Raw genomic sequence first — 72089 nt, 5'->3', positions numbered from 1 at the left:
GCATAATGATTTGACTTGCATTCATCATGAAGTGGTGACCACAATAAATTTAGTGAATATCTATCATCTCATAAAAAGGAAAAGTAAATGAAAAAATATTTTTCCTTGTGATGAGAACTCTTAGGGTTTACTCTCTTAACAATTTTCATATATATAACATATCACAGTGTTAATTGTATTAATCATGTTTTACATTACATTCCTAGTACTAATTTATCTTATAACTGGAAATTTGTGCCTTTTGACTACTTTCATCCAATTTTCCCCTGCCCCTACCTCCACCTCTAGTAACCACGAATCTGACCTCTTTTTCTGTTAGTTCCTTTGTTTCATTGGTAATTTTTTGGTACGCTTGTTTTTGTGGATTTTTTTAAAGTATAATTGACCTATAATGCTATGTTAGTTTCTGAAGCACAACATAGTGATTTGATATTTTTATACATTACAAATTGATCACCACAATAACTGTAGTTACCATCTGAAGGACAAAGTATTTTTGTGCTCTGTTTTATAGCTTGGAGTTTTAGGCTACATGTTTAGGCTTACAATCCATTCAAGTTCATTTTTCTTGCACGGTGTGAGGTAGGGGTTAAAGTTGCTTTCTTCTTTTTTTCCATAAGGATACCTATTTGTTCTATCACCATTTGTTGAAAGACTACCCTTTCCCCCAATGAATTATCTTGATGTTTTTGTCAAAAGTCAACTGAACATATATGTATAGATCTATTTCTTGATTCTATTCTGTTCTTATCTGTATATCCCTATGTGAATAGCACATTGTCTCGATTACTATAGCTTTATAATAAGTCTTGAAATCAGGTAGTAAGTCCTCCAACTTTAGAATGCTAGGCTATATATCATTTGTGATTGTTGGAAATAAATGTACTTGAATTAAATGTATAATGAATTGTATACATTATACTTTCCTAGTGTGGGTTGTTCAATCATTCTCAGTCAATAATGTGGTCTTCTGAGAATGCGGAGTTAAAGTACTCATTTGGATTTTGCAATAAATAAAAATCTGGACTGTTGACATTGCCTACTACAGCAGTCACGATTCTGGTTGCAAACTAGATAGCTAGCCTCCTTTACAGAATGTTGCTTTGTAGCAAGGTGGATTTCTGGCTGGGTTTGCTCCCCTCACAAGGACACAACCAAGGGCATCAGCACATCTGATGTCTGGTTTCTTCAGCTGTGGTGTGGTGGAAAAAAGGCTGGAGTAGCTGGCTGCAGAGCTGTCCTCTCTGGCAATCACCACAGAGCTGCTTAGGATTTTCACAAATGGCTTGAAAAGACATATATTGATGAGTTGTCTTCAGGGCACACAAAAGTCCTGGCTCCTGGGTGGGTCCCCCAGTGAATCTGCTGATTCCTAGCCAGGAGCTGCCCTCAGATGGTGTCTGCCAGCTACTTGGACACTGAATACACAATAAATCATCAGAGCCTGAAGTTGAGTCAGGCATTACCTGGGGACACAAGCAGTATCACTCCATTCCAAAGGGACTGTTTTCCTAAGCTGCAGTTTGACTCTAATCCTCCTACAGTGCTTGTTTCCCTGCAGCTAGAGTGTTTAGCACAGCCTTCAACTCAGACTGCAGAGTAGACTTGAAATCAAAAGATTTGGGTTCAATTTCTGGCTCTGACACCTACTTATAAAATGACCTTGGGCAGAACCCTTCACATTTTGGAGTCTAGTCCTTCCCCTATGGAATAGAGGCTCTAACACTTCCTCACAGGGCTCCCGTATGCATGGAAGTCTTCTATCAATATATGTGTGCTGAGTGGAGGGCAGGAATCCGTGGAAAGCATTATCATTACTATTACTTCTCCTTTTAGCCAAAATATAGCTACAGAGGTATGAAGAACGTCAGTGGTTCCTGCAGGAGAAAAGATGTGTGTGTTAATTCCTAGTCTGTTTCCTAGGGCTGCTGTTAACACATGGCTTCAGCCTGGTGACTTAAAGGCACAAAAATTTATTCTCTCACCTTTCCAGAGGACAAAAGTCTGCAATCAGTCTCACTGGGCTGAATTCAAGGTGTCAGCAGGGTGCCTGCTCTGGAGGTTCTAGGGGAGAATCTAGTCCTTGTCTCTTCAAGCTCCTGGTGGCTGCTGGCAATCCTTGCACTGTGGTTGCATCGCTCCAGTCTCTGCCTCCATCTTCACATGGCTTTCTCCTCTTCTGTCTACTTTGTCTCTCTCTTCTAAGGAGCATTGTGATGGCATTTAGAGCCCATTTGGTTAATCCAGCATAATCCCCTCATCTCAAGATCCTTCACCACAGTTGTAAAAACATTATCACACAGGTAACATTCGCTAGTTCCAGAAATTAGGATCTGCTCTCTCATGGAGCCATCACGTAGCCCACTGCAGTGCGTGTGCTTGTGCGTGTGCGTGTTGCTGGGGTGATACAGGCAGAACAGCACATCCTCAGTCCCCTTTGTACAAATCCCCTTCCAAGAAAACATCCTATAATTCGGTCTAAATGACTCTCGTGAAAGCTCACTCAAAGGTTTTCCTGAACTTCCTGGTAGAAGAACAGCCCTTTTACAGATTCATAGGCAACAGCATCCACCTGGGCTTTTACTATCCACTTAGACCAGGGGTCAGCTAACTACAGCCCAGGGGCCAAATCCATTCCTGGCCAGTTTCTCAGAGTTGTGTAGTTATAACAATGACCACATGGCCCACAAAACCTAAGAGACTTACTAGCTGGCTCTTTACAGGAAAAATAAAAAGCTAGCTCTGGGCCTAGATCAATGCCTCCACTGTGCAGATGGGGGAACTGAGGCCCAGTAGGGGGGGTGACTTGTCCAAGCTCCTCCAGGAACTCAGGGGGCAGATTCCAGACTTGTGAGTCTAGTGCTTTTACCCAAGAGAACTTCCTAGGGCATGTGGGTGGGTGGAACCCGGTGTCCCAGAAGTCAAGTTCAGGTTAAGGCAGACCTCAGCCTCTCATCAGGAAAACCTTTTGTCAGGGGCTGCCCCCAGCTCCTGGAGAAGTTTAAGCAGATACTGGGTACTTTCTCAGTGAGTATCCCGAACATGGTGACTGATGAATAAATGAATGGACAATGGGGCGAATCAATGCTGTGGTATCAAGGTGTCTGAGGATCCTAAGCTGGTATGGTGCTTCCCTGGCCTAGAAAACACTGGGAGCCTCCAGCTACGGCAAAAAGAAGGACCCCAGAGACCGACTCAGCATTCAAACCTCTCTCCTGTGGCCAAAATAGGGTTTATCACCCAACTGGGCACCTCCTAAAAGGCCACAAGAAAACGGGAGAGTTTGCAGAAGCAGCTGAGTGGGCGAAGCCCACCGGTGACTCTCAGAGAGGTGGAGAGGGACCGTGGGGCCTTTAATGATGACTAATTTGCAGCTTATTAATGCAGTGGTAATTAAGAATACTCATTTTATTAAAAGCCGTTTATTGTAATAGTGCATGCAAATCTGGAGACCGGTATTGTGCTCGTGTACCAACCGGCATAGGTCTATTGTGGCTCCGTGGATGGCAGGTCGCCGCGTCACTAATTGTTAAGAGTTTAGGGTCTAATTTTAAACCCTTTTAATTCCATTTGAAATAATTGCCCTAATGAAATTCAAAGTACTCAGAGGCAGCCCTGGAAAAGGTGGATGGTGCCCCTCCTCCTGCCCCCAGGGAGTGGGGCTTTGAGAGCTGTGGCAGGTTCTGTACTTGGGGCTATGTGGGCTGCTCTCTCTTCCCCTAAGAAGCAGCGCCCCAGCCCCTGAGAGCCTGGCCCCTGTCCAGAGTGCTGACCACCGCTGAGGCTCGGGAGGGGCCGGCCCTGTGTGCAGGGAGCGCAGGAGGAGGATGCTGTCTGGGAAAAGTCATTTCTGTAAGCCACTCAAAGGTAGGATCTGCAGAGAGGAGGAGGAGCTCTCATCCAGAGACAGTGTCCCCATCTAAGCTCCCATGACATCACTGGGACATGACTCAGAGCAGCCGAACCCAGTAACGGTCTTCAGTAGGACTGTTTTCATTTTACAGATCCTTGGAGAATGGCTGCAGTGAAATCATTCCCATAGGCTCTTTCTGGTCAAATGCCACTTACCATATCATCTGCCACCATCTAAATGATTTAGTTTTTTCTCCTCTTCTGCAGAGAACTTACTTGGACTTTAGTAAGACCTTGCAGCATGAATGGTGAGTACAGAGACAGACATCTTGACCCTTCACCATCTATTCATCCTTTGAACATTATTGACACTAGGCATAGGGAGTACCAGAGTTAAATGAGAAATAGCCGTACCCTTAAGGCATTCACAGTCTATTGAGAAAGACAGACATGTAAAGCAAAAATGGCAGCAAAAGATTCCTACACCAGAGGCATGCACTGAATAATCTGGGATTCTGAAAGAAAGGACTGATCTATCACTCAAGTCGAGGAATTTTCCAAGCAGAGGGTTCAGCCAATGCAAACGTATAAGGGCATAAAAGGACACAACATCACTGGAAATGAATGGAGCACATGATTCACGGAAGGTAGGGAAGGAGAGTTAGGGGACCCGAGGTTGGAGAAATCACAGGGTTCAGATCATATAGGGCCTCATGTGTCTAAAAGGCTTGGACTGTATTTTGTAGGCAGAAGGGCCCACTAAATGAGTGTAAGCAGAAAAGGGACATGGTCAGAGCATCCTAAAATGTTAACTCGTGCATTGTAATCTTATCTTACAAAATGGATTCTCTTTTGGATTTTGCATCTCAAAGAATGAAGCCAAAAGTCTGAGAGTAATCCAAGACACACCTTCTAATTACCAAGGCCCATCTGTACTACCTCCTCAATATCTTAGAACATTGTTCACGTCTCTTCAACCCCTCTGCTACTGCTGTATTCCAAGGGCCATCATCTCCCACCCGGTCTACAAAATAGCCTCCTGGCTGATCCCCCAGAATTCACACTAAACTTCCTCAAATCCATTCTCCATAATCAGGTCATCTTTTTTTTTCAAGCTAAAATTTACTTACAGTGAACTGCACAGATTCTAACTATACAATTTGATGAGTTTTGACAAATGTATAGTGCCTGTGATGATGTCTCTTTTATGCCTGAAATTAGGTCCCCCCCCTCTTCTTTCCCTCTAGGCCTCCCTCTCTTGATTTCTTGCTTTCTCTTTTTGATCAGTCTTACTAGAGATTTTTCAATCTTATTAATCTTTCTAAAGAGAGAAATTTGACTTCATGAATTTTCTCTCTTCTTTGCTTTTTTTCTATTTCATTGATTTCCACTCTTATCTTTATTATTTCCTTCCTTTCCTTTCTTTTATTTAATATTTTTCCTTTTTCTAGTTTCTTAAGGCAGAAACTTAGATTACTCATTTAAAAATCTTTATTCTTTTCCAAAATGAGCATTTAAATACACACAAACACACTCATAAATTTCCTTCTGAGCACTGCTTTGACTACATCCTACAGATCTTAGTATATTGTATTTTTATTATCATTCAGTTCAAAATATATTATAATTTCCTTTGTGATTTCTTCTTTGATGCATTGGTTATTGAGAAATGTATTGTTTAATTGGCAATTATTTGGAGCTTTTCCAGATATCTTAATGTTATTGATTTTTAATTTAAGTCCACTGTTGTCAGAGAACACACTCTGTAAGTTTTCAATCTTTTATAATTTATTGGGAACGTATTTTATGGTCCAGTATATGGCTTATCTGGGTGAACATTCCATGTGTACTTGAAAAGAATGTATATTCTGTGGGTGTTGGGTAGAGTGTTTTATAAATGTGCATTGGGTGAAGTTGGTTGATAGCATTCAAATTTTCTATATCCTTACAGAATTTTTTGTCTAGTTGTTCTATTAATTACTGACAGAGTAACTATGCTCGTCAATGTTTGCTTAATTTCTTTTGAAAATCCATTAATAGACACACACACATTTAGGATACTTTTGTCTTTCTAATGAATCAACCCTTTTATTATTATGAAACATCACTCTTTAGCCCTGATAATATTCCTTATCTTTAAGTCTAATTTGCCCGATATTAATATAGCCACAATAAGTTTAATGTATTCACTGTATGCCTAAGAGACAGCATGGTCTTTCCCTTTCCTTTTCTATTTATTTGTTTGTTTGTTTGTTTGTTTGTTTATTTAATGGAGATACTGGGAATTGAACCCAGGACCTCGTGCATGCTAAGCATGGGCTCTGCTACTGAGCTATATCCACCCCTGGGTCTTTACACTTAAAATACATTTTTTTGTGTGTGGACAGAAAATAGTTAGATCTTGCATTTTTACCCAGTCTGATAATCACCGGATTTCAGGTATTTTAAAACTACATGAAATGAGGGGCTTCAACCAGCTGATTGGAGAATTGCCTTTCAGCTCCTGCTTCTATGATTCTGATCAATTGAGTCAGAGACCCCAAGTTTCTTCCTTAGATAAGGAACCTGCTTGGCACCTCACTTGCCGTGATTCGGAGCCAGGACTTAGTTGGAACCATCCAGGGAAGTAAGGTGGTGGCTGGGGGTTGTGGTGTTGATTAGTGCAAGTGCGTAAGAAACCAGATCAGCCTTTGACTATCTTCTCCACATGTCCCCTGTCCCACTTTCATAATGTTTCTTTTCATCATGATCCTGTTGCCTTAATTCTGTCTTTGGCAACAGATTCCCTTAACTATAGTTTTCTTGTCGTTGAAAAGGGGGTACTTTGGAGAATATATTCAAGGAAACTATTTCTCCTCTTTCTCTCTCCTCCTTTGCTTTTAGTTCTTCCAAAAGCCAGAGAGTTGCTCTGAATAACCTGCTGGAGGATTTCTTTCAAGGAAATCAAGGAAAGGATTTCAAGGAAATAGAAAAGGAAGCAGGAGGAAGAAGCTAGAATGTTGAAAGGGCCTGCCATGCCTTATAGATTTGTAGTATGAAAGCCTCACAACAACCTTAGGAGGTGGTGCTTTTATTGTTCCCATTTTACAGACAAGGAAACTGAGCTTAGAGGGGGTAAGTGACTTGCCAAGGTCACTGTAGTTACCACTGCAGTGTAGTAGATCTATACCGGCTAGTGTATACACACGATTTAGAGAAGCAGACTCTATGGACATAGATCCTCATCAGCCTAACCATCCTTGAGTGACTTTCTCCCAGAGTCAATTATTGCTCCAGGGGTGGGCAGGTAAACTAATGGGCTCAGTCACACTGAAGGCGAGAATTTGTATCCCCTGTTAGGGAGAGAGGCTCACTCCCTCTTCTGCTAGATGTGAGCTAGGGAACTTCTATTCTTTGCCAGGGGAGGGGAAGACCAACATTAGGGTAAAGCAGAGTGAAGACAGAAAGTAGACCTGGATCTTTGATGATATTGGCCCATCAATCAAATACATGTTCATATTGTTTAAGCCAGTTTAAATGGCATTTTATGTTTCTTAAAGTTAAAGGCATCCTAACTGGAAAAGTCTTAGAACAAGTAAGTGGTGGACCCAGGCTCCAAAGCTGAGTGTGTCCATCTCCGGAGCCAAAGCTTATACCAAATTGGCTTTACACCCCCTCCCTACCAGCTGGAGTTGGTGACCCCTGTCTTACACATGAGAAAGCTGAAGTGTAAATCGCGGAAGTGATTTGTCCAGGGTCACAGAGCCAGCAAATGGCTCACCCTGGCTCAGAACTCATGTTTATCTGACTTCAGAGCCCACGCTCCCTGCACACCTCCAGTGGCTTCCCACATTTCTGCCTGCCACCCTTTCTGTACCTTTGACTCCAAACAGAGGCCTCTCCGTCACCAAATAATGTGATCAAATCAAACCTTCTTTCCATACAATTAGAAAACATAACAGGTTACAGCAAAAAATGCAAAAACCTCCAAAGCTGCTCAAAGCTAATTAATTTCTATTACTAGTGAGAGAAGAACCACTTAACGTGTCTTTTCTTATTCAAATTACCATTGACGGCACCTGCTTTTTTATTCTTGGGAAATCCTGCTACAATGCGGGTAAATTATGTAAGACTGTAGAATTTATGAAGATAAGGCAATTAGCATTACAAAACCAAGTCCGGGTTACAATTTCTGGGGAACAGAAAGAGTTATGATGCTCCTTTAAATGGCCCAGTGAAGTCTCACAGATTGAGTTAATCCTTGTGGTCGGCAGGAAAATTGAAGGCTACACGGCGCCATGATGGTGGGTAATTAGTTGTCTGGGCCCTTTGGTGATGGGGCTGTCTGTGCTGAGAAGGAAGCTGGGGCTCTGTCTGCTCCTTCTGGAAGGAAAAAGGACAGAACAGGGTTTCTAGGGTCAGGAGGTAGGAAGGGGAAGAAAAACTTTCTTCTGTGTTTCCTGGTCATTTGGATCAAGCAGGATCCGGCACCGTGGGCTACCCTCCCTTATGTTTTTCCAAACCTCTGTCCTGCCCTACATCTCCCAACCCCCCAGCACAGCTGCCATGGCTGTGGAGGCAGCTGCCACGAGCAGGTGCTTCCTTGGAGTGTTTAGATGCTGCTAAGATTTTGCATCTGAGCTGGGAGGACCCTTAGGAACACCCTGGATTACTGGGGCACTTGACTTAATAGCCACCAATAGGAAGTAGAGTAGATGGATGGTGTAGGTCCCCAGAAATTTGTGTGCAAAATTTAGGGTGTGTGTGTGTGTGTGTGTGTGTCCTTTTCTGCAGAAGTATCCGCAGCTTTCATAAATTCTGAGCAAGTTTTAGACTGCCCCTACCTTTGGCCTGGTTGGAACGCACATTGTCTAGTTGGAGAGGCAGAGAGAGTCAAGGGCTTTCCCACTACCCATGGAGCTGCCCAGCATCTGCCTCTTGCTGCTTTCCCACTGCTAGACCCACTCAGCCCCCACTGTCTTCAGGGTCATGACTCAGGCTGCAGTAATTGCCTTCTGATCCTCTTGTTTGAATGTCCTCTGCCACCCATCCAGCCAGTCCCTGGATCTGGGTCAGCTTCAAGAGCAGGCCATTGTTCCTTTTGGGAGGATGCAACCTGCCTGGGAGTGCACCACTTGGGAAGTTTGACAAGCAGTGCTTAGGCTGGATTCCAGCTCTTATTGGCCACCTTGACCAATGTGCCCTTGTGCTGTGTGCAACCTACACAACCATGTCACCTTGTTCTCAAATTCCTTACTACAGGGGCTGAGTTACTGACAGTTACTGGCTTTTTCTCCTGGGAGGACCTAAGCAAGCTATAGGCAGGCCTGGCCAGGAAAAGAGACAGCTTGGGGTCCAAGAGACCAGTTAGCTAGAAAAATTTCATGATGATAAAGCAGAAGCTTCAAGTTTAACACTCATCTCTAGTTGACCTCAGAGCTAGGCCAGATCCTTCTCGAAAGGCCTGGGCAGAAGGAAGAGCACGTGCAGAAGCCCTGAGGTAAGAAACACACCAGTGTGCTTGAAGAATAGTGAGCAGCTCCAGCAAGCCAGACAGCAGGACAGAAGTGAGTAAGGGGGGGCACCGGTCAGCAAGAGACTGGGGTCATGGTGTGAGGGGTCTTGCAGGCCATGGCAAAGACTTTTTTTTAAAACTCTGAATGAGATGGAGGTGGGAACCATGGAAGGATTCTGAGCAGAGGAGTGACACTATCTGACCTGACTTTTGAAAAGAATCACTGTGGCTGCTGAATGGAGAGTAGGTGCCATGGGCCAGAGCAGAAGCAGGGAGATAGTTAGCAGCTATTGAACTGGTGTGATGAGAGATGCTATGGCTTGAATCAAGATTGAAACCATAATTATAGAGAAGTCATTGCATTCAGGATGTACTTTTAAATACAGCCAACAGGATTGGATAAGACACTGGATGTAGGGCATGAGAGGAGAAAGGAACCAAGAAGGCACCAAGGTTTTTGGCTTTACAAAATGGAAGAGAATGGAGCATGGGTCTAGATGTCATCTGAGAGCTTGGATGTATGGACATACTGGGTCTCATTTTATGGCTCTGATTCCAGGCCCAGATTCCTCCATCCATATCCTTCTCACCAGGCTTGCACAGGGTGACCCCAATGAGCTGCCTACCTCTGTCCCAGAACTGCTACTCTTAACTTCCTTCTAGAATGTCATCCTGGCTTTTCATTTTCCCACTAAACTATTGTCTTCTGCCTATATGTTGGATGCCATCCATTCATCCATTCCATCTATCCCCATCTACCCATCCATCATCAAATGTTTACTGAGAACATACCATGTACAAGACACTGGTCTAGGTACAAGAGATACAACAAGGACCAAGACAGCTATGATCATGGCCCTCTCAGATCTTAAGCTTCCTCTGTTATTTTTCTTAATTTATTTAATTTTTAAAAGTTTTTTGGGGGAAGGTAATTAGGTTTATCTATTTAATTGTTTTTTTAATGGAGGTACTGGTGATTGAACCCTAGACCTCATGCATGCTAAGCAAGTGCTCTACCACTTGAGCTATACCCTCCCCCCTTAAGCTTCCTCTTCCTATCTACCTACCTATCTGCATACATAGGTCCACGCCATTTGTAGTTTAACCTGCTGATCATTCAAGTGAGACCTAGGAGGCCCTTGACTTTACTTCTCCTGCCCCCATTATGTCTTCAGCAACCAGATACCCAGTTCTGCAGTAACCAGAAGAATTGGAAACCCTCTGAGGCATCTTAGACACAGAATTTTTTCAACCCTCTTTACAAACTGTGCATCCCATTGGTTTCTACAGAAGGCTGAGGAAGACATTTGAGAAACCAGTTCTTTTTCAGAGTGCTCACCTGTGTTATCTTGGGACCCCAGTGAACATGACCCAGGCTGATGGGCTCACAAGGGGTTTTGGGATCTAGAAGTTGAACCATCCAGAGGACTGTATTCAGATAGGTGGTTCCCAAAACCACCTAGATGGGAAACTGAGGAATATTGCCCTTTCCTCGAGGCAAGGTCTGCCTGCCCAGAACCTCTGATGGGATCATTTGTTGCCAGTCAGGGCACAGCTTGGGAAATGCCCAGGTGATGATGGCCTTGGACTACCAATAGGTTTGGGATTTCAAAGACCCCTTTGAACCATTAACTCATCACTCCACACACTGAGGCTTTGAGCACCATCATCTCTCATTTCATAGACCACAAAGCAGGTGCTCAGAGATGAAGTATCAGGGGACTCCAGAGTGAGGGCAGAGCTGAAAGTCTTCCTGGTCTCCAGTCATAACCCTAAAGCTGCTGCTTCTCCCACATGAATCTTGTTGGCCATGCTGCCTTGCCATGGGGACTGGACAGCCTTGAATCTACCCAGGTGGAAACTGGAAATGAGCCCAAAAGCCACCTTCAGGTATCACGCCTCAGCCAGGTGCCAGGCCCTTGGGTATCACTATAGCGTCTCATCTAATCCCCTGTGTGAGGCAGGCATCAGTACGACCATCTCCCACTGTATGGAGGAAACGGAGGCTCAGGCAGGTAACACCACAGCACTGCCCACTCTTTTTCTGGAATCCATAGACATGAATCAAATCTTGGTCTGACCACTTACAATGGGAGTTAAGAAAAATTTTTGATACCCAACTTCCTCAACTGTGAAACCAGCTAAGAATACACACTTCAGAGGGTTGTCATGGGGATTAAAATGAATTAGAATACAGTAGTTCCCCCTCATCCATGGGGAATACATTCAAGACCCCCAGTGGATGCCTGAAACTGCTGATAGCACCAAACTCTGTACATTACATTTTTTCCTATGCATAACATACCTATGATAAAGTTTAATTAATAAATTAGGCACAGTAAGAGATGAACAACAATAACTAATAATAAAAAAGAACAATGATAATAATAAACTATAATAAAAGTTATATGAATGATGTCTCTCTTTTAAAATACCTTACAAATTTCATGCCTTTTCCATCTGAACTGAGCACTATCACGCACTGTGGCGGTAACTTTTGCAGTTTGAGTTACAACAGTAAAACTAGCACAAATTTCTTTCTCCTTTACAATCACACAGATAGGAGATCTGTTCTTACTATAGAGCTTAGTGACCTCAGCATACAGTATTTTTTTTCTTCCCTTATTAAGTTGAGAACTTTCACCTTTTCACGTAAAGGAAGCACTTTAGGGCTTCTCTTTGGCATATCCGAATGGCCAGCATCACACTTGTGCCTGGGGCCATTACTAAGTGAAATAAGGGTGACTCAGACGCAAGCACTGTGATACCTATATTGTTCATCCGGTAACTAGGATGGCTACTGAGTGACTAATGGGAGGGATGTGCTGGACAAAGGGATGATTCACGTCCCTGGCTAGATGCACTGGGACAGCAAGAGATTTCATCACACTACTCCGAACAGTGTGTAATTTGAAACTTACGAATTGTTTATTTCTGGAATTTTCCATTGAATATTTTCAGACTTCAGTTGACGGTGGGTAACTGAAACCACAGAAAGAAAAGCCATGGATAAGGGGGACTGTTGTCTGTAAAGAATTCAAGGAAGCCTGCCATATAGTAGGCATTATTCTACATTTGTGCCCCCAGCTCCAGCAGATTCTGGGGATCGCAAACCATCGGAGGCTCAGGGGAGGAAAGGCATTTTTACCTAAGTGATTATTCATGATTTGAAAGTGCCAGGCAGCAGGGCTCATGGGAAAGGGGTGAGTGGGCATGTAGGGCTGTCAGATTTAGCAAATTAAAATACAGGATACCCAGTTAAATTTTAATTAAATTTTAATTTCAGATAAATAACACATAATTTTTTAGTTAAATAGGTCCCAACTGGCACACCTGTGTTTTATATGGCAAAAAATATGGGCAGCAGACCAGACTGGAGCCTACTGCTCATGCCTCTCAGAGCCCAGCAGCTTGGTTTCCGGGTCCTGGAGGGAGATGCTGGAGGAGCCAGCAGGACAGAGTCGGGTCTGCAGGCACCACCCCCTCAAGGTGCTTTGCTGGGCTCAAAGTCTTCACCAAAGAGTAATTGACTAGTAATTATCCTCAGTTAGAAGCTTTGAGCACAGGTCTTTTCAGCATAGAAGTGGATTCTAGTTCTTAAAAGGATTTGCCGACTTGAACAAATGCCTTTCCTAATCAGTACAAATTGTTCCTTTAAGCGAGAGAGAGCTATGGGTCCCGTTAATGAACAGTCAGCATCCTTTCTGGGGGACTGGACTCTCGCCCTTCCCTTGGGGGTGCGGGGTGGTGGTGGCGGAAGAGGAGGTTGGAGTTGAGGGTGGGTGAGATGCCCTTTGTGAGAGTCCTGGCAGGTCCGTAGATTCAGGAACCAGCTGACTTAATTAGAGGCACTGCCTTTGATAAGCTGTCCACCAAAGGACAAGTCCTTTATCCCTTCGGACAGTTTTCTCACCTGTATATGGGAATAATGATCAATCTTACCCGACTTCACAGAACTGACCTGACTATCAAATAGAAGAATGTGTGTTACTGGGTTTCTCTGGTAGAGAGACCCCCCCATCCCCCTCCACAACCCTGCCCGCCCCATCATCATCATTCCTAGAACATCTAGAAACAGACTTGCCCAAACTAGCAAGTTGAAAATGACAAAAACAAAACCCAAACCCAACTGATTCTATATTTGCATCCATCTTCTCCTCTGCATTGTACCCAAGTGCCCAAGGCCCGACTCTTTGTCCCCCTTGGGCCCCCATCTCAGTTTAAGCACAGAAACACGTTTGTCTGTTGATGTCAAGTTGGAGCTGTTCTGATTTTCTCCAATTTCCAGCTTTGTCATCAGGACCACTTTTCTACTCCTTCTGTCCGAGGCTGAGCCCAGCCTTGCCCACTCCCAGCAGCCCCTGGTTCCTGCCTGGTCCCAGCCATGCCTTTCTTATTTGAGACCCTTTGCTTAGGGCAAAAGGCAGAAAAGAAGCGAGGCTAGAGCTTCCGATGCCATCCTGAACCTCGGGACCCCTTCTAATCAGAGCGGCTGGAACTCCTGCAACACCATTGGGCTTGCTTTGTCAACTGTGCTGATCCGGGTTGTTAAGTCATCCTGATGAGGCTCCCGGGCGGCGCAGAGTGAAAGCTGGTCTGCTGACTCTGCTTCAGCGAAAGGAGGGAGGAGAGGGAAGAGGGAGGAGAGAAAGGAGATGATGGGCAGGAATCCTCTGCATTAGGACCTTCTCTAAAAGAAGGGACATTTGACCAAGGAATTAGACTAAAGTCATTCTAGATCTGATAAAAAGCATAAATGACAGACCGTCCCAAGAAAATTCATAAATGAATCTTTCATTCCAGTGGAGGATAAGACTGAGGGAAGTGCTGAAGGGCTGGCCTGCTCCCTCCTCCAGCTCCCAGCGCTGGTTTAGTCTCACTCAGAGGTCTTAAGTTTGCCCCCGCATCTGCTGGAATGGAGAGAGCCATGTTAGCAAAGTCATCCACGAGGGTAACGTCATCCGTGCAAAGCCCTCATCGCTTATATCCATCATCACATTGGAAACCCTCATAACTCTGTGAGGTGGCCAGGGCAAGCGTAATGGTGATGATTTCTGTTTTCCAGATTTGGAAGCTGAGGCCCAGTTCCCTGAGAACGTTTGGTTAGTGAGCAGCAGAGCTCAGACCAGAACCCTGTGCCTCACCCACTCTACCAGAGCTGCCTGCCCAGGATCTGTTAATACCTTCAGATTTTTCTTGATGCGTTATTGCTGGCTTGACCTCATTTTCAACAATGAGCTTTTACTGAAAAGAAGGTTCTCCCCAGAGGCTCAGAAGGCCCTGGGGTTATTCAGATTAAGATTCGACCAAAAATTATCTAGTGCCTGCTGAATCTGCTGAATACAGACCCTCTGTGGGGTATCTTCACAAACATCCAATCCTCATGGTGACTGCAAAGAGGGAGTGGTTATCCCCATTTTACAGATGGGGGGAATGGCTGGGGACCTTTACTTGAGGTTGTGCAGAGGTCCAGTGGCAAAGCCAGGGTTCAGAAGCATTTTGCATTTTCCCTCACACTCCTTAAGGACCTCTGCCTCCCAGAAAGAAGGGCAGCCTTTATCCTAAGAAAATCTAACACTTATCATGGCCAACAAGGCTCTGCAAGACTGGCCCCTGCCCACCTTTCCAAATCCATCTTTTAGCCCTCTTTCCCAGTTCAAGACAATCTGGCAGCTCTGAATTACTTCCTCTCTTCCCTTAAGTATTTGAGACTTGCTCTATCCTTTCCCTGGAATAGTTGGATGGATGGCTCCTTCTCATCTGTTAGTTATCAGCTCACATGCTGCCTTCTAAAGGGAGCCACCCTGTCTACACTGGTTCCCTAACGCCAAGCGTCACCTAGCCTGTTATCCAATCTTACTTTCTTTGTATCTTTTTATACCTGAAATTAGCTTCCTATCTTTTACGTGTTCACTGCATGTCTTCCTTACTAGATTGTGAAAGACCTTGTCTACCTTGATACCTGCTTTTTTCTGGTGCCTGGCATAGCACTTAACATATAGGATGTGCCCTGAAAAGATTTGCTGGATAACCACTGAGTGGATGGCATTACATGTATTATGACAATGTTATTCCTGATCTCCATCTTGACCACGGCTATTCTTAGCAATGAGAGATTTTTTTTTCCCTTTCGTAACAAATTTCATTAAAAACCAGTCTTACCTCCAAAGTAGGTGTCACTTTAAACAGGTGGTTTAATCTAAGTGACAATGCAAAGTTCTGGGCAGCCTGGATGACCCGCAAGGCCGTCATATGCAGGTCTGGAAACAGAGGAAATGTGTAAATAGGTATGGGGCCCTACCCATCCCTGCTTTCTGCAATAATGTAAAAAGAAAACTTTGAAATACCACAATTTGCAAATGAAGACCTTTAAAATAATGGGACGGCAGCTCTGGAATGGGATTATTAGGATAATGCGTTGTTTAAGTGGGCGCTTTCCCTCTGAAGGACCTGCCTGAATTCTGCTGAGCTCATTCCACGGGAGACCTCAGAGAGATCAGTTATGACTTTTATTAAAGTCAAACCAATACCTGTATTCGCAGCCGCCTGGAGGAAATTTCTTTCTGTAACTCTGATTGAAGTTTAATGGAAACTACACAAAGAAAATTTACTTAACCTCCTCACCCATCTCTTCCACAGTGGAAGTCTGTTCATCACGTGCTCTGCTCCCGGGAGACACCATCAAAGATAGCGCTTCTCAATTTCATAGTATTTTTCAGAGTAAAATAGGGAAGACAACTGCAGACCCCAACTACTCCAGAATACTATGTAGTCGACATCTGATTTCACTTATAGGAACAATGCAGACGTTTTTCTCAAGAGTTTGCACAGTAGTATTTTGCAGATTACACGATAAAAGGCATATGAACTATCAAGAAATTGCATTACATGCAGGTGGAAGGACATAGCTACAAAGCCCAGGCTAATGGGGTTATGAGGGAATCATACGACTATAGGGTTTGCATACTTTCAACCATACTAGATAATATCAATTTTTAAAAAAAATCAAACTTCTTTTTACAATTTTTAGTATTTTATTGATTGTTTCAAAATCGAAGGCTGCATATTCAAGACATGGAATTTCAGTACAACCTCAAGGTTTCATCAGAAGGGATGAAAAACTACTAATTCTAACTCCATTGCTAAATCTCAGACATGGCTGAACACTTAGTTGAAAATAAAGCTTATTTATTTAGTCTTTTATGGCCCACCAGGTTTTTCAAGTCCTGAAGTACAAAGCCCTCATCATCTGATCTCTTTGGTGGGGTTGCCCATCTCTTGCTATTTTAGTGTCTTCCAGATGGCCGCTATTACAGTTTTGTCATGTCTTTGAAGAGCCTACATAAACTTATTTAGAACCATATGAGCCGTCAGACCCAGTGGCCATTAAGTTTGAAGATGCACAAGTCTTCTGTTATAAAGGGTAAAAGAAATATCTTTTTTTTTTTTTTTTTTTTTTAGAAGTAGAGACGAGAAGTCTCCTTTATTCACTGATGATTTTCTCACCAGCCGTAAAAGTTTCTTCTCTATTATTAACTGTAGCTTCTTCACACTACTGGTATTACAAAACCAGAGCATCATGCCATTTTTGGCTTTTGTGAATTCCACCCCATCCATCCCTTTTCCTATAAGCCAATGAAGGAAGGCTTGGCCATCATTGTAGAAAACCATTCCCAGATGTGTTTTAAAAACTCATGAATAGTGGTGCTGTTGCCCATAAGCACGGATGCCAACTTGAGGCCCCATGAAGGGAACCTTACATGACCTTACACGACCCATGGAGGCCCCAAAGAGGGGTGCCCCACACAGCTTCCTTGATGCTGTTGGATAGTCACTCCACAGAGTAGCTATGTTCTTATTCTAGGGGGTCAGCATCTGCCCTTTCACCTCTTCTGTGGATTTGGAGTTTTGGAAAGAAATAACCATGGTGAGCGGGGGGGCCCTGTCTCAGCTCATGTGCTGCCAACATAGGTTTAGCGAGGACCACTTGCGAAATGAATTCTGGCTGTGAGGAACCTGTACTGCTACCTGCCTTGAGGTCTCCGCACAGCAACGTTGGCACGAAGAGTTTGTTTTTCTCTCATTAACAGAAATTGAGAGGCAGGCAATCTCAGGCTAGTATAACAACTTACTTGTCATCAGAGACTTAGACCTCTTCCATTGTCTGCTCTTCCATTCTTAGCTAAGGAATCCATCCTTAAACTGGGGCTTTTGCCATCAACTCTGCACTCCAGCTGACAGTTAGAAGGAGGGTCGGATGGGCAAAAACGTTCATTCCAGCTACTTTTAAGCCCTTTTTAAGAGCTTCCCAGGAAGTTCCACCCAACAATTTCCACATAAGTCTCTTTGGTCAGGATTTAGACTAAGGCTATTCTTACTATAAAGGAAGAGGGGAGAGGTAGTCTCTTTGTTGTGCACATTACCACACAGAATAGAACCAAGAATGGGAGAGTGGAGTTTGGATTGAAAAATCACAGTCTCCACCACATGGAGGTTTGTCACAGCTTCCAGGGCAAGAGCACATCTGGGCCTGCAACTCGGGTCAGTGATACTAGGAATGGAGGTGGCATCTTTTTCCTTATCTCCTTTCCAGGGGACACATGGTTCTTGCTTTGTATTCCTCCCTTACTGGCCTGTTTTCCCCTGCTGCCTTTGTGATTTCTGCTCCCTGTAACTTCAGAGTGCGTGGGATATTGCATATGGAACTACTCTATCTTCAACTGTACATTTCAACTCAAATTCCCATCACTACCTACCAGGTGCCGAATCTCACTTAAATTCTGGAGTAAGATGGTTTGATTGGCCTGTGGCTGGCCTTGGGACAAGTGTCCATACCTGGTCCAAACACATGTAGGGGAAAAGGAAAGGCAGGAACATGCAGAACATAGGATGACCCTTTTGAGGTTGAGCAGGTATTCTCAAAGGCATTCTGGGCAAGACAAGTAACAACGGGTTCTGGTCATGTACCTTTGGTTGCAATGATGATGACAGGTTTTATAGTATTCTGGCTGAAACCTCCACATGATGGAGATACTCAGTTATTTTAAAGTTGCTAACAGAAAGTTTACCTAGAGTTAGTTCTAGATTTTAAAATTGATAGGGCTGGGAAACTTTCATTTGGAAGTCACAGAAAGTGTCTACTCCTAGAGGGAAACAGGAATTTTTATTGAGAAGACTCTCCTTTCATTCTGAGAAGGAGAAGTTAAGGGGAGTTCAGTCTATACTCTGAACCACAGCACTATATTGTAGATGCAAATTCGGTAGCTATGCCCCACTCTTCAACTGGTGCCATGGTCCAAATGTACCCTGAGACGTTGAGTGTTCCATACAGGGTTGTGGCTCAGCTGTATCTTTAGCAGGACTGGGCCTTTGTGGAGACATTATTTTTCTAAAAGTGAAAATTTAAAGGACTACCCAACAATGTCTTCACTCATTTTTGGGAGATGTGTGTATATATATATATTTTCAAATATATGCTATTGAGGTCATGAGCCTATATTCAACAAGGAGGGATACATATGCCTGGTGTTCTTTTCATCCCATATTGGAGATGAAGAATTATGACATGGACGTGGAGGGGATTTGGTGCAGTCTTTGAGAAATATACTAGTGACCATGTGACTTACTGCCAGGCCATGGGGCCCAGCCTTGCACTGGGAGTGGATGGAGGGTATCTAGTCTGTAAGAGTTGGAGGTTCTCACTGTCAATCTCCTGGGAAGGAAATAAGATGGGCCTCAGATTGGGGGCCTCTTATCTTCAAATAAGAAGATCTCACAGTCTTTCCAGGGCCTGAAGTCCATGAAGAAGGATGTGGTCAAAGAGACTTCCCATCTAGGGAGGTAAGTTGGCCCTGAATGTGGCAGTAGTTCTAGAATGGGAAGCACAGGATGGCCAGGGATGTCTGCAGTGGAGGGCACAATTGACAGACCCTAGGAATAGGTACATCTGTGATCCAGTTTTAATTTTCCTTTCGTTTTGTTAGTCTTCACATGTTAGCCCCACTCCTGACATCCCCTGCACCCCTCCCCACCACATACCCTTTCTGTGCTGAGTGTTCTTTGGAGGAATTAGTGGAATGTTTTGTATTTAGGCTTGAGGCAAAGCAGTAAAGAACAACGCAGAGCAGTATGGAGAAAGAGCTACAGAATAGCAAAAAAATGACTAAAAAAATGAGGAAACTCTAGTATGAGGTGACAATCCATAAATATTATTATTTAAATATTTTAAAAAGATAATTGATTGCTTAATGCAAAAGAATAATCATGCATTGTAAGATGTGGCATAGAAGTCAAATGTATGAAAAGAGTAGCACAAAAGCTGGGATGGGGAGAAATGGAAGTATATTTGTAAGGTTCTTATACTATATGTGTAGTAATATACCTTTTGAAGGTAGACTGTGATGTTAAAGATGTATACTATAAAATGAACTATAGACATACCTCAGAGATATTGAAGGCTAATTTCCAGACCACCACAATAAAGCAAATATTGCAACAACAAATATAAAAGCTATGTTCACACTATACTATAATCTATTAAAAATGCAATAGCATTATGCCTGAAAAAAGTACATGCTTTAATTTAAAAAGTACTTTATTGCTAAACAATGCTAACGATCACCTGCGCCTTCAATGAGTTGTAGTAGTAACATCAAAGATAACTATCACAGATCACTATAACAAACATAATAATGAAAAAATTTGAAATATGGTGAGATTTACCAAAATGTGACACAGAGACACAAAGTGAGAAAAAGTCATTGGAAAAATGGTGCTAATAGACTTGCTTGACACAGAGTTGCCACAAAACTTCAATTTATATAAAAAAAAACCAATATTTATGAAGTGGAATAAAGCAAAGAACAATAAAATGAGGTATGCAAGTACGCCTTTACTAATATAACATGACAAAGACTTACGACTAATAAATCAACAAAAGAGATAAAAGAAATCATAAAAACATACCCAATTAATTCTAAAGAAGGCAGAAAAAGAGGAACAAGAGAACAAAGAGTTGTTGGGAAAAACAGAAAACAAAATAGATAATAGATTTAAGCCCAATCATGTAATTAAAAACACTAAATTTATCAATAGTCTACATACTCCAATCGAAAGAGAAGTGATCAGATTAGATTAAAAAAAAGCAAGATTCAATTGCTTGTAAGACACCTACTTTAAATATGAAGACACAAATGCACAAAAATAAAAGGACAGAAAAAGGTTCACCATGCTAACACTAATAAAAAGAAAGTTGGAGTGGCTATATTAGTATCAAAGTACATTGCAAAGAAAAATTTTACTAGGAATAAAGAGCATTATTTCATAGTGATAAAAGAGGCAGTTTATCAAGAAGACATACCAAACCTAAATGCTTATGCATTTAATAACAAAGCAACAAAATGTTTGAAGTAAAACCAGAATTTCAAGGAGAAATAGACAAATCCACAATAATAGTCAAATATTTCAGTATTCTTCTCTGAATAATTGTTAGGACAATAGACAGAAAATCAACAAGGGTATAGAAGAATTGAACAGCACTATCAACCAGCTTAATGACATTTATGGAACATTCCACCCAATAGCAGAAGAATCTATATTCTTTTCAAGAGTACATGGAACATTAGCTATGACTTACTATATTCTGGACCACAAAATAAGTCTCAATACATTTAAAAGAACTTGAATCATCCAATTATGTTCTTGGAGCACAATTGGGTTAAGTTAGAAATCAATAACAGAAAGATTTTTTTAAAACTGTAAGTAGCTGGAAGTTAAATAACATGCTTTAAATAACGCATAGCTCAAAGAAGGAAAAAGAGGAAATTAGACAGTATTTTTGACTTGACATGAATACAAATAAAAATATACCATACTAAAATATGGCATGCAGCTAAAGCAGTATTTAGAGGGAAATTTATAACATTAAACTCCTATATTAAAAAGAATGGTCTCCAATCAATGGCCTTAGCTCCCAGCTTAAGAAACTAGAAAACAAAAAGTAAAATGAAACCCAAAAGAAACAAGAAAGTAATATAAATCAGAGTAGAAATCAATGAAATAGGAAACAGAAACAATAAAGAAAATCAATGAAACCGGGAGCTAGTTCTTTGAAAAGATCATTAAAATTAATAAATCTCTACCCTGACTGATCAGGAAAAAAGATATATTTTTCATCTGTTATTAGTAAAATGCAAATTTAAGCTATAATGAGATACCACTACACATTTATTGGAATGTCTAAAAAGACTAATTACTCCAAGTATTAGCAAAGACATGGAACAACCCCCTGATATGCTGCTGACAGGAATGTAAAATAGTAGAACCACTTTGAAAACAGTCGGCAGTTTCTTAAAAGATTAAATACTCACCTACTATAGAACCTGGCCATTCCACTTGTAGATGCTAAGCAGAATTGAAAGCCTATGTCCATTCAAAGACTTGTGTATCAATGTTCATAGCACCTTTATTTGGAATAGCCCCAAATGGGAAATAACCCAAGTGTCCATCAACAGGTGAATGAACAGACACATTGTTTTATAGTCATAGAGTAGAGTACACTCAACAATAAAAAGTAATGAAATATGGATACATATAAGAATATAAATGAACCTCACAATAATATTGAATGAAAGAATTTAGACATAAAAAAGAGTACTTATGATGTTATTTCATTAATATAAAATTATAAAAATGAAAACTAAATTACAGTGACAGAAATCAGGTCACTGGTTCCCTAGGAATGGGAGGTAGACAAGGAGGGATAGAAAAGGGGGTTATAGAAGGGAACAGGGAAACTTTGTGGGGTGATACGTATGTTCATTTTCTGGATTGTGATGGTTTCACAACAGTATACCTACGTTAAAACTTGTCAAATTATATACCATAAACGTGTCATTTATTATATGTCAGCTATACCTCAATAAAGAGGCTAAATGCTTGAAAATATCAGAAAGACCAAGTAGATTTGAAGAATAAAAGAAAAACCTAAAAATAAAAAATACGAATCACTGAACTGAAAGATAGAAATGAAGATATTGTCTGGAATGCAGCAGAAACAGTAGATAGAAGAACCAGACAAAAAGAGAGAATATATTAAAGAAAATTTAGATTACATGCACATCTACCTAGAAAACATAACTTATCAAGAAAAATAGAAAACCCGAATAGTCTTATAATCATTAAAGAAATTTGAACGAATAGTTAAAAGTCTTCCCATAAAGAAACTCCAGGTCCAGAGGTTTTATCAGTGAGTTCTGTGAAACAGTCAAGGGAACAAATAATTCCAATCTTATATGAAAGCATTCCAAAGTGTCAAAAAAAAAAAAAAAAAAAAAAAAAAGAAGACGTTTCTACGTGCTTTATGAAGTTAGCATAACTGTAATACATAAACTTGACAAAGACTGCATGAGAAACGTAAATTGCAGATCATTTTCACTCATGAACCACTGGTATAAACATCTTAAAGCATTAGCAAGTGGCATCCAGCAATGTGTATAAATGATAACACATTTGGCCAAGTTGGATTAATTCCAGGAATTCAAGGTTGGTTTAACATAAGGAAGTTTTTTTTTCATGTAAATCATAACATTAACATAAAAAGGACCTGATTAGCTAGGAAAATCCATTTTTTCCTCTTGCTATTTCTTCCTCCAGCTGTCATACGGACAGACGGCTGTAGCTCCAGCAGCTGTCTTGAAGCATGAGGTGACTTTGAGAGGAAAGCAATTCCCTGAGGGTTGCAAAGCAGAAAGGTAGAAGCCTGAATTCCTGATGGCACCAAGGAGACTTCGTACAGCCTTGGACTGTTGACCTTCTGATTTCTACCGTGTGAAAGTGAAATAAAGTCCTATCTTGTTTAAACTACTGTCATGCTTAAATTTTATTTTATTACATTAGCAGAAGCAAATCCTAATGAATTCTGACACTGAACAGATTAGTGGAGGTGAGTGGTGTCAGGAAAGGCTTCACAGAGCACATGATATTTGAGTTGGGACTTGAAAAAAATGAGTTAAATCTTCCCAGATAGAAAGAATTAGAAAGGATGAAGACATTCTAGACACAATAATAGCAGCTGGAAAGGTGCAAGACATGAAAAAGCATGCCTTGTTCAGAAAATAGCAAGATGAGTGTAACATGTATATTTCTTGAATATTCTGTTTGGAACTTAGACCTGGGCTGGGACTAGGGCTGAACTGAGATGGAGGAGATGAGGGTCACTTTGTAGCACCATTGCATGCAAACCAGCACCTCTGGGGGAAGGCAGTGACCTTTTGCGGAAGCTGTGTGAGTAAACAGATATTAGCCAGGCAGGATGCAGCTCAATGAGGGGCAGTGAGTCCTTGACTTGCAAGAAGGTGATCTGAGCTCAAGTCTTTGCCTCTAAAGCTGAGAGCATGCTTCAGGCAAGAGTGACCACATCAGTCCTTTTCCCTGTAGCTCTGCATAGGCGATCATGTTTAAGCCCCCCCTACACTACTAGGGTGCGGGTCCCCAGTGATAGAGTTCCTAGAAAAGAAGTTTCTAAAAAAGAATGGAGAAAAGGGCTCTTTGCCTGTGTTTTTAGTGATTGATTGTTACCTAACATTTTCCCTCAGGAATCAGGAAGCATTATAGGAAGTCAGGCCCTATGGCACATAATAGCACAATGCCATATACATTCCGATATTCCTGGGACAAGCATGACATAATTATTGATCGTGCCCCTTCCCTCTCAAAAGTATCCTGCTTTGGATAAAAAATTATCCAATTTATGATCACCCTATTCAGGTATAGAAGGATTTTACAGTTTGTAAAGGAATTGTTATAGCTTTGCTGTTGCTTCTCTGTCATTTGGAGAAAACACAAGTCACTGCCAGTCTCTTTCCCACGAAAGAAACTTGAGTCAGAGAGAAACTTTGGGGGGATGTATTATTTGATCCCAGTATTTCAGACAAAGACACTCAAGAAGTTGGAAAACACTTCTATGGCATAAGACCAGGGTTATTTTGTAAAGAATAAGGTCAGTTATAATCACAGGAAGAGCATGCATTTCTCAGGTAAGATTAGGCTGTGTGGTCTTTGGGAGAAAAGTGAAACTTGCAACAGGAAGATGTGATTGCCTTTGGTAAGTCAAGAGAAAACCAGCCAGCTCTCTGGTGGAGAGAGCCTGAATTATGGTTTTAATACCCCTTTTCTCTTCTTCTTCCTCACCACCAAAACAATCAGAGGAAGGGAGCCTAGACCTCTCCATCAGTGCCAGCAGAAACCTGGACAGTGGAGGGCTCTTCTCAGACTCTCCCGCCAACAGTAGCTAAAGTTCAGACATCTGAGTTTGTAAGGCACAAACTGGGTAGGGGTTATTATGCCAATTTCCAGATGGCGATATTGAAACTCAGAAGGTAAGTTGACTTGTTCAAATTGTAGCAATTATAAATGGTAAAACTGAAACTTGAAACTTAGGAGACGCCTCAGTGAAGAAATAAGATGGCTAAAGACACTCCAATTTCTCCAGAGATAAAACTATGACCCGAGAGATGGCAGGAAGAACTGGAGTTTTTGGCCTGAAGGTAAAGGAGACTTGGAGGTACAGGAGATGATTTCTGTCATCAAATCCCTGATGAGTTGCCACATGGGAAAGAAATTCTCCCATACAGGTTGGAGCCAGAGAGCAAAGCAAGGGCTAATGAGGGGAAGATGCAAGGAAGCTGATGCCAATTCAACATAAAGAGAAGGAAACTAATATTTCTTGAATATTTGTCTATGCCAAGCATCTTACATGTATATTCCTATTTAATTCTTGCACAAAGGAAAAAGAAACCTATGAAGTATTATCCTCATTTTTAAAATAACTAACCAGGAGACTTCTGACTTAGGGTAATGCTGGAGTAGCTTGTTTTGTGCTATCATACCAAAGCTAATTATAAACTCTGTGCAAAATAGAAAAAAAGAACTGTTGTAAGGTACTGGAAAATGACCCAAATCAGGGAAAAACTAGAGGGGATTTGACTCTTGAAAGATGGCAACCACACAAGTGATAGCGTCTTGTCCAGCTTTTCATGTAAGGGCAGTGCCCAGCCTGCACATTGTGCTGGGGCACTTCAGAGAGCTCGAGCAGAAAGCTGCAGTCATACCGGACTGAAGGGTCAGAGCATGGATGTCAGACCTGCCAGAGTGGTTGGAAACTGAAAGGGGAAACCCCAGACAGAAGCAGACTTAGAGAGGAGCCCCGACTCCAGTCCTTGGCTGACATTTAAACCCTGAAACAATGGGTGAGACTCCAAGAAGCCCAGGGGAAAGCAGTAGCTGGAATTCTGAGAAAAAGGTTTTTTTCTTCTTGAAAAGGCTGCCCAATCCCAACAAATGGTATAGTTGGTTTTTATGGAGTGTTTTTGATTTTGTTCTTCATCCATTAGGTGAATGTTTGTCAGAATATTTAGTCAAGTTTCAATAGTTTTATAGCTGTTATTTTGTATGTTTTATTTAAACATGATCCCACGCAATTCTAGTATAACTCTGAGAGAAAATAAATTATGTAATTGGAAATGGAGCCCTGCCCAATAAAACATAAAGAGTAGCACAGACACATACACAAACAAAATTTTTTACAAAAACTGTTAAGACATGTGAAGAGACAGAAAAATGTAGCCCAGTGAAGAGAAAAATCAGTTGATAAAAACAAAGTGACAAATGAACCAGATGCCAAAATTAGCAGAAAAGAACATCAAAATAACTATAATAAATGTGATAAATCTATAAGAAAAGGTGTATTTAATGTGTGAAGTGACAGGGAATTTGAGAACAAATAGGAATACTATTGAGAAAACAAAAGGAAATTCTAGAGCTGAAAAATGCAATATCAGAAAATTTAAAATATTCATTAGAAAATATCATAGTGGTTTGAATAAAGAAGAGGACAGGATCAGTGAACTGGAAGACAGTTCAATAGAAATAATCCAAACTGAAGCACAGAGGGGAAAAAAGGTTGAAAAACAATGAACAGAGCCTCAGTGATTTGTGAGACAGCATCAAATGTCTGAACAAATGAGCAACCACAGTCCCAGAAGGAGAGGGGAGAACAGGGCAGAAAAAAATATTTGGAGAAATATTGGCCAAGTATTTTCCAAATTTGATTTAAAAAAGAAAGAAAGAAAAAGAAAGAGAGAGGGAAAAAGAAAGAAAGAAAAAAGCAAGAAAGAAAGCAAGAAAGAAAGAAAGCAAGAAAGAAAGCAAGAAAGCAAGAAAGCAAGAAAGCAAGAAAGAAAGAAAGAAAGAAAGAAAGAAAGAAAGAAAGACAGACAGACACTGGGCCAGGAAGTTCAGCACACTTTTAACAAGATAAATATGAAGAAAATCACATATAGGCACATCAAAGTTAAATTTCCCCCAAATACAAATAAACAGAAAAACTTAAAAGCAGCCAAAGATAGCTGATTTCTCATCAGAAACAAAGGCCAGAAGACATCATTAAAATGCTGAAAGGAAAAAAGAGTCAAAAACACCTGTCAGCCTAAAATTCTATGCCAAGTGAAAATACCTTACAAAAATGAAGATAAAATAATTTCAGATAAATGAAAGGCAAGACAATACATCATCAGGACACCTAACTATAAGAAATCCTAAAGAAAGTTCTTCAACCTGAAAAGAGATGAGACCATTATGGAAATTCAGATCTAGAGGAAGGAATAAAGGGCACTGGAAATGATAACTACATGGAAAAATATAAAAGAAACATTTTCTTTCTTTTCTTGAACATTTAAAAAATGAGTTGATGGGACTCCCACTCTGGTCAAGATGGAGTAACAGAGGCTGGATTTAACTTCTCACCTGAAACAAATATAAAAACTGAACAAAGTATATGAAACAATGACTCTTCAGACGTTGGACATCAGGCAATGAAGGACAGTGATCCCTAAGTGACAAGAAACAAATACAGCCCTATTATTGACCCAGTTTACTGCCTGGAGAATGTTTCTGGGCAATGATACAGGAAGACAGAAACCCAGCAGAGCCTCACCATATTCCTGAGTTGAGAAGTCTAAATTGGAGGTCCAGAAAAACCAAGGCATCTAAAATTCTCAATGCAGTGTATTGAGGAGGAGAGCTGCACACAGAAGGAACTTCAGAAGTCTGTAGAAATTTCCCTTGAGTACTTAACTTACTATCAACAGTACATGTAAATGAGGAACTGAGACCTAGAAAAGAACTACCCAAAAAGCTTAGAGAGAACAGTACCTGTTCCTAATAGCCAAGGTGAAAAACTTCATAAGTCATGGGATGTCAGTTAAAATAATAAGTAGGGCTTTACCTTAGAGGTGGGAAAAATGAACCCTTAAGCTAAATGCTTCTCTAGTCCTACCTAACTGAGAATAAAAGCAAGGAACAAAAGGATGAAGCTGTTTCAAAGTAACTTAACCACATCCTAAAACAAAGCTCAAGAGTACATTTAGGAACACAAAAATATTCAGCACCCAGCAATATAAAAATCACACTGTTTGGCATCTGGTAAAAAATTATCAGGCACAGAAAGAACCAGGAAAATAAAATTCATAATGAGGAGAAAAATTAATCAAAACTGACCCAGAAATGATATGAATGTTAGAAATAATAGATAAGAACATGAAAACAGTTATATGACTTGAACGTATTTCATATGAACATTAAGGAGAGACATGAAAGACATTAGGAAGACCCAAAACAAACTTCTAGAGGAGAAAACAACCATGCCTGAGTTGAAAAACAGAATGAATGGGATTAACAGAAGATCAGACTTTTCAGAGGGAAAGAGTAGTAAACTTGAAGGCATAGCAATAAAAACTACCAAAAAAATGAAGCACACAGAGAAAGAGTTAAAAAAAGTAACAGAGCAACAATGACAATTTCAGTGGCCAAATATATGTATAACTGGGGTCCTTAAAGGAGGGGGAGGACAGAAAAGTATCTGAAGAAATAGTGACCAAATGTTTCAAATCTGATGAAAATTATAAGACCACAAATTTGAGATCAATGAGCACCAAAAGCAGGAAATATGAAGAAAGCTACGCTAACACTAAAACCTAATCAAATGGCTTTAAACTAGTGACTAAGAAAAAATTTGAAAAGCAGATAGAGGGAAAGGCTACATTACATACAGGGCAATAAAGATAAGGATGACAGCAGATTTCTTGTCAAAAACAATGCAAGCTAGAAGACAGTAGTCCTAAAGTCAAAATCTTTAAAGAAAGAAAAAAAAAATCTGTCAACCTAGAACTTTTCACCCAGCAAAAATACCTTTAAAAAGTGAAGGAAAACTAAGGGTCAAAGTGGGCGGTGGTCCAATTCCTGGGAATCCCAGCCCTTTTACCAGGGTGGTTGGAATGGCCCTCCCACTTGTTAGCATATGAAGCTACTGAGCCCATTAAAACTAGCAACACTGTGCCTTGTGCCCACCTCTTTTGCTCCCTCATCTTCAGAGATGGCCTGCATTCTGTCTATGCAGTGTGTACCTTCTTCTACTTTAAACTGAGCACCCAACCCCAACACCTCATGACCTTTTTCTCACCTTTTGAAACAACCTACACTCTATGCAGTATGTTATCTCTCAGTTTCCAGTGAGGGCTCTCCTTTCCTGTGTTGCAAACGGGTGCTTTGTCTCACATGGCCTTTCTTCATGTATGTATTAGGCTGGGGGAAGGTGGGGCAATAGGTCTTTTCCTTTTCTTTCATGGCCACCAATCCTATTGGATTAGGGCCCCACCCTGATAGCCTTTTAATCTTAATTACTTCCTAAAGGCACTGTTTCCAAATATAGTCACATTGGGGCTTATGGCTTCAACATACAAATTTTAGGGGGCACACAATTTAGTTCCTAGAAGGAAGAATGAGATCTAGAATAAGATAACTTGAATTCTCATTTTAACTTTACCACTTACTGGCTATACTGGGGAAATGTTTCAAGTTCCTCAATTATTTTTTAATTTTTAAAATTTAAGGTATCATTTTTATCCAATACAATTTATACATTTTAAAATACTAAGTGAGGTTTTTATTTAAAAAAATAACAACCCTTTTTAAAATTTTAGAACACTTTTAGGTTTACAGAAAAATTACAAAGGTAGTACAGAGAGTTCCCACATACGCTGTATCCAGTTTCACCTATTACTAACGTCTTAAATTAGCATGGTACATTTGTTGCAATCAATGAACCAGTACTGACCTCTTATTAACCGAAGTCCATACTGTATGCAGATGTCCTTGGCTTTAACCGTATATCCTTTTCCCATTCCAGGATCCCGTATAGCATACCACATTACATTTAGTTCTCATGTCTCCTTAGGCCCCCCTTGGCTATGAAAGATTCTCAGACCTTCCTTGTTTTGCATGATCTTGACTGTTTTGAGAAGTACTGGCTAGGTATTTTGTAAAGCGTCCCTCCTTGGGACTTTTCTGATTTTTCTCATAATTAGAGTGTGGTTATGAGTTTTGGGGGTGAAAACCACAGAGGCAAGGTGCCATTTTCATCACCTCATATTAAGGGTACATACTGCCCACATGAGTTATCACTGCTGGTGTTGACCTCGATCACCTGCCTGAGATTATATTGTCAGTTTCTCACTTAGAGCTACCCTGCCCTCCCTCTTTCCTTAGTGTATTCTTTGGAGGGTAATATGCACAGTCCATAGTTAAGGCGTGGGGAGTTGGACTCCACCTCCTTGAGGAAGAAGGATATGTATAAATTATTTAGAGCTCTACATGAGGAATTTGTCTCTTCTTCCCTATTTATTTATTCATTTAATATTTATTTATATCCATATAGACTAACAGAAATTTATTTTATTTGGAAATGTTACAATCAAATATCACTGAAAAGTGTTCTGTTGCTTAAATTGTCCCAGGTTTTGGCCATTGGGAGCTCATTCAGATTGGCTTCTGTGTCCTTTTGACATGTTCCCATCATTTTTCTTAACTTCTTTCTCTCCATCTCTCCCCGCCTCAAACCCGGTGTGTTTCTCTCTCCCCCCTACTCTTTCCAAATAGCCCGAATTCTTTATATTGGAGAATGGTATTTAGATACCAACATCTGGGCAATAAATTTATATCGATACAAAACAAGCAACCAAATAAATAATAAATAAGTGGGGGAGAAGGGGAAAGTCTTCCTTACAGTAGAATGTCAACTAAAAAGTATAGAGGGAATGGTAGAGTAAGAAATTCAACATTTTGCAATTATTGATTTAGGTAAAAATCATTAATGGTTCTAAAAATCTTTCATTAGGGAACCAGATCAGAGTACCTTCCCACCTACTAAATACAAAAGGGGGAAAATCCCTTTACAGTGGGGGAACCTGGTGGATTCCACCTTAACTGAGTGGTCATAGTGAGTATCACCAATGACGGGACAAAGGAACATCAGGGGCTTGTGATGTGAGGGCACAGAGAAGAATACAACGTGTTCATACTGTACTTCTGCCAAGAACGGATCAACTGAATCTAACCAAGAGGAGGCATCAGACATCCTACAAAACAGTTGTTCTAAGCTCTTCAGAAATGCCAATGTTATGAGACAAAGAAAGGCTGAAGGACAGTTCCAGATTAAAGGAAACCAAATTAACATGTCAACTGAATGCAATGCATACTTATGTTTTGGATGATGGATTGGAAATTTGATTGTTGTTGTTGTAAAGACCAACTATTGAGACAACAGGAGAAAACAGAATATGGACCATCTTTTAGATATATGGTATCAAATATATATATATATATATTTTTTTTTTTTCTTGTTTGTAGGAGGTACATGCATAAGTATTTAGGAGTGAAGGGCTGTGATGTCCGCAACTTATCCTTAAGTGATTCAGCAAAAATAACAACAAAAATTAAAAGTTGAATTTTATAGAGAGAAAGAGCTATCACAAATGTGATTAAATACTGAACAATAGGTGAGTGTTTGTTAGAATACTCTTGCAAATTTCTATAGCTTTGAAAAATTCCAAAATAAATGTTAGAAATATGGGGGAGGAAAGGAGGTGGTGGCCAACTGTGCTAAATATTGCTGACAGATCAAATAAGACAAGACCGGAGATGTGGCCACTTGATTTAGCAACATGGCAGCTGGTCACCAGTGACCTCAACAGGCAGTCTGGGAGGAGAGGTGAGGTGGGGCTCAGATACAAGTGGCAGGGCCAAGAAGAGAATGTAAACCAAGGGAGTGAAGAAAGCACCTGACACATGTTTTAAAAGAATTTTTTTTAAGTACGTTTAGTGTAGGACTGAAAGAAATCAGTAGTTTGCTTTCATTCTGTTCTTTTTATTCTGTTCTAATCATTAGCTAGTATCTATGACTATTGAAACCAGTCTGGCCTGGATTTAGTCCCAGAACTGAGTAAGATACTTCTCACTGATCCTGAGTACTTCACTCACTCTGGGGACTCTGGATTCAGGGTCAACTTGATATCCAAAGCTCTTACGGTCTCCTCCAGTGCTGGCTGGACACTGCCTCTGGGGGAGTCCTCTGAAGCCCCCTGGCTGTCTTTTGCCACCCAGTTTCTGGCCTCTCCCTCTCTTAGTTCACAAAGAAACTGATAGAGTACCTTGTAGACCCCACGGCAGCCAGACTGAATCCCCATTCTCCACAGTGGATTCCCTCCAATCCTACATGTTTCTGTCTGGTTAACCACGTCTTCACCTTTTCTGTTTTCCTCTTTATTAGTATGAATTAATTCAAGACTTTGTCTTCCCTATTTATTGTTAAAATTTGCATCTCCTGCTGTATCACTAGACACTACTTCTTTTTGGTGCAGAGACTAGAATTTCCAGACTTTTAAGTTCATACTTAACTACTGCCTCTATGGAATATGATCTTCCAAATAAATCATTTCAAATATATCTGTTAACCCAAACTAACAATAACCGAGTGCTGTGGTGGTGTCTTCACATGTCAGTTCCAAAGAAGTTTCTCTTTAATTCTCAGGAGTTGATGGTGGTTCTTCCGGTAGGATTTACTGCAAAGAACCCTGGCCTTCTTATCTACAGTCTCCAAATATTTATGGTTTTGCTAACTACGATCAGAAAACACCAAGAAAGACCCTAGAGACACTTGCTTCACAACTCTTAAGTAATCTTACCAGCTTCAAATGTCATGAGTTAAAAATATCAACTCATTTTTGCCTTGCGACAGACCTGCCAGGGTGTTTTACTGTCTCCACTTTCCAGATGAGAAAACAGAGGCTCAGAGAAGCTAAACCTCCCTAGATGTAGAGGACTGCAGAGCCAGGATTTAAAATCTGTGCTTTTTCTACTATGTCAAGCTGCCTTCAGAAAAAGACTTTGCTTCTTCCAGTTGCCCAAAGGGATAAGATCTCAGGCTGCCAAACGTCTTGCTGATTTTTAAAAAATTTTGTTAAAGGCTCAGACCTGAAGTCACTATACGTAAGAGGGAAGTTAAAGAGAGGTTGCATGGGAAGCTAATGTCTGTAAACTGAATCACGCTGTCGATGCACCAGCTATTTAAATAATTCCTGAAGCAGGTCATTTTGGATTTGCGAATCTGGATTTGCATCTGTGTATCCTGTTTACCTGCTGCAGAGATTACTTGCTCTCACCTATCCCAAAATGGGTGCAGAGACCATCACTCAGAAACAGGGAAGAGAATTTTATTTTGAAGGAGGGTCACTGCCCCACAGAAAGCACTCAAGATAACAGACAAATGAAGCCCGGCTCACAAGTAGCATTAGTTGAGCGTGGTTTGTGTGTATAATACATTCTCTTTGAATGTATCTTAGGCAGGGAGAGAGGCTCACAGAAACAGTGATGGAGGCAGAAAGGGCAGGAAAAGAGAAAACTACAAAAACAGAAAGAAAGAGAGCAAAATGGAAGGAATGAGAAACACAGAGAATGAAAGGCTGAAAGACAGACGCAAGAGAGTCAGGGATGGGGACATCAGCTGAAAATTGTGGTTGGAGAGAAAAGCAATGCATGAAGAAAGGGAAGAGTGAGGATCCAGGGGAGAAACAAGGCAGGAGAGAAAAGTGATGCTCAGTTAACCCAGCTGCCTGGTGCCTGTTCCCTGCGGTCAACATTCTGCGAGAGCTCTCTGGTCCAGAGCCCCGGGCCCTGCTACTTTAGCTGTTCAACCTCTCCCATGAGCCTGGTTTCAAGGCACAGCTGGCCTGGGATCCTCTCCCAGCCCCCAGTCTTCCCCTGGCCTGAGGTTTCCAGGTCAGGGCTTTGCAGCTGCTGTCCACTTCTGCCCCAGGAGGTTTTCTCACCCAGAAAGTCTGCAATCTCTCCCTGAGGCTTGAGGCCTCAATGCCAATTCCTGTGTGTATAGCTGGACAAGAGAAGACCTGGAGAGCTCATTTCTAGGCCTCTTAACGGGCAGCCTTGGGGCACAAACCTTTTCTGTACAGCTCCAGAGGCCAGAAATATTACCAATGACTAGGGACCACACAGAGATATTTTGGTATAAGAAAAATCCTTCTAATGAACATGCCACATGATGGAATCCACTGTCTCAGGATGGGATGAGTGCCCCCATCACAGAATGTACCTAATCACGCAAGCTAGGTACCAAACCTACCCGTGATTGAGCTGAAGGACCCGAGATCTCTTCTGTGATTTCTCCTAACACCTTTGAAAAATAGCTTTAAAATCTATCATGACCCATGAAATCTTGCCCTATTTATGTAGTTAGAAAAATCCGTCCTTCTCATCAAGTTCAAGGAACAAGTTAATCCAAGTCCCTATTCATAGGATTATCAGTGCTGAATCACTGGGTTTTGAATTAGTGGGGTTTCCCAGGGAGATTCAAATGTTCCACCCAGGAGACACGGAAAAGAAGGTTCGTGCCTTCCCTGGGAACACAGCCCAAGGAAAGAAGAGGAGACGGCAGGCAGGCTGCTGCCTCCTGTGCATTCCAATAGACCCACTGCTTCGCAGAATCTCAATGTTCCAGCCCCAGAACAGTTGGTGGAGACGGAATTTCAGGAAAGGAGTGAAGCAGAACTGCCAGTGACTCAGACATCCGGCACTGGGAGAGTGCCAAGGCCAAGGTTGCCCTGACCCTTCCGGGAGGCTGCAGTCGAATGTCGTCACTTCCAGGAGCCTGTCTTGACCCCTCCTCCTCTGCCCCCCAGTACCTGGAGCTCCTCGGTCACTTAATGATGCTTTAACCCTGGGTGGTGTGTGTCTGTCTCCCAGCTATGCAAGGGGCATTAAATACCTGGGATGGAAACCCTGCATGAGGTTACCGGGGACCAAGGGCAGCAGGAGTGACCCTTCTGGTTTCTTGGATGCTCTGAGTACTTTCAGATCTGACCAGTTTGGGGTTATTTTTAGGTCTTTGCTTCTCCTCACAACTCCCCACAGAGCAGCCTTCCTTACCCTGTTTCTGGTTGCCTAGTTCTTGTTCTCAGAGCTACCAAATGTACCACTCCCATCCACTGGTTTAGACCACCCTTCCTCTGGGGGTCCAGCCTCCTTGGGATTTGTCCAGCTCCTGTGCACCCTAGAGGAGCGTTCACCACCCATCCCAGGCTCTGGGGCTCTGCCTCTTGAGCCATTCCACTTGTGTCAGACCCTGGACCAGCCCAGCTTCTCTCCTCTTCATCCCCCAGCCATCTGGGCACACTGAGAACGCCCTGATGGCAGAAACTGTGTCTCACCCTCCTTCAGATCCCTGACCCCTACAACATTTGCCAGCAGCAAGGAGATGCTCAGTAAAGCATCGTCAAACTGACATTGAACTGAAAGATGAGGGAAAGTAAATGCTTTCTTCTGTAATTCAAGATTTTAGCGAGGACGGCTTAGGAAAAGGTTGATTGGTTACCACTTCTCTCTTCCTCTCCTGGACAATAATTGATTAGATTTTATCATTATTTTTTTAAATGGCCCTTGGGTGAGGCCCAGCAGAAGCTAATGCCCTGGTCCAGCTGGATGCCATCCTATCATGCCTGCTACTGAGTCTCCTCTGGGATTGTCCCAAACTACCCTCTTAGTCACAGGCACCACTGACTGGCAATATCCTGGCATCATCCTGCCTTTCGGACCTCTCACTGCAACCAGGCATTAAGGAAACAGGGTAGAGGGAGCTTGGTACTCTGTTATTTATTTGTCCTGCAAACATGATTTTACTCTAAATCTGATTATCATCTGCTAGATGCCCCCACGAATGGGCAGGAGATTGCAGTATTGTTGCACATCACACTGAATTGGGCCAACTTCAGAAATACCCCACAACAGATATCTTCTTACTAAGTCAACAGGTCTTTGTCGTCACAACACTTCCAATGAACATTGGGTTTATTCTATTCAATAGTCATCTCACTTCCCTATGTAAAACAAAATCTATACAATCGCTGTGAAGACTAGTTTGGAAGCTGTTAAAGAGTATACATCACTGACTTCCAGACCTTTTCTCAATACATGTGTCCCATTTAGGACAGAATTATATATTACAGTCAGGTTCAGCTTGAGAAATGTTTGCTGACTGCCTCCTGTGTGCCGAGTCCTGTGCCAGGAGCTGGAAGCCCAGCTTGTTTAACAGCTGACTTTTCTGTGGCTTGTACGACACAGTCTAGGGGCTAGATTACAGCAGCATTAAGCAGAGAATAAGTATGACTGCTGTTCACGTAGGACTTGGAATTATTAAGGTCATCACTCTAGTGTTTTTTATTCAACAGAAACACTTTCTACTGTGTCTTGTGCTGGATGCTAGGAAAATAAAAATGAATACGGTAACTCTTGTTCCCAAGGAGCTCACATTCTGCGGGTAGGCAAGATGGAGGAATAAAGAGAGGATTACAGTGTACTGTGATGTGTGCTGTGATTGAGGAAAATGTGGGGTCTAGGGGTCCCCACCTGACACAGACTAGGGAGGGGTGACAGGTGTGGGAGAAGGTTTCCCAGGGTATGTAATGTTTGGGCTGAAGCTGGAGGGATGAACTGGACCTTGCTAAGGGGGTGTAGGCAGTAATGTCTCGGCAGCACATGCAAAATCACAAAAATGTGAGGAAGTCTGGCTGGCTCAGGAATGCTGATTACTTCAGCATCAAAGGGAAGGAAGAGTAAGAGATGCATCTGGAATGGAAGACAGGGGCGGAATGATAAGGAGTTCCTTAGATTAGCTACGGAATCAGGCTAGCGTCCTAAAATGCTGGAGTCCAGGAGATCAGTTAGAAAGCATTTGTAAAAGCTTGAAGAGAAATGATGAGGAGCCAAAGAAAGAAAGAGAGGTAAGGTGGTTCTAAAACATCTTCTGAAGATTAAAGATACAGGACTTGAAGATGCATTGAATATGGGAGAGAGAAGAGATAAGGATAAAATCAAAGGTTGTGCCCATGTTTCTGGCTTAAGGGAAGGGTAGATTACAAAGGCTGGTAGAATGGAGCTAATAATAATAATAGCAACAATAAAAATAATAATTATAATAGTATTTTAAAAGAATCATTCATGTGGGGAACTTACGAGTGCAGTTTTAAAAACTCCTAAATGAAAGGAAAAAGCAAGGATTAAGCAATGGGAAAAAAAGAAATATGGAAAACAAAAAGAAAAAAGAAAATTCAATCAAAAATTAAAAGTGTTTCTAAAGATGCACATGGAATATCTATACCAGAAGCAATAATCAAAGACATTTTTTTCTAATTTTAAAATTTTTAAATTTTAAAATTATTTTGGGTGGGGGGATTAGCTTTATTTATTTATTTTTGGATGGAGGTCCTGGGGTCCTGGGTTCAATCCCCAGGACCCCATGCATGCTAAGCAGGCACTCTCCCACTGAGCTATACCCTCTCACCAAAGACATAATTTCAAAAAAAGAAAAGAAGAATAACAAGCAAAGCTTTCTGAGCCAAAATTAAAGGTGAATATATAGATCAAAAACGTTCACCCTGCTCTGAATAAAGATGACAAAAAGGAGGAATATTGAAATCTCTCACCACAGTTGTATTTCTGATTATTTATTCTTATATTTCTAATAGCTTTTGCTCTGTATATTTGGATGCAAAATGGATTTGTGCCTAAGAGGCCTTGAAATTTTACTTTCATTGTAAAGTGTGCACTCTGTCAATAAAACCCGTTTTCCAGAACTTACCAGCACATGGTAACAAATGATACTACAATTTTATTGGCTCTTGTTCCCACCCACTCATGAGAGGTCTGTAGACTTCCTCCCAGTCCTTCTCTGTTATATTTAGGAGTACTCAGGTGGCAGGGGTTCACATTTGCTCATTAACAAGTTCCCTCCCATGGACTGCCTTCTCTGCCCCACCCGGCGTCCACTTACAAGCGCCACATCATCTAGTACCATAATTTCTCATGAGAATTCTATCGAGGACTGACATGTCTACCTGGTGCTACTGCCCTTTTTCTAGGCTCAGAAATAATGTTGCTCTATGGTCTACTTATAATGTCTGTGTCTGTTTTGGGTATCGGGATAACGCTGGCCTCACAGAAAGAGTTGGGAGGTGCTACCTCTGCCTCGATTGTTTCAGTTTGTGTAGGATTGTGTTTGGTAGAATCCAACATTGCGGCCACCCGGGACTGGATCTTTCTTTGTGAGAAGACTTTGAAACTATGAATTCTATTCCTTATATAAATATATAGGACAATTCTGAATTTCTGTTTATTCTTCAGTCAGTTTTATGTTGTGTCTTTCAACAAAAGATACATGCACCCCACTGTTCATAGCAGCATTATTTAAAATAGTCAAGATATAGAAGCAACCAAAGTGTCCATCAACAGATGAATGGACAAAGATAAAGAAGTGCGCGCGCGCGCTCACACACACACACACACACACACACACACACACACACACACACACTGGAATAATACTCAGCCATAAAAAAGAACAAAATTTTGCCATTTGCATCAACATGGATGTACTTGGGGGGCATTATGCTAAGTGAAATAAGTCAGACAGAGAAAGACAAATACTGTATGATATCACTTATATGTGGAATCTAAAAAATACAACAAAGTGAATATGAATGAATAATGAATATAAAAAAATGAATAATGAATATAACAAAAAACAAACAGACTCAGAGACATAGAGAACAAATTAGTGGCTACCAGTGGGGAGAAGGAAAGGGGAGGGGCAATATAAGGATAGAGGATTAAGAGGTACAAACTACTGGGTATAAAATAAGCTATAAGGATATATTGTCCAAACCAGGGAACAGAGGCAATACTTTATAATAACTATAAATGGAGCATAACCTTTAAAAATTGTGAATCACTATATTGTACACCTGTAATATTATTTAATATTATACATCAACTATCCATCAATTTAAAAAATCTAAAAAAAGAAAAGGGGAAATGTTATGAAAAAATAAAAAAATAGTGTCTTTCAAGGAATATGTCCACTTCATTTAACTTGTTGAATTTATTGTTAGAACATCGTTGAATATCCTTCTTCTTCCTTGACATTGTAGGATCTGTAGGGATATACTTTTTCTTTCATGATATTGATAATTTGTGTCTTTGCTCTTTTATTTTTGGTTAGTCTAGCTAGAAGTTTATCACCTTTAGCTTTTTTTTTTTTTGTCCGCCTTTTAAAAAAACCTGCTCTAGTTTTCTTTCATTTTCTCTGCTGTTTGTTTTCTATTTATTGATGTCCAGTCTTTAGTTTCCCTACTTCTGCTTATCTCAGGTTCAATTCGCTTTTCTTCTAGCTTCTTAGGTTGAAATTAGTTAACTGAGATGCAATCTTTCTTCCTTTCTAATGAAAACATTTACAACTGTAAGTAGGCACTGCTTTAGCTCCATCCCACACATTTTAACATGCCATATTTTCATTTTCATTCAGTTCAAAATATTTTCTAATTTTCCTTGTAATTTCTTCTTTGTCTCATGTATTATTTAGTAGTGAGTTGTTTAATTTCCAAATGTTTGGGGAGTTTCCTGGTCCTTTTTTGTTCTTGGCTTCTGATTGAATTGTGCTTTGTTTAGAAAATATACTCTGTATGATTCAATCCTTTTAAATGTATTGAGACTTCTTTTTATAGCCCAATATAGGATCTATCTTGTTCCACATGCATTTCTCCTGTTCTCAGTAGCATTTTCTGTAAATGTCAAAAAAATGTCAATTTGGCTGATAGTGCTGTTCAGGTCTTCTACATGCTCATTTGTCTTCTCACTATGTGTTCTACCAGTTAGTGAGAGAGGAAGGTTGAAATCTCCAACTATACTTGTGGTTTTATCTAGTTTTCTTTTGAGTTTTGTCAGTTTTTGTTTTATATTTTGATGCTCTATTATTAGGTGCCTTTAGGGTTGTTATGTCTTTTTGATGAACTGACACTTTTATCTTTGTGAATATTCCTAATAACATTCCTTCTGAAATATTCTTTGTCTGATATTAATATATTTATTCTTTCTTTCTTTTGGTTAATGTTTGCATCTTTTCAGTTTTAATGTATTTAATTTATACTTTAAAGTAGGTTTCTTATAGACATCATATAGTTGGGTCTTGCTTTTATATCCAGTAAAAATTCCTGCCTTTCAATTGTAATATTTAAACTATTTACACTTTTATGGAATTATTGATATGATTGGATTTATGCCTACCACCTTGCTGTTTCTTTTCTATTTGCCCCATCTATTCTTTGTTCTGTTTATGTTCTTCCCCTACTCTTTTGGATTTAGTATTTTTTAATATTCTAATGTACCATCAACTTATCAATTATACTTATTTGTTGAATTTTATAATGATTGTTCTAAGGTTTATGGTATACAATAGTTTAGCTTTCAGTAATACTAAACCCTTTTATATTTACTATAGAAACTTTATGACAGCATATTTTCATTTCATTAAATTTCTATAAACATAGTAAGTCCCACAATACATTGTATTATTTTTCTCTTATACAGACAAATAAACTTTAAAGAAACTTAAAAGTGATATAAAAATGTATTTTTATTTACTCATGTACTTACTCTTTCTAACACTCCTCATTCTCTTGTGTATATTCATGTTTTCATCTGACCTTATTTTCCTTTAGACTAAAAAACTTCCTTTAATATTTATGCTGGCAACAAATTCTGTCAGCTTTTGTTTATCAAAAAAACTTTTTACTTCACTTTTATTTTTGAAAACTGTTCTCATCAGATGTAGAGTTCTAGGTTGATGGGTTTGGTTGGTTGGTTGATCACTTAAAGATGTCATTCCATTGTCTTCTGGTTATTTTCTGAAAAGAAGTTTGTGTATATTCCTATAAGAGTTTGCTTGTATGTAATGTGTTTCTATATTCTGGCCACTTTAAAGATTTTTCTCTTTATTACTTGTTCTTCAGCAATTTGATTATGTGTTTATCTTACTTAAGTCTCACCGAGTTTCTTGGATCAGTGGATTTATCAAATTTGGAAAAATTTGACTATTATTTCTTTAAATATTTTCCTTCATGTATTCTTTCCCTCACCTTTTCTGAGACTCTCGTTACATGAATGTTAATTTCATCTTGTCCCACAGGTCATTAAGCCTCTGTTAAAATTTTTTTTTAATCTTTTTTTTTTCTTTTGATGCTTCAATTTGGATCGTTTCTGTTGCTATGTCTTCAAGTTCACTAGTATTTTCTTCCGTAGTGTCTAATCTGTTGTTAATCCCATTCAGTGAATATTTCATTTTAGATATTATATTTTTGATCTCTAGAAGTTCTATTTCATTCTTTTTATTTAAAAAAATCTTTCATTTATCTCCTCATTGTATGTATATTTTCCTTTAAAACTTTTAGCATATTCAGAAATTCATAGCTACTTTAAAATTCTTGTCTGCTAATTCCATTATCTCTGTAATTTCCAATTTTGTCTTAAATTATTAATTTTCTCCTAGATATGGGTCACATTATTATGCTTCTTAGGTTACCTAATACTTTTTTATTATGCACTGAAAATTGTGAGTGCTATGTTGTTGAGTTCTAAATTTTTTTGTCTTCCCTCAAGGAATCTTAAACTTTGCTCTAGCAGGCAGATAATTTTTTTTGCAAGTCAGCTTGATTCTTTCAAGGTTGAAGTTTAAGTCTATAATAGACTTTGTGCTAGGACTAGTTTGGCCCTATTACTAAGGCAAGCTTTTCTTATCTCTACTGAATATGTGAAATATTTATAAAGCCTCTCCATCCTGAAAGGTCAGAACTCTAACTTATCCTAGCCCTGTTGAGTTCTGGGAATTGTACAGCTTAAAACCCTTTGGTCATTCTTTGCCCAGCTTTGGGTAGCTGAGGATTCAGCAACAGATTTATAAGGAATTCCTTAAAGATTTCTGGAGGGTTTTTAATGTATAGCTTCCTCTTCTCTAATATTATTCCCTAAAAATTATAATTACTTCAGCATCCCCCCCCCCAAGTCTATTTAACTCAGCAAGATTTGTATTCCCTGTCACGGAGCCATGATCCAGAAAACACTTCCAGGCAGAAATATGGAATAACTGTTAAGTTTACCTTGTTTGTTCCCCCTCTTTAAAGAAGCACAACCCTGCACTGCCATTGTCCAAGGTTTGAAAGCACTTTTTTCATATCCTTTTTCTAGATTCCTAATTGTCTAGGGGGCAGGGTGTCTGATCCCAGTTACTCCATTCTGACCACAGATGGAAGTTCCCCTGTCCCTCTTCCAGGCATCCAATGGGATATAACCATTTATTTATTTGTTAAGCAACCATGTTTTTTGCTGTGCACTAATGACATTATTCCAAAGCCCTTTTGATGCCATATTTTACTTCTATCTTAGATTACTGCAACAGTGTTTTAAATGCCTGTTCTCTTTAACTCCAGACTTATTCTACACTGCTACCAGAGTAATATTTCCCAAATTTTATAACTTAATAGGGGAATTTAATACATGTATACACATTGTTATAACTAGTTGTTTTGTTTTTTCTTGTCATCTTGTATTAACTATCTTTTTTATCTGTCTGTTGGTAGATGGGTTCTATTTTCTTTGCATTTATTGTCTCTAGTGTATTAGAAAATAAATGTTGGCTCTAATTCCACTGTTCCTGACCTTATTATTTTTCAAAAATAATTCTTAATTTACATTCTTCTAATTGTCAGAATCAAGTGTGAATTGGAATCTTTTTATTTAAGATATATATTTAAACTATTTTAACTTTCTTATCCCATCATTTTCTTTAAACTAGGGTTTTAGAAATAGATTGTCGTATTATACTATTCTCTTTTTACATCATATAAAACTTCAGAAAAAATTCAAAGTGGCAGACTTAGTTAGTTGTAAAGTACTTTCTTTTTGCCTTTCTCCCCTTCCTCTTTCTTCTTTCCTGGAATGAGGACATAATGGCTGCAGCTCTAGCATCCATCTTGTGACCATGAGACCACTTTGAGGATGGAAGCCACATTAAGGATGATGGAACAGGAAAATGGAAGAAGCCTGGATGCCTGATGATACTATTGTCCTATTGCTGAATTATTTATCAGAAAACTTCATGTTACATGAAAGAAAAATAAACTTCCATCTTGCTTAAGCTACTCTTCTTTGAGGCTTCTGTTATCAGCAGTTAAACATAATTCCCAGCTTTAAAACAAAGAACAGTGGAGGGGCATTTCAGATTGAGGAAACTGCAGAATCAGAAACATGGAAGTATGAAAATATGGCAAGGTCAGGGACTAACAAAAAGTCATTCCACTGTGGTTGGAATCCAGGATATATGTTGAGATAGAGTTATAGAGGATGTCAAGACATAAGTAGGAGGGCATGTCCCAAGTCTATTCCCTCTAAGAAGCAGGATAAAATCTAAGTCACTTTATCTGGCATTCAAGGCCCTTCACCACTTGGTCCCCACTCTTCCAGACTTATTGGCCACTTCTCATGTACCTGGCTTTCCAGACACATGAAATTGCTTGCCATTGCTGGATTTCATGGATTTCTTACTTTTATGTCTTTGTACCTACTTTTTCCTTTCCCTACTTCTCTGTCTGACTAATGTGTGCTCAGTGCTTTAGATGAAGCCCGAGATTATCCCTGCCATCTGCCCCACCAATCTGGCTGCAGGGTCTCCTCTGACTCCCCACAGCTTTCTATTGCTACCTATATGAAAGATCTTATACGCTACTCAGGGGTGTACGTATCTGCCTCTACTCTCAGATCACAAGCTTCTAAAGGGTAAGAACCCTCTCTTGTTTAATTACTCTGCTCACGAGAAAGCAGACTGTCTACTACATACCAAATTCTCAATGGGTAATTGCTCATAATGATGGAGTAAACCAATGGGATGAAAGGCTTTGATGGAATTCAGAATTTACATACCAAATTCTCAATGGGTAATTGCTCATAATGATGGAGTAAACTAATGGGATGAAAGGCTTTGATGGAATTCAGAATTTATCCTGCAACCATGGGAAGCAGCAGAATGGAATGAGATGCATCCATGTGGTTTGGGAATTCTGTGTCCATGGCCAATATGAGAGAGGGACTAAAAATCAGGGGGAAAGCCCAGAAGGGAGGAGACTTGTCAGAAGCAGCTGCTGGAACAGCTCCCATCGAGGGCCCCTGCCCTGTCCTGAAACAGTTAAGGTGGCCAAGGCACACGCCTCTGCAGAGGAGAAATTTCCCTGTCCTTGCCTAAGTGAATGGCTGGGATTAAAGTGACAGCCCACCTTAGTGATGGCGGCATAATTGGTTGTTCAGCTCTGTCCTTGTCAGAGCGCTGACAGTTCTGCAGATGTCCTGCCCGGCTTTCCAAAGGTTAGCCTCAGCTGGTGCGGCTGCTCATTAATCATTCCTCCCTGACAGGCCTCTGTGCAGCCCACAGCTGCCACACTGGCCCCCGCAATCCCCGCCCCACCTAGCCAGGCTGGAGGCAGCCTGGGCTCCCCCAGGGGCTAGTCTCCACATGGGGAGACAGGCAATCTGTGTCCCTTCCACCCTGCCTGCTACTCCTGCTAAGCGAGAAACACTGATAAAGGAATTTCCCTGGTTGCTTCTTCCTGGAACTAGGGCCTGAATCACCTTACAAGCTACCCTGACATCCTTGACTTTATCTACTCTTCTCCTCCACCCTCACAGAAGCTTCTTACTGAGATGAGGGTAACCCTAGCCCAAGAGTTCTAGAAAGGCAAGAAGGCCAGAGGAGTCAGGGCCACTCACACTGGAAAGATGCAGAGTCTGGCTTGGGTCCTGAATCCTGAACACATTGTGTGTGACATCCAAGCTGTGAGTTCCAGAGCCTGAAAAATATGCTCATGAACCATCACTTATGACCCCAAAGAGAAAATGTGTTTTTGTGCATAGACTGGTTCTAGCTCCTAAAATATTAAGGAAAAGAGTGTCCTGTGTTCTGTATTCTGTGGGGCAGAATAAACTTGAAATAGGCTGAGGGATCTGATTCCCTGTGTTCAAAAGCAAACAGCCCTTCTCCTGGGCCCTCTCCCTTTCTCTTTCTTTACCAAAATCAACATGATGGATGGAACCAAGGACGGCAGAGGGGAGCCTAGTCAGAGCATAGCTGTTGAAGGAAGACTTGGCAGTCCAGACGTGGGGTGGAGAGAGGACAGGACCTGGATTGGGACAGAGTAGAAATTGCAGTCTGGGTCAGGGAATGTGGTCAATGTGGAGGATGAAGTCAGAGTTGGGATGATGCGGAAAAGCTGATGAGAAAAATCATTCGCCCACCCCAAGACCAAGAGTGTAAAATACCTCTCTGGGCATCTGCTCTCAGGCTCTCAGGATTCAAAATTCCTGAAGCTCTCCTCCCACTTTCCTTTCTCTTTTCCTTTTAGTTCTTCTCGATTTTCCAGGCCATAATTTCAGCAGTATGCCCCGTCTCTCCCTTTCCTTTGCCACCTTGTTCGATGCCCAAGGTGGATCAGATTTTGCTCGCAGCCAACCAGATCCAATATTGGGAATTCCACCAGAGTTCCCTGCCCAGCCTTCCTTCAAGAGTAAGAGCTTTTTCCCGAGGCCTGGGTTTCAGCCATGGGCTGCGGGTCGGCACGTGCACAATGCAGGAGTCATCATTTCCGCCCATTGATTACCTGTCCACCCGCGAAGCTTCCAGAGGAACAAACAAGGACACTGGGAGATTAGCATTCAGCTCGTGTTTTGGAGTCTAAACCATAAACACCTGCATTTTCACATCCAAAGACCCTACACACAGTCAGTCCAGAAACCAAGAGTACCAACTGAGCTCCCTCAAATTCACCTCCAGACAAACAAGAGACTTCCCCAAAAGCTTCCTAATGACCTTACCTGGCATCCTTTCACATAGGCCATTCTGCTCCATCTTCCCAAAAGCTTCTCAAGGAAGATACAGTTCTCCTCATTTGTCATCTGAGAAAACTGAGGCTTAGAGAGGCCAAATGACTTGTCCAAGATCGTAGAGCTGGTGTACAGGCACCTTAACACTCAAAGCCAAGTGCCTTGAGTTTGCAAATCCTCCACCCTTCCTTTCCATTGTGCTGCTTTTCATGGTCTTGCTGTGACTTGAAGCCAGGGCCATTCGAGAGTAGTGCAATTGATACTTTGGGCAGAATGATCGTTTGGTGTGGACACCATCCTGTGCATTTTAGGGTGTTTAGCAGCATCCCTGGTCTCCATTCACTAGATGCCAGTAGCATTTCCTCTACAGTTGTGACACCAAATACATCTCCAGACATTGCCGACTGCTCTGGGGGCTGGGGAGCAATATCCCCTCCAGCTGAGAATGCTGCATTATGTCTTCCCATTCTGTGGCTCTTGAAATGATGTCTACCTGAGGCAAGAGTAGATTTTCTATGCGAGGACCAGAGATTCCTCACTATATGAGGAAAAGTCAAGGAACACAATAAGGCCCAGAAGACTGTGCTTGGCCATGATCATGAAGAATGAGAGGGCAGTTTCTTGGCAGAGATCCAGGAGACAAATAAGGAGGGGAGGTTAAATTGGAAGTTGATCCAACCCTCCATCTTTTTTTCCATCCATGAGTCCCTCCATGAGTCCCTCCACCAATCCATCCATCATATGTCTCTCTACCCATTCTGCATCTATAAGACCTATGCAAGGCGTCATGTGGGAGAAGAAAGTCACCCTGGACCCTTCCGGCGATGCTGCAGAAGTTTGCTGGAGTCTCAAGGCCTTGCCACTAAGAGCCCAAGTATCTTGAGCAGCTCTCTGAGCTTTAGTTTCCTAAAACTAAGGAAAATCATACATTTCTGGTAAACTCATAGCCAGGCCATAATGAGCTAACATGTGTGAAAAGTACTTTATGCGCTCTACAATTGTTAGCTATTATTATGAGGAATGACGGACGAATACAAAAATAACTAAAATCAGGTATTCAGTGTTAAAGAATACAATTAAAAATGGGCAAAGGATTTGAACAGGAATTCACAGAAGAAGGAAGGCAAATGGCCAATAAACAAAGATGCTCATACTCGCTGGCATTTAGGGAAATGCAAGTTAGAGCAATAAAATGCCATTTGTCCCCCAGCAGATACGAAATGGAAAATATTTACATGGAACATCTAAAAGCCAGTGAAGGTGTGAGAAAACAGACATGCCCATAACATCACCACAACCTATCTGGTAGTAACTGCAGGAATTAAGTGGGTCATATCCTTTGACCCAAAAATCACATGTTTGTGACTCCTAGATAAACAAAAGTACTAGTGTGAAAAGCTACGTGTACAAAGATTTCAGGACAGAAAACAAGGGTTGAATAAATATGTGGAACATTATAAAGCCATTAAAATGAATCATACGTATATGAATTGGCACGAAGAAATGTCCACGGTATATTGTCAAATTAAAAAAAAAAAAGATAATTGTGTATATGTGTAGTATGACCCCACTGAAAAATTAAGAGAAAAAGCCCTTTATGTATGTGCATATAGGGATGAATATATCAGTGTGGGCATCCACCAGAAGGCACTGGAAGATGCAGACAAAACATTGGTTATCCAAGGATGCCAGGGTGATAGTGAAACAGGAGAGGCAGAACAGGGAAAATACTAACTTTTCCCTTATATATTTCTGTATTGTTTGATTTGTTACAGTGAGCACTTTTATTTTTTAATGTGAAAGAAAGGATTAAGGGTCTTAATGAAGGAACAAGAGAAGGGATAGGGGAGCTGGGGGACAGAAGAATTCTTCCTCCATGGAGAAGGCGGCAGGGCGGGACTTGAAAGGATGAGTCCACCCAGGACCTTCCAAAATTGGAGTTGGTTAGAATCAGGACTGAGCCATGGATAAGCTTGCACAAGTGCAAGGCAGCCGGGACTACCGTCAGCCCCAGCTGGGCTAGACAGAAAAATGAATGGCTGCCCAATAACTAGCCCACGGGGCTGAGAGTCAAGGACACAGCAAAGCCATGGTCGTCTCAAGCTTGACTGAGGCCACACAGGGACTGGCCAGCAGATTTCTCCAACCAAGAGCCCTTTGGAGGAAGCCTTCTCTGCATCCCCCACGGATGCTGGAGGAGAGGAGAAAAGAAAATTGCAAAGCCAGTTAGAAAACCTTCCTACTTTGTCTTTAGTATTAAAGAAATGCAAAGGTGATGAATTAGGCAAATTGGTTGATGTCAAGTTGTATCCATCAGAATGATTCAGAGCCTGCAATGAGTAATAGTAATGGGGAATAGCTGTTACTAAGAGTAACCGAATTAGCATTATCGAAAAAGACAAAGGAAAAGCAGGCGGCCAGCAGGCACCCCAACCCTGAGCTTGCCTCTTAGTCTGCACATCCCAGCTTCTGCACGGATTCACCCTGAGCTGCAGGGCTGCTCCTTGCCTGCAGGATTCCATGTGGGGGTTGGAGCTTCCACAAGATCAGAGAACGTTCACATCCATCTTCTTATCTGATTGCATTCTGAGCAGGTCTGTGGCACTGACTTCATTTCACAGGAGGGATGTGGAAGCTCGGGGAAGAGGAAAGGTTTGCCTAGTCCCATGTCACGTTGCCAGGAAGTACCAAAATGTAGCTTTAAACTCAAGGCTTGGGAATCTGAATTCAGGACCCCAGTGCCTGTATTTTCCACAGAAACTTCATCAATAGAAATGATCTGCTTTTCTCTCCAGCCATTAGCTGTGAGAAGAAGGAACTAGATTGATGCACGGAGAGGGGAAAGAGAATGTGGAAGACCTCTAGGGGCGGATCACAGCTCCATAGAAAACTCCCTTTAGGCCTTGCCCACATTCAGAAGGGCTCTGGAGCTAGGCACCTGAGTACTCTGGACAGAGGCTTGACCTCTCCAGTCTTTTGGGCTTAAGGAGTCCTGCTCTGTTGCATGTGATCCCAACACATCAGGTTACAATGGACCAGCCCAGGGCAGCCCCAGAACCATCAAGGGCTGCTAGTCCTCAGGACAGCCACAAAAGATGCCCAGAGCTAGATTCCTTTCGTATCAGGAACTTGAACAGGAAACAGAGGAACAGGATGCTGGATGCTAGCAGGGCCATGGAATGTAGCTGGGTATATTCATTTCCTAGGATGGCTGTAACGAAGTACCACAAACTAGGCTGCTCAAGATGACAGAAACTCATTCTCTTACAGTTCTGGAGGCGAGAAGTTCAAAATCAAGGTGTCAGCAGGGCCATGCTCCCTCGGATGGCTCAAGGGACGAATCCTTCCATGCGTGCGGGCTGCAGGTGTCAGCTGGAGGTCCTTAGCTGTCTTTGCCTTATGACTGCATCACTCCAATTTCTGTCTCCATCTTCACATGGCTTCCATGTGTTCTGTATGTCACCCTGACTCTTCTTATAAGGACACCAGGGATTAAATTTAGGGCCCAACCAAATTCAGCAAGACCTCATTTCCCTTTGATTACATCAGCAAAGGCCATTTCCAAATCAGGGCACATTTATAGGTACCAGGGGTTAGGACTTCAACATACTATTTTTGGGGACACAATTCAACCCACAGCACTGATGGAGGGCCAAAGTCATATGGCAGAGAAGGGCCATGGACACTTGCATTGGAGTCCACCAGAGACACCCTCAGTTTACAACTCCCTCCCCGCTCCAGCCGCAGGGAGACTGAGTGGTCAGTAGTTGCATTTTCCTCCCATAAATTTGCTTAATTTTATAATTAAAACCCTAAAAGGATTAAGATGCTTCAGAGATTCCTTTTGTTGGAAAGTAGAACGTTTTTCTCCCTGGTGCTGGCCCAGCCTCATCACTGTGATAAATTTTTTTTGCTGAAACAGCCACCTCCCATCACCAGGATAAACCGGGTATGCCCAAGACACCCCGAGGAAACCTAGCTTAGAATCACTGGTGCATTCCTAAGAGGGCTTAGGTTAGACTCTAAAGAAGTCAGACCAGGAAACGCAGCATTCTTTTAGCAGGCCGGGGGGGGGGGGCGGGGGGAAGGTGGCCTCCAGTTGGGGTGGCTTGCCTGAGTCACTGCTGTGTGGGGGGGACAGGAGCCAGCTGTCCCACTGGCCCAGGGTTAGAATTTCTCTGCAAAGTCACACTTCACGTAAGTCAAACAGCCCCAAGGAGACAGCCAGCTGGGGTCGGGATGGCAGCTCCGCTCTCTCTCCCTACTTCTCCTCCCCAGCCACCCTCGCCAGCAGTCAGAGAGCTCTCCCGGGCCAGTTCACTGGGCCCTCTTTGCCAGTGGTTCTCCCGAGGGGCGGAGGCCCTGGGCACGGTGCTGGTGGTGCATCCTGACTGTGCACGAGGAGTTGGGGGCACGGAGGCCCCTGCACTCCGAAACCATCAGCTGCCACGGCGGTGCTCATTACATAAACGCACTTACACGTAAGGGCGTCTACTGAGAAGACGGAGGTGGGACAGATGACACAGCTCTGAGGCTCACAAAACCCCTCTACCTGCCCTTCCCCAACTTCAGGAGGCTCTCCCAGCCCAGCTGAGCAGCTCAGAGTACCCCCAACTTCTGGAAATATTCCAGCTCCACCGTTTGCAGCAACTCTGGGTCAGTCCCCATTGGAGGAGCTCAGTGCTTTTTGGACAAATCTGCACGAATCACAGCACTTACTCCTTTACAACTCACCACGTTGACGTTCAAGCCCGGAATGGAGCAGTAGGGAGGTCTGAGATGCAAGGTGGGGGGCTGTCAAGCTCTGTGCCCCCTACGTGCTTTTAATGGGCCTGCTAATCCTCATTTGTATCCTTAGCATCTCTGCCTCCCTTTAAAAGGCTTAAAGCTCAGGCAGCTGGAACTTAAGAAACTAGCCAGCGCCTGGTGAGTGCGAACTTGCTCCTGTTTCCTGGTTTTCAGCTGGGCTCATGCTTTGCTTCCTGTGCCTCGGCTGTGTATATGGTCGTGTCCACCACGACAAAACCTCTTGAGCAGGGGTCCAGCTTATTTTTCTTCTCTCTCCCAGGGACTGTGGTCCTAGCGAAACTCAGATCAGAGGCCACCTGACAACAAGCCTCCCTTCTACTTGCAGAGCGGCTTAGGAGGCATGGAGAGGACTGGCAGTCCTGCTACAGCGACCCAGTGTACACCCTGTCACACCCCGAGGCAGAGCAGATTGCCCAGCATATGGCCAGCACAGAGGTGCGTCGTCCCCGCGGCCGCTTTCGGACCTCGCCCTCTAAACAATCTAGCACTGAACACTCAACAGCTGGTTGTCAGAACATTTCCCAGGGTGTAGGCGGTGGCAAATAAACAGAAAGCCCCACGTTGTTAGTCCAAGGTTTCTGGACTTAGAAGGATCCATAAAATCATCTGGTTCAATGTGCCATTTTACAGATGGGAAAATGGAGGCCCCCCAACTCTGGGCTGGGCAGGGAGGTCAGATCAGAGACAGAAACATATTCATCAGTTGCATTTGCTGAGAACTACTCTAGAGCAAGCATTAGAGAGACAGCCTCTGCTCTTGGGGAGCCCAGTTTGTGAAGGAAAATAGCCCAAATCCCCAAATGCGAAAGTGCAAGCTAGTTAAGGAAGTGCCAGGATGGTGGACTGTGGGAGTGAGAACAGAGGCCTCTAGCTCTCTGGACTGCCAGGAAAGGGGGACTGAGGGCCAAAGAAGTGTGGTTTGCACTTTTGAGACAATGTTTGCCCAGCTAGAGATGTGAATCCAGTACAGTTTACCTCTTCATTTCTAAGACTAAACCTAACTAAATATGGTAACAGATTGAACCAGAGAATTAGTTATGAAAGCTGCATATTAAACAGTCTAAAATTGATGGCATGGAAGTAAGAAACGGCTTTATTTTTCTTCATCCACTGCCTTTAAACATGCTCTTTCTCATTACCCCTCCCTGTCCCCTGACACCATCTAGGCAGAACTCAGAGCTGTCCTCTCCCTTATAGTTGTATAAACATTCTCCGTTTGGTAATTAAGATATATTTTCAAAGCCACTTCCCTTTGTCCAGCCTGGGATGCACCCCTGTGTCTGAGAAGGGCATGTGGTCTGCCGGCTATGGAGAAGGGGCATGGTCTACTGGCCATGGAGAAGAGGTGTGGTCTGTTCTTTCACTCCCTGCTCATTCTCAGCCCTCTGCTACTCTTGGCTACTCTAGAATCAGGACAGGAAGACTGGGGTTTAGAAGGAAAGAGAAGCAGTCTTTTCTTAAACTTAACTGGTCCTATACTTTTAGCCAATGGTGTTCGCATCGATGCCCTTGATGTGACGGGCCTCCAAATACTGAATCTCTCATTGGGAGGCTCCTTCTGGGATCTCTGTCCTGAATAGTCTCTTGACATGAGCAAGTTGCCCGCTGGCTTGACCTCTTGTACTCCTCCTCCCACCCCAGGGCCTCTACTTTTGGAGTTGCCTTGCCTAGAAGGCAGGCTGTCTTCACCACCTAAAACTACCTACGCCTGGCTGTCCTTCACAGCATCACTTCCCTCATGAAATACGTGTGTGTCCTTGCCACATTCAACGGTGATGTACAGGCTGATCATCCATTGTCCTCCCTCTGGCCTCACAAGTGACTCCAACCATCACTTGTTTTCAGAATTCTCCAGGCACCAGTTTCCCTACATTCCAGGGGACGCAAGCCCAGCTCTCCGAAGCTCTCCCACTGCGCTCCACTCCTGGGCGTCACTGGGTCGTCCTGGAAGTTCCTGTGGTTCAGCAGTTACCTGCCTGGTGTGTGAAACGCCCATTTGCACTACTGCTGGTAGCTCAGGCTCTGAGTCATTCTCTTGAAATTGCTGTCACGTGGCAATTTGGGCAGGAGGGTATCCCCCTATCTTCACCATAGGGGAGAGAGGAAAATGGTACAGCTCTCCTTACTAAGCCAACAGCTCACTACTCTTCCAAATTCCACCTTCACTGAGCTCTGGTTCTCTGTGTATACAGACTAAAGACGGATGATGGAGAAAAGACTGGGGACCAGTTGAGCTCTCTTTCTGGAACCCCCAAGACAGGGCGTCTGGCAGCAATTGTCTACATCTTTGGTGTTTGTTGTTTCAAGACTGCAGATGTTGTCTTGAAAGCTAACTCAGCATCCTGTTTCACGTACATTATTGCTTTTGTACATGGGGGTAACTGGTTTAATTTCTAGACTTTAGAAATCATCTAGCCCATCTCCTTCTGCTGCCTGATGAGAGCCTGAGGTCCAGAAAGGGGAAGGACTTGGCAAAGCATGAGCCAGGGCAGATCTGGGGCCAATCCTGACCTAAGAGACCTGTGCTCCACCCCGTGCCTTTCCCTGGCTCTTCACCACCAGGCCAGTGCGTCATCTCTCTGTGGAAAAAGTGTCCAGGACATCCTGTGCTAGAATGTCCAAGATGTCCGGAAAGGTCCAAGGCCTGGGGCTGTGATGCCGACTCAGGGCTGAAGATAGGGAGTTGGTCTCTGGCTCCGGGAAAGGGAGCAAAAAGCTAATGCCAGGTGGTTCAAGAGCCCTGGAGGGGAAATGTGACAGTTATTAAGGAGGAAGCTGGCCTTCTTGTCCTGGGTCATGACCACTCCTTATGGTCACTGTCGAGGTCACTTGAAGCGGAAGATTGTATCCAGCCAGACACTGGAGGCACAAGCCAAGTAAAGTGTTCAGGACAAGCTTTATTTAATTCCCTGTCCATATGGAAATGCCCTCCACTGAACGGTTTGGAAGCCACAATTGCATTAGCCGTCTGGAACTCCCATAAGCTCAATCAAGCCATAATCAAGGATCTTCCATGATTGTCCATTATCTGCCTCTCAGCCAGAGAGGCACGTTCTTGGGGGAAAGTGATCAGAGAGCTGCGTTCCCGGCACTAATTACATGCTAGCCTGCATCTGTGTCCCTCCCGCGGCTGTCAGGAGTCATTGCGGATGGCCCTGGGATGCTTCTGCGCAGGTGACCCTGAGCAGGCTCGGAGCCCAGAATAGAGTCCACGCCGGTCAGTCTGAATACGGCTTCCCAGGCAGACAAGGTCTCGCCAGTTTAAATGTGGCTGTATGTTTTACATTGAAAACACCCCGGGCACTCGGAAAAGGGCTACTGCTGGGTCAGCAGATAATTCACGGCAGGAGCCCAGAGAACATCTGGAGATGCAGCAAAAACAGCCAGATGGGCACCGCGTCAGACCGGCAAGGGTGGAGAGGAGGAAAGCGCAGAGGCACCAGCCGGCCCCCACAAAACCAAAGGCCATCCTTCGGGGTGCGAAGCTGGGGAGGATGGAGAACAAGCCTGCCACCGTCTGACTTCAACTCATTCTAGTGACATTCTCACTGCCCAAATCATGTATCCTCACCTCCAATCAAATGAGTTCCTCTCGTCCTGCCCTTTCCTCCTCTCTGTCTGGTTGCTCCCTTGCCCTCAACACTGCGTGTCTTTTCAAACTTTATTTGGACCTCATCTCCAGGCCCAGCTTCTAATGCTCCGGCTGCTCCAAAGCCTTCCATGTTCACCCCAGCCCGACATGGCCTCTCCCTCTGCTAGTCCCCACGGTTCTGTCTCTGCCTGTCGCTAGCACTAAGCCTGAGATGCAGCCTCGTGTCCAGTGGACTGAGACCTCCTTGAGAACAGGTGCTGTCTCCAGCTTTATTTTTCCTTTAAGAAATGTGAAAAATCACACAAAAGGATGGGGGCTAATAAGACCATCCCCTGTGGACCCCAGAGCAAATGATTGTTAAGGTTTTATTACCTTTGTTTCACTTTTTTTTTTTTTAAAGACAGAAAACACTTGTTTTGGGGGAGGTAATTAGGTTTATTTACCTACTTATTTATTTTAATGGAGGTACTGGGGATTGAACCCGGGATCTCGTGCATGCTAAGCATGCACTCTACCCACGGAGCTATATAGACCCTCTCCCCCACTGAAGATGGAAAATGTTGATAGATAAAGTTTATGTCACCTTAGCATAGTTATAAGAGCATATAAAGCTCCTAAGTGGCTCTGGAGCTTAAGTCTCTGTGTTCAAATGCCAGTTCTGCCACTTACAAGCCAAGTGACCATGGGCCAGTTGTTTCATTTTCTGTGCCTCAGTTTGCACATCTGTAAAATGGCTGTGGAATGACTGAGCACATACACTTTCAGTTCTCACTTTAAACTTTTACTTCCTTATGTATATATCCATGAAAAATATATATTTTTGTATTGCTGTTTTATTTACTTTTAAATTTACTTTTTTTTAAAGTACTTTTACTTACTTTTACTTTTATTTATTTATAAACAGTGCATTGGTTTGTACCCTTTGAGTTGCACAAACAGAAAGCCCGACTCTGACTCAAATGGTAAGGAGGATTCACTAGCTCCCATAGCTGGAAATTGAGTGGCAAGAAGGGTTTCCAGGGTGATGCATCAGCTCAACGACATCCTTAAGGACCCCACTTCCTTGGTCTTCTGGCTCTTCCTTCCCTGGTGTCAGCTTCAGCCTAGGACTGGCTCTTCCTCAGGACTGTCACCTGACTGACAGCCACCCTAGGACTGCATGCCTCTTTGTCCCCATCAAGGGAGAGAGGAAGTGCTCTACAAAGAGCAAAGAAGCTTCTTTCCCAGAAGCCCCAACAGACCTCTCCTCACTTCTCATGGCACAGATGGTCCACGCCGCCATCACTGAGTCAGACATCGTGGCCATGGGGTGGGATTACAACAGTCAGCCTTTGCTCATTCACGTCCCCCACTGTAAGAGGAAGGTAGAGTCAGTCTCTTTCAAATCACATGCGCTGCACAGTTGGCTGTGGAAACCTGCAAAAAAACCTCTCTCAAGAGAAGGGAATAGATGCCGGGGAGGCAACAAGGGATTTGACAGTTGGCATCTGCCACTTATTAGCCAAACATGTATCATTCTGCATCTTGCTTTTCTCACTCACTGTTTTGTTTTTGAGATTTACCCATTTGGTACAGAGAGACCTAGCTTATTCGTTTAAGTGAGTAATATTATTCTTTCATATGAATAAGCCCCATTACTTGGCCATTTTCCTGTTGATGGATTTTTAATTGTTTCCACTGCAAGCGAGGCTGCAACGAACATCTGTGCAGATGTCTCCTTACAGGCTGTCTCCTATTTGCCTCTGGCTCCTTCTCCAGTAGTCAAGCCCGTGGGAGACCTTGACCAGTACTTGTGGAACAAATGAATGAATGAACGAATGAGTGAATGCTCCTCTTTCCTCCCCAGCTATCAGCCATTGAAATGGTCATTACAGGATGCCGGTCATGGAACCCCACAATGTTAGATTTCAAGAGGGGTTTCTGATTTCACAGAGAAGCAAACAAAGGCTCCGAGAGGGAGATGGCAGACCTGAAGATACCCCATAATGTCTGGGGGCAGAACTGGGACTTGAACCCGAAGTCACTGACTTCAGACAGGGCTCCTCACTCCACTCCACTGTGTCTCATTGTACTGCTCCGGGCTGGGCCATCGCCCCCTTATTCGACTTCTTTTACTCCTATGATCTCTGCCACCTATTCCCCTGTGAGTTACCTGCAGACTTGCAAGTGCTTCTCCCACTGACAGGTGTGTGAGCGCCCACGGCAAGGCGCGGGTGTCATACTTCTCTGTTAGCCAAGAGCAAGGCGGTGTCCAAATATGCCCCAGGCTCTCCTCAGCAGAGCCCTCCTGCAGGGCAAGGGCCCAGAGCCTCTGGCAGGAGGAGCCACCAAAGATCTTCTAGCCCAGGTCCCTGCAGTTATCACCGCACACGCCTTCCAGCTCCTTCTTGTCCTTTCCAGTAACGACACTTACAACCTCTCTTGGTAGCCACTACATTTGGGGACAGCTCTGTTTGAAAGTCCTGCCTGCCTCTAACACCTACACAGCGCTACCACCCTGCCTTCTGGAGCCACTGAGAATAAAGCCCAATTCATTTTTATGTGCCAGTTTTTCAAATACCTGAAGGAGTTTGAGTCTGCTCTTCCTTAGAGGAAAAAACATCCCCAGTTCCCGAATCCAACCTGCATAGGATGGTTTCTACACACACACATCCTGACTGTCCCCCTACCTGCTTTGGTTATACTGTGTTCCTGATGAAATGCAAGCACCAGGACAGGACCTCTCCCTATGACCTGAGTAGTTTGTCCTTATTCTCAGATATCAGCCTAACCATCACTTCCTTTGGGGAGGCTTCCTTGAACTCCCAGATCTGGGTTAGATGGTCTTGTAGGCACCCTCCCAGCATCCCGCAGTTCCCTATCCCAGCAACCATCACTCCAGATTGCACAGCCTGTATCTCATGTGTACCCGACTACACCCTGCCCACTGCTTTATCCCCAGAGCCCAAGGCACTCAATGGCACTCAATGTATATTTATTAAACAAATTAATAAGTGAGATAATTTTAAGATGGAAGAGAGAGAGAATGGAAAAAAAATTAATTATTTTCAAAGGCAGGTAGGAGACAAAAGAATAAAAAAAAGAAAAAGAAAAAAAATTATGGTTTGATGTGTGAAAAATAGAGGAATCGTCCCTCCCCTGTCTCTAATCTCAGAATGCCTGTTCCTGAAGCCTGAAATGCCCTTGGCTTCAAGGCACTCCACAGTCTCTCGTACTGTCAGCTGCTCCTGAACTTGCAGGCAACTCACTCCCGGAGGTCTTTCACTGGAACAGCTGGTCTCCTTGCCTCTGGGAAAGCCAGAGCCAGAGCCATAGCAAGACAAAGCATGGTGTGGTGGCGTGCCCGGAGTACAGGAGGCCACAAAAAAACAGGGGGCATTGACCTGGAGCACCAATTTTACTTGAAGGTTGGGACGGGGAGTAGGGGGAATGACATAAAGCATCTTTTAATATTAAAATAAAACTGGATATTTTATAGAGAGGGTAGAATGCAAAATCTGGATTCCTTTTAAAGATAAAACATAAGACCACAAAGAAATGTCATTGTTGTACAAGATGAAACTGCAATTCATTCATTCATAAATGTATTCCATCTTTCAATGAAATTTCTCTGTGCCAGGCTCTGAAGATACAACAGTGAACAAAACAAATGAAAATCATTGCCTTCATGGAGCTTACATTTTAGGAATGGGAGCTAGATCACAAGTGAAATAAGAAGATATGGTTATGATAGATGACCATAAGTAGGTAGGAAGAAAAATAAACCAGGGAAGGAAAGGGAATAGGCAAGTTGGCAGGAGTATGTGGAAGAGTGTGCACAGGAAGATGGTATTTGGGAAAGATCCAAGGAAGGGAGAAAAGCCCAGAAGTCACAGGAATAAGCCACAAGGGAGGAGCAGGTTTGGGTAGGAGTGAAGAGGAGGGTCACCTAAATCTGTTAAGTTTGAGGGTCCCGGGGCAAATCCAGGTGGGATCCGAAAAAGTATAAAAAATACAGAGCTCAGGAAACAAGTCTAGGCTGAGTTGGAGATAGGAATGCGTAGCTATCAGCAGACAGGAGATAATTAAATGACAAGAGAGCGTGACCCTTCTAGAAGAACCCAGGGGGTGGGTTGAAAACTGGTAGCCCATGGCCTGAGTCTGGCACCTGCCTATGTTTTGTTTGGTCTAATAACTTGCTAGAATAGAGGGCTTAAGAGCTTAGGTTCTACAATCATACTACCTGTATTCCAGATCTTGCTCAGCATCTACCAACTATGCGATTTTTGTGCAAGTTGCTTACCTTCTCTGTGCCTCAATTTATCTATCTGATATGATAGTGCGTGTCAATATAGAGTCATTGTATGGATTCAATTAGTAAATTCATGTAAAGAGATTAGAAAAGAGCCTGGATCTACAAATGTTAACTGCTAATATTTTGAATATAATTGTGATTGTGATTATTAAATATTTACCTTGGAGCAAATGCTTTCCAGTTTACCCAGTCCCCACAGGACAACTTCACTTATTTGAATGACTTCTCTGGTCCCTGTCAGCCTCTGAGTTCATGACCACTGGTGTGGAAAGAGGACAAGGATAGAAATTGGAGGTTGACTATAACTTATGGAGCTAAAGACAAAAGCCTGTTTTCAACATCTAGACCTTTAATTCGTTTAGAAATGTGTTGGTATATGGTGTGAGGCAGGGATCCAACTTAATGTTTTTCCCAAAAAGCAAGCAAGTTATCCTAATATCATATACTGAATCATCCATGTTTCTCTACTATTTTTAAGTGTCACTTTTATAATATCCACATATTTTTCATATACTTAAGCCCATAGTTGGACTTTCTATTCAGTTCCATTGATTTTTTTTTTAAATCTCTGTGTCATTTATTTATTTATTTAAATTTAAGACATATTTTTTTAAATTTATTTTTATTTATGTATAGTCAGTTTATGATATGTTAATTTCTGGTGTACAGCATAGTAATTCAGTTATAGATAGATAGATAGATAGATAGATAGATAGATAGATAGATAGATATTCCTTTTCATATTTTTTTCATTACAGGCTATCACAAAGCATTAAATATAGTTCCCTGTGCTCTACAGTAGGACCTTGTTGTTTATTTTCTATATAGTAGTTAGCATATGCAAATCCCAAACTCCCAACTTATCCCTCTACCATCCTCCCCTTTCCACCCTAGTAACCATAAGATGGTTTTCCATGTCAGTGAGTCTGTTTCTGTTTTGTAAGTAAGTTCACTTGTGTCATTTTTTTTCAGATTCCACATATAGGTGATATCATATCACATTTTTCTTTCTCTTTCTGGTTTATTTCACTTAGCAGGTTAATCTCCATGTCCATCCATGTGGTCGCAAATGACATTATTTTATTATGACAGTCTGTTCCATTGATCTTTTTATGAGATCCTGCAATAGTAGTACAGTTCCATGAGGAAAAGGGTGTTATTTTATACCATTGCTGTATTTACAGTGTTAGAATCATGCCTAGCATGTAGTGGTACTCAAATACTCATTGAAATGGTGAATAAATAAATGAATAACTTATCATACTTTTGTAATTAAAAAAACCTAGTAGAAAAGTCCAATCTTTTTAACATTACTTTTACAAAACACTCAGGGCCACACCCATGTCTTTATTTCCCCCAAAGGAACCTAGAGTGGGAAAGGGGAATCAGCAAGAGATGAGGCTGAAGGGGTAATAAGGAACAAGCCAGAAATAGTCTTGTACCCAAGCCAGAGAGATTAGATTCCACTCTGTTAGCCATCAAAACATTGGAGGGTCAGATAGATGATTTAGGTAGCTCTCTCTGTGCATCCATGGATGGGTTGAATTTGAGAAGATAAGTCTGGAGATTTAGGCTGGGAAGTAGTTGCAAAGAGGAAGAAATGGACTTGAGAGCTACTGATTGGGTAGCATTGACAAGTTATGGCCTCATTTTATTTGGGTGGTGGAGACAAGTTTGAATGAGATAAAGATGCTCTCCAGTTGCCTGGCTTGAGTGACTGGGAGAAGAGTGGTATCTTTTATCCATCAGGGACTGGAGGAGGATTGGACTTGGGGGAAATTCATCATTCTCTTGTGGACTTGTTAAGTTTCGATCCTGTTTAGAACACACTTGGATCTGGAAGGCAGATGAGAGATGTGGAGACAAAGGTTTTTCAGGCTGTTAGAGGTTGAAATCTCAGGTGAGGTGAGGTGAGGTGAGGTGAGGTGAGGTGAGGTGAGGTGAGGTGAGGTGAGGTGATGATGTGAAAACTGAAGCTGAGTTTAAATAAATTTCCCAGTCACATAACCAATAAGAAGTAGGTCTGTTTTAATGCAAAGTCCATGCTCTTAACCACTAGGGCTAGTCTTTTGCTGAAGGCAGTATCCCCAAAGACCTACCATCACCCCCACCCCATTCCTGGCCTCCAGTTGCTATCTGGCTCATTCCCCAGGTTGGATTTATTTTAAAGGTTCAGAGATGAACTCCCAACCCAGTGGGGAGCTACTCTGTACCCTTCCTTTTTTAAACAGCGACTCCAAGTCTTAAAGTCTCCCCACAAGTTCCTGTATGAACCAAATCAAGTCATCCCTAAGCAAGTTGGGCCTCTGTGGGCTCTAGGGCACAAGAGCTGGTGACAAGGGGGCAGACACCCTGGAGCATCATTCCAGTGACCCACAGGTGCCTTCCTCACAAATGTCAGAAAATTATCCCTGAGCATCCAACCTACTCTCTCTTGCATTTTACTTAATAGATGCAAATGCATGATTAATATTTTCCTCCACTGATTCTGATTTCATTCTGTTAGTGATTATACTGATGGCAACAGTTGAGGGGATTAAAAATCCCATTTAATTCACATTAGATTTTTTTTTAACTTTGCTGATAAATTTTAAATGTCAAGTGCTTTGATGTCTTCCACAAGATGCAGAGGCCAAATGAGGAGGCCAACAGTAATAGTGGGAAGCTGAGAAACAGCTCAGAGAAAGTAGGAACTCAATGAGATGGCCCATATTCCACACAGACTATGAAAGCAGAGCACTGAGTTTGACCCAGGATGAGTGCTTGGTAACCCGTAGCTCCCGAACTCCTAATATTAACTGTGTCTTGTCCACTTAATGATTCACAATAATGAACGCACCAGGGAGATCTTGCAATTTGAAGAAATGCCTTAGGGACCCTTTGGTTGACCTCTTTATAAACTCAGTGTGGTTTTTAAAAACCGAGTAAAGCAGTGCAAACAGATATAACTCAAGATTTGCTCACTTCTATACTCCTTCCTTTCCACCTCAAATTCTATTTGGTCCTCAACACGTGATGAAAGTTCTAGGAGAAGAACCCAGTCCTCTATGTACCCCCAATCCCCCTACTCTAGGGGTTGTATTATTGGGTGTCAACATAGCAAATGAATATCTGGGAAATGAGTTTTTTTTTTTTAAACTTGCCCACAAATGCAAAGTACTGCTTCTATTTTATTGTACTGATGACTTAGCTAGAACCCATGTTCACTAATTCAGACATGATGGGGGTGGGAGACAGAAAAAGTGGATCTGAATTAGTGAAATCCCTCCTTGAAACTTCCCTTGCATCCTTCAGCCTCTGGGATACCCCTGATGGTCTCCAGAGGCTTTCCCACTGCCCATTCTCCATATCCATGGCTCGTGGGGCCATGAGCAGCCAGTCACTCATGGTACAGCCAGTTGAGGGGGTGAAGTGGTTCTATTGATTGTCACTAACAAAGCTCTGAGGCTAAAATCCTTGCAATCAGGCCTTGACTCCTCCTCCCTATCAAAGATCTCCCCCTCCCATGAATATCAGGAGCCCTTTGTCAGAAGCTCTTACCCCTCATCAGCACTTGCCCCTATTTCTTCATAATTAGCATCATAATCAATTGTGTACAATGTCTAGTCTCCACTATTGTATTAAGAGTCCCTTAGGGCAAAAGAGTGGGTTTGCTCCTCCCTTCCTTACTTTCTATACAGCATCCCACCCATCACCACCTTTTGCTACTTAGAATCTTCTGTCAGTGTGCAACACAGTCACCAGTGTAGATTAAACAGACAAACAAATATGATCAAACTTTACCCTAGACCTCCAAGCTAGATCACCCCTGGTGAAACCGGGCACCATTCTTACAGACAGTGCCCTGGGTGATTCCAGTGTAACCTCTAACTTAAGAACCTCTGCCCTAGGGCATGTTGGGCTCAGACAGAGAAAAAAGGACATATGTAAAATGATTGGAAATACTCTTTATTTTTTATTATTGAGTTATTGTCATTTTACAATGTTGTGTCAAATTCCAGTGTAGAGCACAATTTTTCAGTTGTACACGAACATACACATATTCATTGTCTGGAAGTACTCTTAATCTCTGCCTGCTCCCAATTCTATTCCATGTACTTGTCCTTGAGCAGCTACAAGCTCTGCTTCTTCTCTTGCCCCTCGACCATGCACTCTTTACAAAGCTCAGAGGATCTCTTTTTAAGACACAAATTGGAGTTGCCCTGCTTAAACCCATCCAGTGGTTTCCATTGCATTTTGAATGAAGTCTTCCTTACCGCAGCCTTACCACTTAGCTGCCTCCTGCCCATGTTGACTTCATCACACACCATTCTTTTTCTTATCGTGCTCCAGCCACACCAGCCCTTTCGGTCTTTAAACCTGCTGTTCTTTGTAGTGTGCCTTGCTGTTTCTCTTGCTATCTTAGAGCATTTGCCTTAGAATGTTCCCTAGTTTTTCATGCCATTGGTTCTTTCTCATATTTCCAGTATCAGCTCAAATGTCACCTTCTCAAATAGACCTCCCTTGACCAACTGATCTAAAGGAGCAAGCCCTCCACTCACACTGTCATCTGACTCTGTTTTATTTCCTCCAAAACACTTCTCACTATGTGAAATTCTTATTTACTAAGCTGTTATTTGTCTGTAACTGTCTTTCTCCCATTTACTAAGAGATGAGCTCTAGCAGAGCAGGGATCTTATATGCCATGTTCATGGTAGGGGCTTGATAAAATGTTTGTTGGACAAATGATTTACATAATTCTTACTGGTAAATACAGTCTACTTTACAGTAACTCATTCCTTAATATTTCTAGGAACTTGTAGCAAAAAAAGGAAAATGTACATATTTAAATTGCAAAGGAAAAGAAATATAATTTTGCTAATTTCAAGTCTACTTTGTTAACCAATATTTCTAAGTAGAAGTTCTAACAGTGTTACTTTAATTAGTAGACAAACTTATCTATAATTAGAGCATCAATTGTATGCAAATCACACTGCCAATACCCTTGGGTATGTTTTGTCCCCTTAAGCAGTAGAAATATCCTGTCCCCATCATGTAATTTTGTTTATAGGACTGTTTTGTTTATCAGTCTCTTAATTCATACACAGTATAAAAGCAAATATCAGTCTTACACCAGCTGAAATATCATACAACACAAATCACTGGAAAGCCAGTTATTAAGTGGTGGAATCATCACCGAATATTGACAAGCGTAGGATAGATAAGCCACAAGTCCGAATCACACTTGAGAAATGTAAAGCTGTTTTGAGGCCATATTTTTATTCTGGGAAATGAATACCTTTTTCAGATATTGGTGGTGGCACTGAGAAAGACTTCTTAAAGATGAACATTATAAATAGGCAATCACCAGGACAGAGATAACTTTCTGACTTTGAAGTTAAAGATCAGCGCTCCCCAACTAGAACAAGCCTCCCAGCTGTTGACAACCAGGCATTAACTAAAGAAAATTCTTAGAGCTTGCAGACTTCCAGACATAGAGGAGCAGCAGGCAAGTGGAGGAATGTGATTTCCAAAGAGGATTCAAATCAGGGTAACATTATAATGTAATTTTATGTCAAAGAGACATTTGTGCATGGATGCATAGCAACATGAGTCACCATATCCAAGAAATGGAAGCAATCCAAATGTCCATCAGTGGATGAATGGATAAACAAAATGTGGTATATATACAATGGAATACTATTCAGCTTTAAAAAGGAAGGTAATTTTGACACCTGCTACAACATAGAAGAAACTTGAGGACATTATGCTAAGTGAAATAAGCCAGTCATAAATATACTGTATGATTCCCTTTACATGAGATATCTAAAGTTGTCCAATTTATAGAAACAGAAAGTAGAGTGGTAGTTGCCAGGGGCTGAGGGAGGGGAAGGGGAAGTGGAAGCTACTGTTTAGTGGGCGTAGAATTTCAGTTTTACATGCTAAAAAAGTTCTGGACATCTATTGCACGACAGTGTGAATGTACTTAACACTAGTGAATATGTAAAGAGAGTAAATTCATATTATATGTTTTGTACAGTAATTAAAAATAAATAACTATATAACTTTAAATATAAGGAAAACCAACTGTATCCAAGCTTTCATAGGATCAGTACTACTGTGCACTATCATAAAGCTATTTAGACTTTTCAACCTCCAGGAGAAATATTTGCATATTTGATTCCTACCAATATTCTAGTTATGCTGACTTTTCTCTACCTAGTAGCTTAACTACATAATTGACAGAGTTTTTTTCCCATTTGGGTTCCCTAAATTTTACTGGTTAAGCCTGAAGACATTGTGTTTATTCTTTTGTCTCTAAGAAAGCTCTTGAATTCAAAACACCCACTGTTTTTTTAAAATAAAAAAAATGTAATAACATTAAACCCATGAAAAGACAACCTTACCCATCTTCTCTCCCGCTACACAACAACTGTTCTCAACTTACACACTTACCTTCCAGTCCTCATCCAAATACAGGCATATTTTCATACCACTGTAGTGATGATGTACAATACTATTTTGCATGTGCTTGTTTTTTCATTTGCTCTTATGCTGTAGACATTTTTCCAAGTTTTATATTTTCATCAAATTCATCATTTTAATTGCTGTATAATATTCCATCAAGTCAATGACCATAGTGAGCTTAGATATTGCTCTATTTTTTAGCAAATGTTTCTATTCTGCTAATACAGATAAAACAGCCTTGGCTATTCAAGTCACTCATGATGTACTTAGCGGTTTAAATGATTTTTTTTAGAGACACAAACTCTTATACACATAGAGCCAAAAGGGCCAAGGGGGCAACTAACCCTGTTGCTCGTTGAGGAAGACTGAACCTGTGTGCTGAACACTACTCATCACACCAGTCATCCTCCTGGCAGCAAGAACATGGCCCCATGTGTGCCAAGCAGGCTGCAGAGCCACGGATGGTTTTGACAAAACTTTTTGGTGGCATTCATCCAAATGGCAGCCATAGCAGCATGTTTTTGTTTAAATCACACATATAACAACATTTGAGTGCTTCTATTAGTGAATTCTTCAACTTTCCTGGATTCTGGGTAAATTTTGGAACCAGAGGATCCATTTGTAGGACTAGGCTTGCTTGGGAATTTATTCCTTTTGATATTAAGAGTAGATTTTGTTCATCTGTTATGAGGCTTTAGCACATGCTGTTCTACTCTGCCTGGAAAGCCTCCTTCCCAGGACCGACTCTCACCCATCTTTCATATCTCAGAGTAAAATATCCCCACTTAGGAAAGACTTTCCTGACACTTCCTCTCCCAACCAGGTCAGTTCCCCCTAGTATGTGTTCTCATCCTTTCCTGAACTTTGTTTGATCAGGTTGTAACTAGGTGTACTCATCTGAGTATCTGATGTCTGTCTCCCCCTAAGATGTAAGCTCCATGGGGCTGGGTCTGTTTTTGATCACTGTATCCCAATGTCTAGCACATAGTAGGTAGTCAGTAATATTTGTTGAATGAATTAAACGTCATCAGGGACAGCCATTAGGTTAATTAAAGAGGAGAGAGGAGAAACCAGGGGGCAAGTTTGGGCTATCTCAGCGTGGTCCTTATCTCCACTTTCAGGAAAAACATGTGATGATTTTAACAACCAATAAATCAAAGGCTTCATCATAACTCTTCTTTCTAAAAATAGTCTGGAGTATTTGCCTTCAGTTTTTCCTCCCTTCTGTACTCTTCCATGATACAAATATGCTTAAGGTACCTATTCACTTCTGTTTCATATTTATATTTTCCCTTTTCTTATAAGACTGTACTCTCTTGAGGGCAAAGTTTGCTTTTTCCTTACCTCGTATTTGCATTACCAATAATGCTTAGGATATAATACATATTCATCAAATATTAGTTCCTTTATCCTAAAATTCATATGGAATCTCAAAGGACCCCCAAATAACCAAAATAACCTTGAAAAAGAAGAACAAAGTTGGAAGTCTCACACTTCCAGATTTTAAAGCTGACTACTAAGCTACAATAATTTAAAAGTGTGGAAATGGCATAAAGACAGACATAAAGACCAATGGAATAGAATAGAAAGCCCAGAAATATATATATATAGTCAAATGATTTTTAACAGCAATACCAAGAGGGTACCAATGGGGAAAGGGCAGTGTTTTCAAGAAAAAATGTTGGGAAAATTGGATATCTACCTGCAAAAGAATAAAGTTGGACTCCTACATTACACCATTTTACATAGAAATTAATATAAAATGGATCAAAGATCTAAATATATGAGCTAAAACAATAAAACTCTTAGAAGAAAACATAGGGGAAAAGCTTGATGGTAACGCATTTAGCAGTGATTTCTTGGACATGACACCAAAAGCACAGGCAACAACGAAGATAAATTGGACTTCATCAAAATTAAAAACTTCTGTGCATCAAAGGATACAACCAGCAGAGGAAAAAGGTAACCCATGAAATGGGAGAAAATATTTGCAAATCATGTATCTGATAAGGGGTTAATATCTACAATAAATAAAGGACTCTTATAATTCAATAACAACAACAAAAATAAATAATCCAATTTTAAAACGGGCAAAGTACTTGAGTACACATTTCAAAGAAGATATACAAAGGGCTAATAAACACATGAAAGGGTAATCAACATTACTAATCATTAGGGAAATGTAAATAAAAACCACAATGAGATATCACCTTTTACCCATTAGAATAGCTACTAATAAAAACAACAATAATGAATCAATGACAGAAGATAACAAGAGTTTAAAAAGATGTGGAGAAATTGGAACCTTTGTGCACTGTTGGTGAGAAAATAAAATGATGCAGCCACTATGGAAAACAGTATAGTGGTTCCTCAAAAAAAAAAAAAAAAAAAAAAACAACGACAAAAAACCAAAACAAAACCCAAACAAACAGAATAGTGTATGATCCCGCAATTCCACTTCTGGGTATATACCCAAAAGAACTGAAAGTAAGGACTCAAAGATGTATGTCTATACCCACGTTCACAAGAGCCAAGGGTGAAAACAACCCAAGTGTCTCCTGACAGACGAATGGATAAACAAAATGTGGTGGATCCATACAATGGCAAATTATTCCATTAAAGAGGAGAGAAAAGTCTGACACATACTACAACATGGTTGAACATCACGCTAAGTGAAATAATCCAATACTAATGGACAAATACTGAAGCATTCTGCTTATATGCGGTCCAAAAGGTAGTCAAATTTATAGAGACAGAAAGTAGAATGGTGGTCGCCAGGGACCACAATGAAGGCGAAATGGAGGGAGTTGTTTAATGGATACAGAGTTTCGGTTTCACAGGATGCAAGGAGTTCTGTGGATGGAGGTAGTGATGGTTGCACAACTATGTGAATGTACTTAGTGCCACTGAACTCCATATTTAAAATGGTTAAGATGGTAAATTTTATGCTATGTGTATTTTGCAGGAGTTGAAAAAAAAACAGTTGCTTTTCCCACTAGTTGTATCAAGTGTGAATCCCCTCAGAGCCTGGAATGGTACCTGGCATCTAGCATGCTTCAATAAATGTGTAAGTGAACAAGTGTCCAGAATCCCAGAGGCGGAAGAGACCTCCAAAGCCATTTGTGGAGCCCTCTAATCAGTGGACAAGTGTCTTCCACGATTCCCACCTTTGCTGAGACACCTCCAGGTTGTAGGACACTAACCAACTCTCAGAGCAACTCACTTCATTGCTGTATGCTTCTTTTTCACTAGAAAATCCTTCTTTAAGCCAAGTTGAAATACGACTTTCCAGTACTATCTCTCCATCCCCAGTGGTCCTACTTCTCTGCCTTCTGGACCTAGAGAGAATAGGTTCAATTTCTAGCTCACCTGACCACCCTTGTACAATAAAAGGCAGAGCTCTGTGCACTAGGAAGGTGAAAGCCTTACCTCAAATGCATCTTTTCCAGCCTGGAAATACTCCTTTTTTGTTTAGACACACACTGAAAAGTCTCAAAAGGAATAGTTGATCCTGATTCCCTCTAGGGATTCACCAAATGGCAAGAATACGGAGGTAACAAGTGACATATACTTGGGGGAGGGGACTCTGATCATCAAAGTTTAGGTGCAGCAACATGGACGGAACTAGAGGTTGTCATCCTAAAAGAAGTAAGTCAGACAGAGAAAGACAAATGTATGATATCACTTATACATGGACTCTGCAAACATGACACAAACGAACTTATTTGCAAAACAGAAACAGACTCACCAACATAGGAAACAAACATATAGTTACCAAAGGGGAAAGTGGGGAGGAGAATAAATTAGGAGTTTGGGATTTGCTGGTATAACTACTATATACAAAATAGAGCAACAACAAGGTCCTACTGTAGAGCACAGGGAACTATATTCAATAGCTTGTAATAACCTATAATGAAAAAGAACATGAAAAAGAATACATATGTATAAATGAATCACTATGCTGTACACCAGAAATTAACACAACATTGTAAATTAACTATACTTCAATGAAAAAAAAAAGATTAGGAAGTTTTTAGCCTAGTAAAGAGAAGTCTCAGAGAGATACTACCTGTCTTGAGGACAATTCTATGGAAGAGGAAGCTTTGGGGTGCAAGTCTGGGGAAGGAAGATTCAGCTTAATTGTAAGAAAAGACTCTAGAATTGTTCAAGCACAAAAAAACTCCCAGAACAGTAAGTGACACAGAGAAGATGTTCAATAAAGTGTATCGATCATTGTTATTATCAGGCCCCAGCTTGAACTTCATCACCCCTTTGAGTTCAGAAAATAAACACACACACACATACACACACATACACATATACCATATGCCACACTGGGGTTTCTGGCACTATCCATGCCTGGCACAGAACATTCTAGAAGGATTTCTGTTTTTAATACAGATGCACATAGCACAGCTAGTTAAAAATCAAACAACTGTAAAAGTGATCACTCTTGAGGAGGGACTATGCAAAGACCTTGGGTCTCAGACCCTGCTCACTCCGGAGGATCTTAACACCTGTTTCTTGCCATTGAGCTGCAGCTGGTTCTAACCTGGTCCCTCCCCGGGCTGGGGTCCTCTGACCTTTTACGTCCTGGCAATGGCTTCTATGCGTTTTGCCAGTGACTGTCTGAATGTCTGATTCAACCCCGATCTCAGCCTCCTGGGCCTCCTCTCTATCCCTTCTGTGGATGGCCAAGGCTGCTGCCGCCCCTTCCCTTCCTGGAGCAACCCGTGCTTTTGAAAAAGGGACCGTGCCGAAGGGAACTAACACTTCCAGCCTGCATCAGCTCTTGTCAATCTGATTTTTAAATGATGGAGGAGGTTTGAGGATGAGGCGCAGGGTGGCGTTACCCTCTCCCTCTCTGGTACGATGCAAAGATCAAGGGAACAGGAGGAGAGGATCTTCTGAATGTGAGCACATTCGCAGCCCCAGAGGACAGAGAGGCATTTAAAGTGAACTGGAACAAACCTGCAACATCAGGTGCGTTCTGCCTTCAAAAATAGCTGCCAGTTAGAAAGGGTTATTTACATATTGATTTCATGCTAACTTTGTAATGGAATGTGCTGCCTGCCTGCCTGAGCGGGCTGCCTGAGACCTAACAACTGTCATCATAATTTTTTCTAAAAATACAGTCAAGAGAAAAACACTCAGTGAACCCCCCACTGGAAAGTGGCTGCTGAAGACCCTGGATCCCAAACTTACTCCCTAGACCACAGCCAAGGGCAAGGATACTCAGCATCCACCACTGAGGGAACATCTCACAGCTACAGCTGCCCCTGCCTACCTCCAGCCAGCCTGCACTCCAGTTTTTTTTTTTTTTTTAATCATTCTAGAAAATCTGTCTTGTGCTAAGGTGAGGGAGATGCGTCCCCCTACAGAGTAGCCTTTATGGAAACTCCAGCTGGACCCTGAACAGAAAGAATGGATGCAAAAGGGGCTGGAGTCAGCCCACCAGCCACAATGCCCCACTGTGGGTGCTTTTCTGCCTCAGTTTCTCCAGAAGGCTCTCTCCTAAGGACCTCCTCCTTCTAACAGCCACCTTCCAGGGTTTCTCAGTCGGGCTCCCTCCAAACCCCTCAGGTTTGTCCCTGTGGATCCTACAAAGCTGGTCCTTGGCAGGGCTGTCACTGCTCCCCAGCACAATATTAGCAATTTAAATGACTCTTTGCCAGGCCTGATGGAGCTGATTCGGTTGTGATCCTGGGCAAATGGATGGCATATTTGCTGCGAGCTAGGTGAGACGCGTCCCAGGAGGACCGCGCCAGCCCCGGCGCTGCCTTCCCCAGCCGCTCCCGGGCCGGCGGCCGTGTGAGCAGTTAACTCGGCTGGAGCCAGCCGTCACTGCTGCCCACTTTTCTTCCAGCCGGCCTCCACTGCTGGGGACAAATCTTTCATTCATGAAGAGGAGCTTGTTAGGCCAACTTGGGGACTCTAAAGCCACTTAATTAAATTGTGGAAAGTCGCTTGGCCTCGGTGGGAAATTTGCACACAAAGGCACGGTGTCTGGCGCGCCCTTTCCCCCAAACCGCTCACAGCTCGCAACAAAACCTCGACCCCGGCCCCCAGCTCTCCCGCTCTGCTCCCAGCACCCCCTCGTTAGAGGGCGTTTGTTTGGGAATGTTTTCCCAGCGATTCACTGACAGGCCTTTCATTCCTCCCTCCGCAATCAAGGGTGGCAAGTGAGGGCTGAGAGCCCTCCAAGGCCTGATTGCTGAAAGAATTTCCAAAAGTAAAGAGTGTAAACAGGTACCATTGAAAAAGCTTCTTTTGAACAATTATGTAAACATTCCAAACACTATTTGAAAACTTTCACAGTGGAACTGTCAGATCGGAGCATTCTTGTTTAATTGCCTGGGCACAATGGTTGGCCTCCGGTTCTCCCAGCTCCCTGCAGACCCAGCTCGGGGAGGGTTTAGCTGGACGTGGGGGCTTCAGATAAAGAAGTCCAGGGAACACGGCCATATACAAATGAGTTTCTCTGCCAGGCCAGTGGCATCTTTCTGTGTGTATTCTCATTCCCTCGGCTTCTAGAAGAATCTCCTGGGAACAGGGCTAGTGTCTTCTGCCTTCCGACAAGATTTCTCCAGGACCTGGGCCAGTGCTCTGCACGCAGGGTTAGTTGATGAACTTGGATGAAAGAAGTTTCTAGATTCACTTCTGTGTCATTTAAGGTTTTCTCCAAAGCACTGAATGATCACTCAGAGATGCTAAGCAGAGCTGTTGGCAGCGTTCCCCTCGCCATGGGAATGGCTTCTTGCTTGTCTTTCTGCCTTTTCTCCTGTAGTTTTCTATCTTCCTCTTTTTTTTTTTTTTTGTAGTTAATTTAAATGTTTTTTAAAATTATTTTTATTTTATTTTTTTTATTTCGGGTGAGAGATAATTAGGTTTACTTATTTTTTTAATGGTGGTCCTGGGGATTGAACCCACGACCTCGTGCAAGCTGAGCATGCGCTCTACCCTCCCCCATTTCCTCTTTTTCCATGCAGCCCAGAGTCTCACAATTTACTAACCTAACTGCCACTGCCCCTAATCATGTTACTAGGAGTTGGAAGAGTTTAGGCCACGTGAGCAAACTGCTTAATCTTATATTTCATGGAAATCCTGAGATTTCAGATGACTTTTCATTGATGGCCTTTCTTGAATCAGGATAGCCAGTCTCCAGTTATCTGGCGACTGTTCAGCCTCTGACCACCAAGCCTGGCAGGGTATATCTGTATAGGAAATGTGGTCCTGGAGGATGGGACCACAGTATTTTCATTTTTGTATTTTAAAATGTGTTTCTTAAAAGCCAGCAGGGAAAGTCTACGTGTTCAACAAAGGGGATTGGCAGATCAATACAATAAGGTCCTACGGATGTCTGATATGAAGTCCCAGTGGAGACATGGGAAGTATTATGAAAACAAAGTAAAAACTCAGGCCATAAAATCATATTTGCACTCTAC

This window comes from Camelus bactrianus, chromosome 13 (genome assembly GCF_048773025.1).
Source record: "Camelus bactrianus isolate YW-2024 breed Bactrian camel chromosome 13, ASM4877302v1, whole genome shotgun sequence".
Lineage (NCBI taxonomy): Eukaryota > Metazoa > Chordata > Mammalia > Artiodactyla > Camelidae > Camelus > Camelus bactrianus.
This window is presented reverse-complemented; position numbering follows the sequence as displayed.